Genomic DNA, 72089 nt, shown 5'->3' with positions numbered 1-72089 from the left:
TGATGTAGCATGAAGATATCGGTATAATACTTTATCTACATCAATAACATACTCATTACAATCAATAACATAGTCCAAAATCATTAATATGAGTTTCAAATATCTTTTGAAACTTCAAAAATTCATTTCAAATCATAATCATATCATAATTCAATTCCGACTTCGAATATGAGTTTATTGTCGGTTATTCTACTACATACAGGAAATTCAACTTCAAATACATGTTATTCCAGCACTTTGATATTTCAAGCTGCTGGAACCAGAAGAAAATTACCTCAGTCAGAAGCCCTCGACGCGAAGATCACAAATATATAATTTGTTTCGCGTTTAGACAGCGTTTCGAAGTCGATTCGGACGAAAGAAAATCAAAATCTCTCGAATTCTCTCTCGAAGGAAATAGTGGAATGAAGAAAGAAAGAACGAAAGTCTAATTCTTATCCTCACCGCCTACGCGCTCGGGCGGTAGAATTCTCGCGCCCGAGCGCGAGACATTCTGCCCCCAAGTTATTTTTGTACCGCGCTCGGGCGGTCACAAATTACCGCTCGGGCGCGGCATGTTCTGTCCACCTAACATTTACATCGCGCTCGGGCGGTCACAAACTATTGCTCGGGCGCGAAGTGTTTTGCCCGAATACACATTTTACATACCCTGGCGCTCGGGCGGTCACTTTCTACCGCCCGGGCGCCATATGTTCTGTACAAATGTTGACTTTTGTACTATATTGGCGTCCGGCTTCTCCACTCGAGCTCTTACAACGTCAACTCATATTCAATATTCATTTTCTCAATTTCATTGTCATAATATACATCAATTGCATAATCACATATCAAATTCATGAATTATCGATAATCACATAGGATTTACGATAATATGATACACGGTCCTTACAAACAAGCTCTCAAATAATGTTATGAAAAGTTGGATAATCTTGTTATCTCACATGGTTTTAAAATAAATGAAAGTGACAAATGCATATACGGTAATTTAGAACATGATCTTTGTACTATTTTATGTCTTTATGTGGATGACTTGTTTATATTTGGGTCCAACATTCATGTCATTGACGTTAGAGTAGGTGTCCGACTACAATGCATTTGCTCCTACGTATTTCGAAACTATACCCAACCTCGCCACCTGATGACCGTCGATAGAGTCGGTAAACGGATCAAAATGAATGCTAGTACGTATAGCCCCTACATTGTCTCGGGTCAAAAGAATAATGGTGTACAACCATAACTGCGGACTATTCCACTCGATAAGTGAGAACCACTTGGATAGCATATGTCATAGGATTATTGAGCAGATTCATTACTAGTAGACCTAGTAATGAGCATTGGCATGTTGTCCAAAGAGATATCTAAAGAGGACCATGAACTTTGGACTGAAGTTTCCCGAAGTCTTTGAAAGACTATAGCGATGGTGATTGGAACATCCTTTCAGATGACTCCAAAGCGACTAATGTATACATATTTTGTATATCTAGTCGACCCGTTTCATGGAAGTCTCAGAAACAGACCATTTTGGCTCAATCTACAATGAAATCCTGGATGATAGCTCTAGCTATGACTAGTGAAGAAGCAAGTTGGATTAAAAATTTGCTTTATGAAATTCCCTCATGGGAGAGACCGATGCCAGCCATCTTGATCCATCACAATAGAACCACGGCTATTGCAAAAGTTCAGAACCATTGCTATAATGGCAAGAGACTGCGAATACATCGTAAGCATAACATAGTTACGGAGTTTCTATCAACAGGTTCAAGATTCTGCGTTGTTTTGTCATGGAGATGACGAGGGTGGAGTATTGCTTGCAGGACTTTGGGCAGAGCCACGTAACATCTTAAAGAAAGCGACATTGTCTGCGACTCAAACCCAAAAACTATCGCATATTTTTCTTTTTTTTTTTCGTTGTGTTTCACGATATTTATTTAAAATCTATCGACCATTGCTATCTACAACATTATATAAGATATTTGTATCAGTTTTTTTATTTTCAAATAAGAACTTCATACAATAAATAATTTTGATCTCTAAAATATTCTAAAATTTTATCTTTATTGAACTAATATTTAACCATATATGCTTCCAATGTGAATTCCGAAAGTCATATGGTATAGACCATATACTCAAACAATTGCTAGAAATCCACAAGTAGATGGAATGCATGCACGAAATATAAGATGCCATATATTGATTATGTATTTACGACAATTCAATTACATGTATATATCAATTATTGAATTGATAGTATGAAAAGTTGTTTTCGATACTTTTTAAAATACAAAAATTCAAGTGATACTGTCTCACATGTCAATTTTTTTATATAAATTTCTAATTCGATCCAATTCATGGAAAATATTATTTTTATCTATATTTTTCACTTTGTTTATGAATCGAATTGACCTGAAAAATCGATATATGAAAAATATCTGTTTATCTTATAAATGCCCAATATATGTGTACTTTGAATTGATTATTAATAAAATTTATTTACCTATCAAAAAATATGCGAGAAATTTTAGTAGTAAAATAAAAATATAAATATGATTATTTTTATTCTAAGGCAAAAATTTGTGTGAGACGGTTTCACGTGTCGTATTTTGTGAGACATATATCTTATTTGGGTCAATCATAAAAAATGTTATTTTTTATGCTAAGAGTATTACTTTTTATTGTGAATATTGGTAGGGTTGACTAATCTAATAGATAAAGATTCGTAAGACCGTCTCACTAAAGAGCCACTCTTATTTTAATATAATATTTTTATTATATATGGCTTATTTAATTATCAATACCCTGCCGACCAATAGTAGTAGGCGACTGAAAAAGCCGATACATAATAATCAATGACCGAGTTTGAATTTTATTTCATTTTGTCAACTGACAAATAAGAGCCGACGGAGATGGATGGCGGAGCTCAGCCGGGGGACGCCGTGATGTCGGAGGCGGAGCCACCTCCGCCGCCGCAGCCGATCGATCATATCCCAGCGACTTTGAGCCACGGCGGAAGATTTATCCAATACAACATATTTGGAAACATCTTCGAGGTCACATCTAAGTACAAACCCCCAATCATGCCCATCGGTAAAGGCGCATACGGCATCGTCTGGTATTAAGATTTCTATCTTTTTGCCTGTGCTGTTTTTTTTTTCTCATTGCATTTGATTACTGATTTGAACTGATTGATTTGATTTTTGTTGAAAAGCTCGGCATTGAATTCGGAGACTAATGAGCATGTGGCGATAAAGAAGGTGGCTAATGCCTTCGACAATAAAATTGATGCGAAGAGGACTCTGCGTGAGATAAAGCTGCTTCGTCATATGGATCACGAAAACGTTAGTGAATAATATTTGTGCTGATTTTATATGTATTCTGGTGGGCATCAGAGGCAGCTTAGAACCAACTTTTTTTTTGGCCCTATAATTAAGAAAATTCCATTGAGAATGGGTGATTCAGTTTTATATTTTTCGGGGTGGTTAATTTGTTATCAACTAATGTAATCGAACAAGTCAGACAAACTACATTTCGTTTCTTAGGTTGGTATGAATCGTGGTCTTAAGGTTTCATGTGTGAATTTGAAGATCGGTGTGAACAGCCTTGGCCAAACCGAAGCATATTAGACCCCTATAGTCTATAGATCCTTTGAGGAAATGAGATAGAATGACGCCAAATTTCCAGGATATCTTGGAATTATCTTAAAAGAACATCTTTTTAACTTTTTATCCAATGTTGGATGTGTAATTTTGGTGCTTTGACTATGTACACCTCTATATCAGAACACAGTTCTGAAAGATGAATGTGCTTTCTCATGCTGTGCTGCTGCCTGCCAATCTGACCTGGAAAACTCTAGTCATCAAGGAACACATGTGCATTAGAAAGTGGCTTTCAGGTGGATAATGTCGTTTCCTACTCTGAAACAGCCTATTAAGAGGCTGCTTGCTTAAGCAGTTCTGCAATTTTTTTGTTTCTCTATTTTTTGGATCCTGGGCCATGTTGTTAGCACATAGCATTTCACTCTCATATATGATCATAGTATGATACCCAACATCAAGTGTGTTTAATTACTAAATTCAGATCTCCCACTACTTTATTGACTAACCAGAATAAGTGACTTTTGTGGTGCAAAAAGAAACACATTGGCATTCTTTTCGCTAGTAATTTAGTACATTTAGTCATTCTCAACGCATTCTATTTTTGCAGGTGGTTGCTATCAGAGATATAATTCCACCCCCTCAGAGAGAGGCATTTAATGATGTGCACATTGCGTATGAACTTATGGACACCGATCTCCATCAAATTATCCGTTCTAATCAAGGGTTGTCAGAGGAGCATTGCCAGGTTGTTATACATATTTTAATTTAATATGTACGTTAAATTAAGGCTTTTCATCTTGGCTTTATGGTGTGCACTCCCATGATTCCTGGGGAAAAACATGATACATCCTTTTGGCGAGAAAGAAATGGCAAGGGTCACGTGAAGAAGTTGGAAAAAAAGTAGGACGAGGAGAAAGTTTGGAAATTGGCCGATAGTTTAACAGTTAAATCCATTTTTTTCTTGTTGGTAGCCATCACCACAGGAAGTGAAAATCGCTAAAATTGAAAGTTTCACGTGTTATCAAATATCGAACAAGTTGAGCTCATTCCTTTCATGACTTTTCTTCCATAAATAGAACAAAACTCCAGCCTGTTATGGATAGTGTTATGGGCGATTTATGGGCTGCTGATCATAATTCATGATGTTTTAAATTGAGGCTCGTTAGAGAGAACCTCTTGTTCTCTTGGTTCTAAGCTTCATTGGGAAAGAACCTTAAATCTCAAGATCATGAATAATTTTTCTGACATCCTTTATTGATTCATTCCCTCAACATATTAGAGAGTACAATGATTTAAATGATTTAAAATAAGTATAATCATATCATCATATCCTAAAAGATAAGCTTATCTTAACTCACAGTCCTATGAGACTTGTCTCGTTGTCCAAACTAAACTAGTAAAAGGTAATAATTAAACAAAGGATATTAATTAGCTAGAATCCTATTTTATTTGGATTTCCCATAGACAAATCTTCTTGGGTTGGGCAGAGGAGCCCATGACATTACTCCCCCCTTTGAGATCATGGTTCTCCTCAACCATGAAGGAAGGGTATGCAGAGTCAGTCCACGCAAGGAGGCACTTGGATCTCTTCAAGAATGGTCGTTTCTGTTGGAGTATTTAAAGGATTAAGCACAGGTCGCGGTAGTTCTTAACTTCCTATCACTGTAGTCTTACATGATCTCGTTTCAACTTAAAAAACCGGAGTTGAACACCACTCTCAAGACAAAAAGAAGCCATTCCACGCTTTTCTTTTTCCAGTATTTGTTGATGCCGAAAGAAGTGTTCACATCGGTTTAGCCATCTCAGTGGATCTGACAGCCCATCGTGCCTTGGCAAATCCCATTTGGAGTGTTTGGGTTTGGGCACAAATGTGCTGCCATATGCTGGTTCACTGCCAAATAGCCCGTCGGTTCGCTGGTCATGCAGACCTTTCATACAGCTACCGTCATCCTTGCTTGCCTATGCTTTTGGTTTGGTCGCAGCAAGTGATAGACAGTGACAGACATTTGGAAATCTTCTCCAACTTATCCAGAAGAGCTTACTACCGGTTCTCAGCAACTGCCTTGTACTCCTGATACCTCGTCACAAAGGCTTCAAATTTTTGTTGAAAAACGTGGATTTCTCCTTTGACGACTTGTTTTGGTACCAATTTGTTATGGTCCTGAGTTATGGATTGCATTATGGGGCGATTTATGTGCTCATCATAATTAACGATATTTCAAATTTGAGGCTTGTTAGAGATAACCTCTAAATCTCTTGGTTTTATGGTTAATTGGGAAAGAATCTTACATATCATAACACAAGATTGTGAGATATCCTTTATTGGTTCATTCCCCCAATATATAGGAGAGTGCAATTATTTAAAATAGAGATAATCATATCTTAGCAAAAAGTAAAAAGATCATCGTATCCTAACTCACTGTCCTATGAGAATTATTTCATTTATTCATACTAAACTAGAATAAAATATAATAATTCAGTAAAAGATATCAATCAGCTTAGAATCCTATTTTATTTGCATTTCCTATAGACAAATCTTGGGTCGGGCTCCCTATAAAAAAAATGAAACAGAATAACCCTAATGTTCATGAGAACCTCTAAACACTCGGTCTTGGTTGATTTATACTACAGTTTTTGTAATTTTAGTTAGCGGAGTTCAAATTGTCAAGTATTAACGTTTTCTTGAGGTAGGTTTTATTCCCTTTTTTTACTTGTTTCTTTAACATTTAATAACTTCATCGTACCTATTCTTTTGTATTAAAAAAAATTCTGCTGTTTGTGGAATCATGTATTATTTGTTATTAGTATTTTTTTTAAATATAAAATAGTTATCTTCTTGTTTTGGTGCAGTATTTCTTGTATCAAATCCTCCGTGGGTTAAAATACATTCATTCAGCGAATGTTCTGCACAGGGATTTGAAGCCTAGCAATCTTCTCCTGAATGCAAATTGTGACCTAAAAATATGCGATTTTGGACTGGCACGTGTCACATCTGAAACAGATTTTATGACTGAATATGTTGTGACAAGGTGGTATCGGCCTCCTGAACTTTTACTGAATTCATCTGATTATACTGCAGCTATTGATGTATGGTCGGTGGGCTGCATTTTCATGGAGTTAATGGATCGTAAGCCCTTATTTCCAGGTAGAGATCACGTGCATCAGTTACGGCTACTTTTGGAGGTATATATTCTTTTGGAAATTCCATTTCAATATCAAAGTTTGTATGAATTCTCAGAATTTTTATTGTCATGAACACGTGTTTGATTATGTTGATTTAGTTTTACATCTAGAATTCACCATCAAATACATAATAACGAAATCTCACGAAATTGTATTCCTCTCTTTGTACTTGTGAATGTAGACTTTCCTGAGCCAGAATTTCTCATTCTTTTGATTGAAGAATCTCTACTATAAGAGATAATTGCATGATACTATTTTTTTTTGATGAGATTTACATGATACTTTCATTTAAGAAAATACAGGTAGCATAAGCTTTTGCACTAGATGCATTATGCAGCTTCCAAAAACCCATTTGAATGGATGGTTTTTGACTAGCAAATAATTTTGTGTGAGTTAAGTACTTGGTTATCGGGTATCAGGAATAGCCTTTGAATGGTGTGTTATACACTAAACATGATTGGTTTTGGAAATTATATGGTTCCTTCATGAAAGGAGCATGATTTTGAAATATATCTTTTTGTACTCGATGCATCATGCAGCTTCCAAAATCCAAGTTGATTTGGATGGTTTTGACCGGTAAATAATATCGCATGAGTTGAATTACTTGGTTATCTGATATCAGGAATAGTTTGTTCGTGATGTGATGTAGGTTAAATAGAATTAGTTTTGGAAATTATATGGTTCCTACTAAAGGAACATTATTTGTACACATATACCATAAAAATAAACAGAGATAATATCCTGCTTATAATATTTGGAGCATGCGTGTAACTATTTTGCTGTCAACACTCTCGACTAAGGTAATGCTTATGCAATTGACTGATTCTCTTAAAAACATTCACTGATGTATGTAATTTATACCAACTAATAGAACCATGCTTACTCGTGAATAAGGTTCTTCCTTGCTTTGCAGTTGATCGGTACCCCATCAGAATCTGAAACGGGGTGTCTGAATGAAAATGCTAAAAGATACATCCATCAACTCCCTCCTTATCGTCGTCAGTCATTTACCGAAAAGTTTCCTCGTGTCCACCCTCTCGCTATTGATCTTGTTGAGAAGATGCTGACCTTCGATCCTAGACAGAGGATTACAGGCAAGGAACTTTGTCCTATCTTGTTTGATTTATTGAATTCAAACTGTTCTCATCATCTTAGAAATTTGTGTGCTTGCCACATGTCCATATCAGTTGAAGATGCATTGGCACATCCGTATCTGAACTCTCTACATGATATGAGTGATGAGCCTATTTGCACGACACCTTTTAGCTTCGACTTTGAGCAGCACGCTCTGACCGAAGAACAGATGAAGGAGCTGATTTACATGGAGGCTCTTGCATTCAATCCCGAATATCAGCGTATGTGAATAGTTGCCATTTGGTGCTAAACAACTGTATTTGGTCGAGTTTCAATGTTTGATTTGATCTTTGATCGATCTATGTATATATCTATTGAACAAAAACTTGGATGGATTCGATTTTAGAATACATTTGGCGAGTTATGAATTTGTTGTTACTGGATTTATTTCTTTTTTTCTTAATTTTGTGTAAGCTTTCCAGGCTCCAATATGTGATCATGTAATTATTTGAAAGGTGGATTTAATTGTCTTACAACATAGTAGTGTCTGGTAAACAAGCCTCAATTGGTGTCTGAATGCTTACATTATTTGTTTTAGAATTGTATGCCCTAAATAACATAGATAGAGTAACAATGTAATTCAAGTTTTTCTACAACATAAAAAGTAACCAGTCAAATGTCATTTTCATTTCTACTATGTTTACATCTCAAGAATGCTGCCCCACAGGCCTCTTGACCTAAGTGGTATAAGACGAAGTCTCGAGTTCAAGACCAGTTATAAACATCCTCGCTCTTAATTATAAAATCGAAAAAACATAAAAATCTCAAGTATGCTACCATGGAATTGACAAAAGGAATATTCACTCGTACGAATAAAGGAACAATAAACCTTTGGAAAGGAATATGGATAATCAAAATTCTATTCGAAGCATAAGAATCAAAGCTCTACCATTATTGAAGCACACAAGACAAGCTTGACAATGACCACCACCATGCAACATTAATATTCCACACTATATAACTCCATGATGACTTGTAGGAGGACTCAACCTCATTCCTCCATGGCTCACTCCATCCTCACCGAGATCGAGCCACTAACACAAGCCTTAAGGCTAGTAGAAGCCTTCCATGCCTTTGACTCAGACAATGATGGTTCGATAGACGTTCAAGAACTGAACGGGATCATGGGATCACTTGGGTACAACCTAAGTGAACAGTATATCGACGACATGATGCAGAAGGGGGACACAAACGAAGATGGGCTATTGAGTATATCAGAGTTCCTCGATTTGAACGTGCAAAACCTGGGATTTGGCGATTTCGCGAGTGCGCTTAAAAGTGGTTTGCAAGAACTGAATTTGAAAGGGGATGATTTGGTGTCAGGGGAAGAGCTTTGTGAAGTCATAGAGAATGTTGGGATTGAGTTGTCTTTGGATGATTGTGAAGATATTGTGGCTTCACTAGGTGGAGATGGGAATGGAACTATAAGTTTTCAAGATTTGGAATTGATTGTGAATGCACTTGTTTGAGATTACTCATCTTCTCTTTATATATATATATATATATATATATAATCCAGTATGTTGTTGGTGTTATCCTCTTTTTATAAGGGTGTGAATCTCTAATAAGTACATGTAACATTGATAATATATGATTAAATTTCCTATGTTTTAGTTTCCGAGTAAAACATAAAAATGTCTCGTTTATCACAATTACAAATACTCTAAATAAATATGAAAATAATTTAACATTTTGACATTTATGACATCTTGTCAAAAAAAAAACATTTATGACATATTACCTTCTCCATAAAAAATTTAATAATTTTTTTATAATTACAGATAATGTCGTAGAGATCTTTGCATTATAATTTTTTTTAGTGGAGGAGCTAATATGTGACAAATCCTGACTGGTACTGATGCCTATTCAGGCCTTCCCTACCACAGCAAATCCAGGCAGTAGAGCATGCCTTGAGCCTCATGCAAGCCTTCCGTGTTGCGGATTGGGACCACGATGGATCCGTTAACGCTCAAGAACTAGACTCAGACATGTAGTTGCGGATTGGGACCATGATGGATCCATCAACGCTCAAGAACTAGACTCGACATGTAGAGTCGGAGACGAAGCTAGAGAATGTCAAGGCAGCGATGCGCAGCAAAGGGGACAAAGTAGTCCCCTCGGACCTTCTTGTCCACGAGACTTGGATCTCGTGCTATTCGATCGTGTTTATATATACATATACATATATATAAAGTGATCGTGTGATATATATGATGAGAGCTAACAGCTAGATTATGAAACATTCCATAAATGACTAGCTATTTGAATAGAATAGTGTATTGTTGATTTTTCTAAAATGGCAATGCATCATATCCAACACACACAATATTTACGAGTCAATCACTAGTTACAAAGTATATGCGGGAAATTATTTCATTCGTACTATATGTTTGTATTTTTGTGATTTTGGTCATTTATGTCGTCAAATTTTAGTTTTAATCCATTATCTTTGTTTTTCGTTGATGTGGCACTAACATGTATAGTGTCATATCAGTATTCCCGATGAAAAATGACTAAAATTACCAAAAATCGGAAGATGTGTGACTAAAACTGAAATTTGACATTCACATATTGGTTGCAATTTTTCTATGTTTCATTACATCTAATAGATGAGTGCCACCTCATTAGTCCTCACATAAGTGTACACGATGAGTACATATAATATATATATATATAAAATATACTGTTCACCCACCGTGGCCACCTCCGTGCTAATGTACAATTTGGATATGCTTCATCACATTCAATAGATGAGTGTCACCTCATTAATGAGCACGGAGGTAGGCACGGTGGGTGTACAAATTATCAACACTATATATATATATATATATATATATATATATATATATATATATATATATTATTGAATGAAATTTAAATAACTTTGATCAAACTCCATGTTGTTAGATCATGTATCCACTAGTCGCAAAGCATGGAGATACCTACAATAATACCAACAAGAGCTTCTTTTGTCTGATCCTCATTCATGACATAAACTCTAGCTCAGGGAGGGCCTTGAACAGTCTGACCATCAGGTCCTCGATTTCACGGAAAGTTTGACTATGAGAAAGATGGAATATGAGCATCAGGTCTCATCATATATACTCTCGTATGAAGAAATATATTCAAATTGATATACTTGAACTAGATCTTGGTAATAAACCGCTTCTTCACTATACGGATTTGGTTCGAAGTATTTTATTCCCTTTCTATTATTTTTTGGACAGTTGGTCGAAATATGACATCTTGCTCCACATGTCTTGCAATTACAATATTTAAAACTTTCATAGCTCGGGTTTGTGCTATTCTGAAAGTTTTATTTGTTAGTGTATGCCCTGTGCTTCAAGATGAGTTCGATGCTTGGGATGGCCTACTTCTTTGCCCAAATTTGTAAGATCTAACTTTTTGTCTAAACTATATTGTTCTTAGTTTTCAAGTACTACCTTTAGTTCTTCTCCTTCTGGCTTAAGGATGAGATCTAAAGCTCTTCTTTTTCTGTCTTTGTGGCTCACTTCCAATGATTTGTTAGAAGATAATTTTCTTTACAACATAAATGAACATGCTTATTAATACTCATTAATAATTTGTAATTCTTTTGTAATCCTTTCATATGACATAATTCTGCCAATTTTCTTTTGAGAAAAGAGGCCATTCGTGCCAAAGTATTTGAATTTCCAGAGACATATTCTCTAATTAGTATTTCTCTTTAGGAACTTGCATTTGACGAATAAAGTTGCATTGCTATATTCTTCGACCCCTGAATATTATATGTATTTAGTGAATAACATATTATATTCATCCACCAAATATTTATCTTGTAATTCAAGACTATATAAAGTTTGAGTATATTTCTTTTTCTTCTCTATGTTTGACTGCTAAAATAGTCCACCTCTATAGATTCTGCTTTAAATAGGATAGTCATTCTCTCAGCTACCTCACTAAGACATTATTCGGCTAAGATTGTCTCTTTGGTTTCTGTCGAAATCATGTCCCAGGCGATTTTAATTAATCCCATCAAACTCATTTATAAAAGTTTCATTAATCTTTTTTTTGTTGAGATCAAGTGTGTATGCTGCGATTCTCATAGCCGATGTCTAGTTATCTATGAGATCTTCTCTGTTTTTGAAATCCGATACATCAAATTTTAAGCATAATCCCATAAGAATGTACTGGTTCTAAAACAGATTTCTTATATGGTGTTTGGTGCAAGGAAATTTGATTTCTCATTGACCTTGTTCTCGCTAGATGTGCTTCTCCACCTACTTAGAAATCTGTTTGGATCCTCCCATATTTTTATTATGAGATCTCACACTTTCTCTCGGTGTTCACGGGAAGGCGACTAAGATGTTGAGGGAGGTTGACCTCATGTTATATTAATCTTTAGATAAAGATTCTACAAGGTCTTGAAGATCTTCAGGACCAATCATTTCTATAGTTGTCATTTGCTTAATTTCTTTTCTGAAACATTTTTAATTAGATTGATAATATTTTCTTCATCAGTTAAAGGTTTTAACATTATCTTGACCTCTTCTCTTTGATTTAATAAGGGTTCAGTACCGAAGATAGGTGATAACCTTCTTTCCGAGATCCTTTTAATAAAGCTTGGTTATAGTTCTAGAGTCTAAATTCTTGTTGGAATATCATTTAATATTCCTAGAATTTCTTCTTGTTTTTCAAGGATTTTCTTAATTTTATGTGGTACATAGTATACCTGATTACCATAAGTTTGTACCGTCTTTTGGATCTCTCTAAGATCTTCGGAGAGTTTAGAGGAATCCGATACTATTTCTAGGAACTTATTACTTTGAATCATAAGTTTATCTTAGGACTCTGATGTGTTCTTCTTTGTTCTCGCTTGTCTAACTTTGGTTAACTCTTCTTGTAAATATTCTAAAGTATTGGAATAAGTGTTGTAAATATTTAATCTAAACCATATATTCGGATTCATAATTTTTGAGAAAATCTATTTCCCAACATTTAAGTAAATAATAATAATAACATTATATGTTTAAAATCATTTTATCTAGGTTCTGATACAATTTTGATCTAGTTATAGCATCAAGGATATTTTTGATCATTTGTCAAAATTGAGGAGTTCGTACTAAAATTTTATGACATAGAGAGTAAATTCTAAAGTGAAACTTGAATGGATGATTTTTCTCTATTTTACCCATAAATCAATACTAATTCTCAAAATAAAATTTGATCTAAAAATTAGTGATATAAAAATTCAGAATCAAATATTCTACCAATACTTGAAAAAAAAGGTAATTAGGAAATTTACTAAAAACATATTGTTAAATGATTTTTTCGGTTGAATTGATTTTTGTGATATATTTGGTTCAAGAAATTCAAAATTTTGCAAGTTTTGAAAATATTTGACATTATTTGTTATATATCTTGAAGATATTAATGATTTTTTTTTTTTTGGAAACATTGGATAAATATGAAAATTTGGAACGTATAGATAATTAGTTTAGTTTAGAAATTTTTTTGAATTGGATATTATCTTTGAGTAGGGATATAAATGAATAAAACCGTTTGCGAGCTATTCGAAGCTCGTTCGATAAAAAGCTCGTTTGAGTTCGTTTGTGAATCATATCAAGCCAAGCTCAAGCTCGATTTTGAGCTCTAAAATTTAATCAAATCAAGCTCAAGCCTAAAGATATTCGGCTCGTGAGCTCGCAAACATGTTTGATAATAGGCTCGCGAGCTCGAGCTCGAGCTCGTTTCGTTTAGGTGGCTCGTAAGCTTGAGCTTGACTCATTTGTTGAGTTAAAAAATAAAAATATTAGTACTAATGTCAATGGAAGGAATTTACCACAAGACAAATAAAAATATTAGTACTACTGTTATTATGAACTTTGCAGGATACTTGACTAGTTGTTATTGGAGATGATTTTGTAATTCTTGATTTTAATGGATTCTTTGACGTCCTCCCTACTTTCTCACCAGACTTATTTGAAGTATTAAAGAGGTGAAACTATTTCATTGTTATTTATATGGTGATATCAGTGTATGATGAATATTCTAGATGTATTATTTTGGAATGTTCAATAATATATTGATTTATGCTTTTTAGCTCTTATTTGTGTCGTTTTGGTTATTTATGAATGAATTTACATTTTTATGTCTGATTTAAAATTAGTTTATAGATATATTTAATTTTTAATAAGCTCGAATCGAGCTCAAACTCGAGCTCAATTCTGTGCTTTACGAGCTCGAAAACGAGCCGAGATCAAGCCAGGCTTGTTAAACATTATAAACGAGCTATTAATGAATCAAGCTCGAGCCTGACTTGATTAACATGCTAAACGAGCTTTTAACGAGCCGAACTCAAGCTTTTCCCGAGCTTGGTAATTTCAAAACAAACCAAGCTCGAGCCTGACTAATAAAAGCTCGAATCGAGCTCGAGCCTCAAACGATCTTAAACGAGCCAAACTCAAGCCTGATACTGTTTGGTTTGGTTTGGATCGTTTACATCCCTATCTTTGAGATAAAAGTAAGAGAATCTATCCCAAAAGAATATTTCTGATGTCACATATGTGTTGAATTATATATTAAAGATTAATGATATTTTGGATTAAAAAAAAGACAAAAACTTGTGTGAGACAGTCTCACGGATCGTATTTTGTGAGACAGATATCTTATTTGGGTAATCAATGAAAAAATATTACTTTTTATGCTAAGACTATTACTTTTTATTGTGAATATCATCGGTAGGGTTAACCCATCTCACATATAAATATTCGTGAGACCGTCTAATAAGAGACCTACTCTAAAAAAATATGTTTTAGATTATGTTGCAATATCTTTTGAGATAAGTTGAAGATTTGGTTTGATTATGATCGAGATTAAGCTCCTCCTTCATAAAAAGATAATTTAATGGACGTTTCATTCATTTAGACGTTTCGCCGACTGTGGTCGATGCGGAATGAAACTCAAACTAGAAGAATCCGAAACATAGCTATTTAAAACATCAACAACTAAAAGAGAATCAGACACTACTATTATGTTTGATATTGTGGTGCATCGTTTTCTTTTACCCAAGACGCAGTGGAAGTTCTAAAATTTTATATTGATGTTCAAACGGACGTCAAATGATTAAAAATCATTCATATGGTATTTAGATTTGATTTACCTTGCGCTTAAGAATGCAAGACACCAAACCAGTCTGTGATTAGCGGAGTTGGTCGCAACAATTTTTTTCAACCTTCTAATCAGATTAACGATCAAAGACTTTGTTCATCTCCTACATTTCATCAGAAACTAAAAAAAAATTGCGTCGAGATTAAATTGCTGAAATTTCAAAACTACGGCCAAAATTCTACTAATTCCACCAAAATTCTAACCTTATCAGAATTCAATATTTTCATTAATTAAAATTATCGTATGTTATTTTCTATTCTTGAAAATACTAGATTTAATATATATATATATATATATATATATATATATATATATATATATATTAATGGTAAGAGCATCTAGTAGTATCACCCATGACCTCTTAGGTATAACTAGCAATGCCTTCAAGAACCTTAAGTTATGGTTAGCGTATAGTACGGTCATTTCAAATCATATATCTCGATCGAATTTGCAACCATTGGTATATCAAGAGTCGCAAATGAATTCGATAACGATGTGATATATCTTTGAGTAATAAAAGTAAAATGATATGTGCAAATGAGGAAACACATTTCCAAAATACACATGCCTTACTCTGGCCAGAAATTCTTTGCACTATTAACTTATCATATAACATAAGATTTCTTTACCTATAGATGAGTGGTGAATCTCTTACTACAATTCATTGATTTTTACGTATTTCGAAATTATACCTAACCTCATCATCTGTTGAACCTCAATGGAGTCGGTAAACAGATCAAAGTGTGCGTTAGTAATTTGAGCCTTTACGTTATCGTGGGTCAAAGGACTAATGATGTCCAACTATAACCTCAAACTATTCCACTCGATAAGTGATAACCACTTGAAAAGTTCGAGAGAGGGTTGTTCAGTTCATCATCAAATGATCACTCATCTGTATGAATTGTCTACATACCCTTAACAATTAAACATGACGTTTGTATCACAGATGCTAGTCTCAAGCTCGATCGAACTTTATCATTATTTTATATGGTTGAATCGATTATGAACCAATCTATAATATACAGTACGTTTCTTAATGAGTTTCATGATCTTACGTTGAGAGACAAATCTCATTATACATGTTGTATATTCAATGACTTTGTCTATACAGCTTTCATGTTCATAGAAATAAACTAAATGTCATAATTGGATAAAACTATAAAATAATATTAAAATAAAGATTGTTTTTACATAAAAGTCAATAAAGTCTAAGCCACAAGTTGGCTAGCCGGCACATAATCTAACAATCCTCCACTTGCCCTATAGCCAACTATCCATAGATCTCAAACTCAATGATTCGTGATGCTTCTCAAACAATGGTCATGGAAGGAGCTTTGTCAGTGGATCAACAATGTTATCTCCAAAAACGACTCTTTCTACTGATATATATCATTTTCCCACAATCTACCGTATTATGTGGTACTTGCTCAGTATATGTTTGGATCGTTGATGAGGCCTTGGTTCTTTTTCTTGAGTAATGACACCGGTGTTGTCGCAGTAAACCGTGACTGGATCAACTCCTTGAGGAACGACACCCAAATCTTAAAAAAAATTCCTCATTCGAACAACCTTCTTTGATGCAGCTGATGAAGCTATGTATTCGGCCTCAGTGGTTGAATACAAGTCCAGATGTTGATTTTGAATCATCTACATTTGATTGGAAGATAGAATCAGTATACCTTTCAATTTTAATTCTCCACTCCCGTAAACCATGAACAAATTCTTACTTCTTCTTAAGTACTTAAAAATATCTTTCACGATTTTCCAATACAAGGAACATAGATTCGACTGATATCTGCTTGCAACACTCAGTGCATAAGCTGCCAATGATAGATGCATATGGAATGTGAGTCATGATTCATATGTCCTCACCATTCTTAGGGAACATATAATTAGATAGAGTTACATCATGACACATTGAGAGATATCCTCTCTTGGATTCCATCATAGAGAATCTCGTCAGTATGGTACTGATATAATTTGATTGGGTGAGCCCTAAAATTCTCTTTGATCTATCTCTATAAATCTGTATTTCTAATATATATGATGTTTCACTCATATCCTTCATAGAGAATTTACTAGCTAATCACACTTTAGTTGAGTGCAATATCCCTACATCATTTTAGCAGTATGTCATCAACATAAAGTACTAGAAATGTCACTGCACTCCCACTAATATTATTGTATACACAAGGTTCTTCATGATTTTTAACAAAGGCAAAATCTTTGATAGTGTTGTCAAATCTGAGGTTTCAACTCCTCGATGCTTGTACGAGTCCATAGATGGATATCTAAAGTTTGCATACTTTATGCTTACTTCCTACTTATGTGAATTATTTAGGTTGAGACATATAAATAGCTTCCTTAATGTCACCATTATGGAATGTTGTCTTTACATTCATATGTGATATTTCATAGTCATACCATGCTGTTATGGCTAGCAGTATCTTAATGGACTTGAATATTGCGACCGGAGAAAAAGCTTTCTCATAGTCAATACCTTGTATTTGAGTGTAAATTTTTGAGACCAATATGATAGCAATATAACAATCAAATATCCCAATATTACATGAATTGTCTATGTCATTCACAATTTTCTGAAGTTCCAAAACTGGTCAAAGAAAATGAAGATTAGTCACTTAGATTTTTTCTAATATAATTGCTACACCCCACTAAATTTACTAAAAAAAATTAGGTCTCTATATTATAATTGAAATTGTATGTTTTAAAAAGAAATCTCGATAATTCAATCTCTAAAAACTAAAATTTTTTTACTTGTTTGGTGTGAAGGTTAAGTGATATGATGAGAAATAATACATTTTTTATTACGATCAAACTCACAGTCGCTATCGTTTGATCCGCACTTGGTAAACCTCTGAACTAACGCAATATCCTGCAAATCACGTTTGTCAGAAAAACCGCACTTGACAAATCTTGTATGATAGGCTTAACCAAGAAAATGTTGATATGGGTAATCAAACTCATAACCATTAGTTCAGTAGCAATCAAAATTTCTTTCTTGATCCCGACGCATGATCCATTGAACTACTAAATACAATAATAAATACGGAAACAGTTTAGACTCGTATGTTCAAAATTTTTTATCACACTGAGAACCGATATTCATCAGAACCGACAAAGTAAATAGCATAGTGTAAGTAAGAGCAGATAATGAAAATTAAATGACACATGAGATTTTTATGGAAGTTCGAAAGAAAATCCTTCTACGTCTCCTGAAAGATTTCACTAGAAAGTTTTATCTATACAAATATTTGCATAAATACAACTCAGTTGATGTAACACTTTCAAATTGAGACTACAAATAAATCATCGTATATAAATTATTGATTTCAGTTCTTTAATACAAAAAAATTCATCGTATTCACCAAATATTCGAGTAGATATATATCACTAGGAACATGAACTATCAACAAGAAATTCGATCAAAATTAAGTAAATTTTACGCAATAATACCTCGTTATTATCTAAATTATTTGGTATATATTGTTTTCTGTAGCAAAATTTTAAAAAAATAATGATGAAAAATAGCCCACAAGAAAATTTAATTGTGACAGGTCCAAAGTGCTCAAGAATCATGAATTAGATATGGTTTTTTTTATGTATCTTGTGAGACGGTCTCATAGAGCTTTACTCGTGAGACGGTCCAGTCATGCTCATATTTACAATAAAAAGCAATATTTTTTCATGGATGACTCAAATAGAATATCCGTCTCACAAAATTTACCTACGAGTTCGTCTCACAAGAGTTTATATATATTGATACTCACGGGAAATTTAGGGTCCGATCCACGCAAGCGTCACTAATCCAGACACGGGCTCCAAAATTACCCTGGGCCTGAAATCACAAATAAGACCGTTAGGAGGGGGCCAGAGGGTATCCTGGCGTAGCCCCTCCGACGCTCAAGTCAGAGACTGAGGATATATGGGGGGAGCAGCTAAGGGCGCTGCTGAAAACAATATAGTGAATAGCTTAACTGAACAATCAAACCTGGTATTTATAGGAGAATACCTGGGCCCTTGGTGGGCTTGTTTTCCACTTGGGCTAGGGATGAGCCAAGAGTAGTGGGCACATCCATGTCTTCCATCTGGGCAAGGCCCATCTATGGGGTATCACCAGTCTCCCCCTCCCGAGTCGAACTGAATCGTAGGTTCAAAGTTCGATTAGTTGTGTTGTCCTTGGTTTATCGGCGACGAGGACGTACCGTAACAGAAAAATTTATTTCGTTTGTCGTTAACGAACGATGCTTGCCGCTGCGAAAATTACGGGGATCGACTTGCCCGATCAGGTCGCGGGGATCGACCTGCCCGGTCAGGTCGTGGGGGTGTGGGGGCAACGCCCTCATAATTTTTTCAGAAATAAGCACTCGCAAGGGTGATGCCGTGCATTTTTCCTGCCGTTCTCCAGTCTCCCAAGATTTGGAAACAAATCAAATCGTAATCCTGCTCTAAAAGGAAAAGATATCAAATCAAATCACAATCTTTGTAAGATTTGTGCTCCCCCTATAAATATAGGCTCCTTCCGCACTCCAATCCTCACTTCTCCATGCAAAATTTTCTCTGCCCTCGCACCCACACCGGCTCGCGCCCCAGCACGCCGGCTCGCCACGCTGTCCTCGTCGAGCCGCAAGCCATTGCCTCGCTTGCGCGCCTCGCCAAGCCAGCCCTCACCATCTGCGCGCTAGCCCCAACGCGAGCTCGCCCTGCCCCTGCGGGTCTGCTCGCCCAAGCGCGCCACGCCACGCCACGCCCCAGCGTCCGAGTACCTGAGCATCCCTGTGCTCGCCCGCGCACCGCCACGCTCGCCCGAGCGTCCAAGCATCGACGCTCGCTCGAGCATCCCTATGCTCGCCCGCGCATCGCCACGCCCGCCCCCGCGTCTGAGCACCCGAGCACCGACGCTCGCCCGTACATGGCCACGTTCGCCCGAGTGTCCGAGCACCCACGTTCGCCCGATCGCCCACGCTCGCCCTAGCGCCCCCGCACAGCCCGATCGCCCACGCTCTAACCCAGCGCCCCCAGCTCGCCCAACGCCTGCTCGCCCGAGCGTCCAAGCATCCACGCTCGCCCGCGCATCGCCATGCCCGCCCCCGCGTCTGAGCACCCGAGCACCGACGCTCGCCTGTACACCGCCACGTTCGCCTGAGCGTCCAAGCACCCACGTTTGCCCGATCGCCCACGCTCGCCCGAGCGCCCCCGCACAGCCCGATCGCCCACGCTCGCCCAGCGCCCCCAGCTCGCCCAACGCCTGCTCGCCCAAGCCCTCAGCACGCCTCACCAGCGCGCCCCCGCCGCGCATCGCCTTCGCCGAGTGCCCAGCGCGCATGCTCGCCAGCGCACACGCTCGCCCAGCGACAGCGCCACGCTCACCCTCGCCCTCCGCCGCGTGCTCGTCCACGCCGTGCCACGCTCGCCCGAGCGTCATACGTTCGCCCATCACCCGAGCACCAGCTCGCCCGTCGCCCTTGCGCGCCAGCCCTCACGTGCCGTAACGCATCTCGCTCGGCCATCCTTGCGATTCTATTGCTTTGAGTATTTTCCCCTGCCTCATCCGGGTCAGTTCCCTCCTCTTCCTGTTTGATTATCCTTAGCACTTATGTCTTCTTCCGATTCCGATTTCGAGTCTAGTTCTTCGAGTGGTTCTGAGAGGTTTAGCGAGTCTAGCGAGTCCAGCAAGTCTAGCAGGTCTAGCAGGTCCAGCGAGTCTAGCTAGGGTAGGACTTCCCTAGCTGATCCTGATTTTACCCTTGATCCTCCTGAGGAGGAAGTCACCGCTCATAGTCGACCGGGTAAGGAAGTTCGTCACGTGTCCCAACAAATGAACATATCTGAGGCAGATAACTTATGGTATGGTCACTTGTCATCCCACATTCCTCCTGGTAGTGAGTCGAAAATTAGGACTCTGTGGCACATTCCTTCCTCCCACCAGATCATCATTCCTGGCCTAAAGGACCGACCTTATCTAGCCCCTAAGGGCTATTATACCTTTTTTCAGCATCATTTTGATGCCGGCCTTCGTTTCCCCCTGTGTGATTTCTTTCAAGAATTAAGCAAGTACTATCAGGTGCACTTAGGTTTACTCACGCCTAATGCCTTCCGTTTGATAAGCTGTTTCGCTGTGTTATTCAGAGCTTTAGGCCTCCCTTTGAATTGCACCACTTTTTCCTACTTCTTAGTTTTGTCCAGGTCAAAAGATGGACCTTTCTATGTAACCTCCCGGTCTAGCCACAAACTGTTTGATGGGGCCCCAAGTCATGTGAAGGACTGGAAAAAATACTTCTTCTTTGTACAGCCACCCAAAGAATTGACTTGCTTTACCGATTGGTGCCCTGTCTTCACTAAACCCAAACTTTCCAAGAGTTATAAGAAAGATGAGGAGTACCTGCAGATAATGAGTGTACTAGGAGATCGATGCTTTAACATTCCCAAACTTCTATCTGAGGATCTCCTATGTCATGCCGGGTTAAGTCCCGCTAAAATTAAGCTGAAGGAGAATGCTGGTAGATATTCTCATCTGTCCATACTTCTTGTTTTTCTTTTATTTATTATGTTACTTGATAACATTCTCATTTGGTTCCTTGTCTCTGCTTGCAGGTACTAGAGTCATGAACGCCCTATTTCTCCGTGAACTTTCCAAGACAAAGGCCGGCGGTTCTTCATCAGCTTCCCAGAAATCCATTACCCCGGCAGTCACGATGGGCCCTAAGGGAGATTGTTCTGCTGCTGAGAAAAAGAAAACAGGTTCCTGTTCTACTACCGCGAAGAAGCCTGCTAGCTCCCCTAGCTCCCCTACTGCTGCGAAGAAGAGAAAGGCAGGCTCCTCCTCCTCCGCCTCAGAGCGAGCCTCCTCGCCACCTCCTCGCGCCAAGTCCCCTCCTCCGTCTGGTAAGCAAAATGCATCCACTGATCTTAGCCCGTCAGCCCCTCAGCATGGCAAGCGCAAGATTTCTGAGATTTCTGTCGTATCGGTCTCTTCTCCAGAGGGGTCCGAGCCCGATGAGGGGCCTCCCCTCGCATCGGCGGTGCATCCTCTATACACTTCGAATTCGGCCATCGTGGGGCGGGGTCCTACTCCTCTGGCTCAGAAGATAATGTATCAGCTTCCTTCCGACGCCGATGCAGCGTTCATGGGTTCATTGGGGTGGTCAGACCTCCTCCGCCGGACATGCAGCAGTGTCATCGAGGTATACTTCTCCTTATAACCTTTAGATTGATGTTTAATATACATCTGATCTTCTTATCGTCTTTTCACCCTTGTCTACTTATGCAGGGCATGATGTACGTCGGGGAGTTGGCTGAGCGCGCTCACGCCGTTTGATCTGACTCTTGTCAAGAATTACGCGAGGTTCAGGCTCTCCGCGAACAGCTCCAGGCTACTATTGATGAGATGAAAGTGTCGCATGCCGAGGAGCTTTCGGAGTCCCAAGCTCAATTGTCGGAGTCCCAGATCCAGTGCGGTGAGCTCTCAAAACAGAAGCAGGAGTCTCAGCGGCTGATAGAGGATCAAGCTAAAGAGATCAAGAAGCTGAAGAAAGAATTAAAGAACTCACAGGCTGAGCTTAAAGACGCCAAGGCACGACATGTTGCAGAAGCCTCCTCCTTCAAAGAGGAATTTCTCAAATCCGAAGAATTTGTCGAGATCTGTGGCCCGAAAGCTTTTCACTGCCTGGGGGTGGGTTTCGAGGGTGCAGTCGGCCTTTTCCATGCTCAGGGCTATCCTCCGCCAGGCGCCCCTACTGACTTTATCGACTTCGAGGGCTTCATATCGAGTCTCCCCCCCGATTCCTAGATTGAGCCCCTTTATTTATGTTATTTTATGCACTGTTTTATTTTCCATAGGATTATGCGACTTTTGGGACGTTTACATTTGGTTATTTCCTTTTGCGCACTTTTGACATGTACGAACTCGTTTTATTTATGCAACCTTGAGTATTTTGCATTTGAATTTACTGCTTCTCACGAGTTTGTCTCTGATACTATTAACCTGTTAGGGCAAATAAAATCATCACCCTCTAACTCCTCTGCTAGATCATACCTTAGCAGGAAAATAAAAATCAACCACCTTCCCCTGCTAACTCCTCTGCTCGGTGACAGGAAAATAGAATTTCACCATCTCCACTCTCTAACTCCTCTGCTAGGCGATGCCTTAGCAGGAAAATAGAAATCAACACCATCACCCTCTAACTCCTCTGCTAGGTCATAACTTAGCAGGAAAATAAAAATCAACCACCTCCCCCCTCTAACTTCTCTGCTAGGTGACACCTTAGCAGGAAAATAGAAATTCACCATCTCCACCCTCTAACTCCTCTGCTAGGTGACACCTTAGCAGGAAAATAGAAATCAACACCATCACCCTCTAACTTCTCTGCTAGGTGACACCTTAGCAGGAAAATAAAAATCAACACCATCACCCTCTAACTCCTCTGCTAGGTCATACCTTAGCAGAAAAATAGAAATCAACACCATCACCCTCTACTCATCTACTAGGCGATGCCTTAGCAGGAAAATAGAAATCAACACCATCACCCTCTAACTCCTCTGCTAGGTCATACCTTAGCAGGAAAATAAAAATCAACACCATCACCCTCTACTCCTCTACTAGGCGATGCCTTAGCAGGAAAATAGAAATTAACACCATCACCTTCTACTCCTCTACTAGGCGATGCCTTAGCAGGAAAATAGAAATCAACACCATCACCCTCTAACTCCTCTGCTAGGTGACACCTTAGTAGGAAAATAGAAATGTACCACCTCCACCCTCTGCTCCTCTACTAGGCGATGCCTTAGTAGGAAAATAGAAATTTTTTCTTCCTCACTCTGCTCCTCTACTAGGCGATGCCTTAGTAGGAAAATAAAATTTTTCACGTTGCTCCTCTACTAAGCGATGCCTTAGTAGGAAAATAAAATTTTTCACGATGCTCCTCTACTAGGCGATACCTTAGTAGGAAAATAAAATCATGTTATCACTCTCACGATACCACAGCATTCATGAACTAAAAGGAAGAACTTGATTTTATTGAATTCCGATGGATTACACAAGAAAATTCAGGAAATAAAATACATCAATGACAGAATCAAGAATAATACTTCCTAAGGTGATAAGCATTCCAAGGCCTCTTCAAAGCTTTGCCTTGCGCATTCTCTAAGTAATAGGCTCCAGAGCTCAACCTCTCGACCACCTTGAAGGGACCCTCCCACTTTGGGTCCAATTTTCCCCTCTGCTCTTCTGGCACCTTCCTCAGGACCAAATCACCCACCTGAAAGTTTTTTTGCACGACTCTCCGATTATAAGACTGTGCAATGCGGTTCTTATAAGCTTCCAATTGAATGCTGGCAGCCTCCCTCTTTCCTTCCAAAAGATCAAGGTCAGTAGCGCGTCTCGCCCCATTGTCCTCGTCATAAAACATCACCCTTGCTGATTCCAACCCGATCTCAGCCGGGAGCACTGCTTCATTACCGTAGACCAAACTGAAAGAAGTTTCTTTGGTTCCCTCTCTCGGAGTGGTTCGGTATGCCCATAAGACACTTGGTAGCTCATCCACCCAATTGCCTTTGGCCTTGCCCAGTCGAACTTTTAGACCCTGTACCAGCGTCCGATTAGTCACCTCCACCTGGCCATTACTCTGCGGGTAAGCTACAGAGGTAAAGACTTGTTGGATCTTCATCTCTTTACACCAAGCTTCGATTTTGGCCCCTTGGAACTTTCTCCCATTATCGGATATCAGCCTCCTAGGTACCTCGTACCTGCATACTAAACTCTTCCACAAGAATTTCAGGACGTCGTTCTCAGTGATTCTGGCCAAAGGCTCTGCTTCCACCCACTTTGAAAAATAATCAACTGCTACCAGTAGGAATTTCTTTTGAGCTGGAGCTATAGGAAACGGTCCCACAATATCCATTCCCCACTGGTCAAAGGGACATGCGGCCGTGACAGCTTTCATCATCGTGGCCGGACGGTGATTCAAACGCGCATGACGTTGACAACTATCACAAGACATCACTAACTTTTGAGCATCATGCATCACTGAGGGCCAAGAATAACCGGCGAGCAGCACCTTCCTCGCCAAGGCATATGCCCCCAAGTGATTTCCACAACATCCCTCATGAACTTCTTGGATCACATAATCAGCCTCTTGGTAACTCAAACACCGAAGAAGCGGCCCTGCAAAAGATGTTCTAAACAACACTTTCCCAATCATTACATAACGCGAGCATTTCATATTCAACTTACGAACTTCACGAGGGTTATCAGGAAGCTTTCCCTCTTTCAGGTAATCAATTATGTCAGTCCTCCAATCCTCTTCTCCATGCTCCACTGCAGGTGAACTCGTGTGAGGTGTGAGCTCAACCTGAAATACCACATCTCTAGTCTTCCAACTTCCCATCGTTCCAGCCATTTTGGCTAGAGTGTCTGCCTTTTCATTTTCTTTCCTGGGAATCTGTTCAAATGTAATCTCTGTGAATTTCTCTCTGATTCTGTCCACTTCTCGAGCATACTCAATAAGCTTCTCATCTTTCACATCATACATCCCCTTCATCTGTTGCGCTACCAACTGTGAGTCAGAAAAAATAAGTACCCGGGTAGCTCCCACATTTATGGCTGCTCGAAATCCTACCAACACAGCCTCATACTCTGCCTCATTATTGGATGCTCGAAAGTCCAACCTTACAGCCAACTTCACTTCTTCCCCAGCTGGTGAAATCAGTACTACTCCCACCCCACTTCCGTCCTTCGACGAGGAACCATCCACATACACCTTCCAAGGGTCCTCATTCTCCTGATGTACAGTTTCAGCCAGAAAATCGGCTAACGCTTGTGCTTTAATAGCTGTTCTCGGCTCATACTGGATGTCATATTCTCCCAACTCCGTAGTCCACTTAACCAGGCGGCCGGACATATCAGAATGAGTGAGAATTCTGCCTAATGGACTGTTAGTGAGCACCACAATCGGATGAGATAAGAAGTAAGGCCTCAAGCGTCTGGCTGTCATTACCAACGCCAAAGCCAATTTTTCCAACCCCGAGTATCGGACCTCTGCCCCCTTGAGTGCATGCGAAACATAGTACACCGGCTGTTGAACTGATCCATCAAGCTTGACAAGGACCGAACTCACGGCCCCTTCAGTGGCAGATAAATATACCCAAAAAGGCTCCCCCGCTGCCGGTTTGGCTAGAACAGGAAGCTCGGCAAGGATACTCCTTCAGTTCTGTGAAAGCCTTCTCGCAATCCGACCCCCACTCAAATTTTTTCGCCTTTCGCAGGGTCCGGAAAAAAGGTAAACTTCTATGGGCGGATCTCGAGATAAAATGTGTCAGTGCAGCAATCCTCCCTGCCAACTGCTGAACATCTTTGGGCCCCTGAGGAGAGACCATATTTTGGATAGCTTGAACTTTCTCAGGGTTAGCCTCAATTCCCCTCTTCGTCACCATATAACCCAGAAACTTCCCACTCTTCACCCCAAATATACACTTCTGAGGGTTCAACTTCAGCCCATAGGACCTGAGGGTGGAAAAGGTCTCCACTAAGTCAGGTATGAGCAGAGCTGAATCCTTAGACTTTACAATGATGTCATCCACATACACTTCCACATTCTTCCCCACCTGCTTAGAAAAGACTTTATCCATCAACCGCTGATACGTGGCTCCGGCATTTTTTAGTCCGAAGGGCATGACCACGTAACAGAAAGTTCCTTCAGAGGTGATGAAACTTACTTTATCTTGATCCTCCACGGCCAAGGGGATTTAATGGTACCCCTGATAAGCGTCCAGCATGCACAAATACTGGTGTCCGGCTGTGGAGTCCACCAACTGATCTATCCGCGGCAAGGGATAACAATCTTTAGGACATGCCTTGTTGAGATCTCTGAAGTCCACACACATCCTCCATTTTCCTGAACTTTTCGGAACAAGAACGACATTCGAGAGCCAAGTAGGAAATTGTACATCTCGAATGTGCCCAGCACTGAGCAACTCTCCCACCTCCTTTTTAATAACTATATCTTTCTCGGGCTCGAAGTGTCTTTTCTTCTGCTTCACGGGACGAGAATTCGGCAAGATGTTTAACCGATGTTCTGCTACATCTGGACTCGTCCCTGTGAGCTCTTGGGCTGACCAAGCGAACCTGTTGAGATTAGCTTGCAAACAAGTAATAAGTTTTTCCCTTACCTCTGGGTCAAGGTCAGGAGCTATTCTTAGAGTTTTCTTGTCAGGCCCCAATTTCACGATCTCCGGCTTCTCATCCATCACCTCATGAACCTCCCTCCTTACCACGGGCAACCCGCTTCGCCCCCTTCTAATCATATTGACCTCCACACGTGTCCTCTTCCCCTCTTCTTTCACTATCCCCTCATAACACCGACGAGCGACTTTCTGGTCCCCACATAAGACTCCAACCTCCCTCCCCACAGGAAACTTCAACTTCTGATGATACGTGGACGCTACAGCTCTGAAATCCTTTAGGGCTGGTCGCCCCAGAATTCCATTGTAAGCGGATAGGGTGTCCACCACAGTAAATGTCGTCATCTTGGTCACCCGCCGAGGCTCATGCCCCAAAGATAAAGGAAGGACAATTTGACCCAGCGGCGGGATGGCATGTCCTGCGAACCCATATAGAGGAGTGGAGATTGGCTCAAACTCAAATCCTTCCACCTTCATCTGATCCAGAGTACTCTTGAACAGGATATTAACAGAGCTTCCATTATCAATAAAGATTCGTGTCACATCATAATTGGCAACGGTGGTCGTCACCACCAAGGCATCGTTATGAGGAGCCACAATGCCTCGGAGATCCTCTGGCCCAAAACTGATGACAGGATCATGGGGTAAGTTCGCACTCCTCGATATTTCAAAATTCTCCAACCTCCTCCCATGCGCCTTCTGCGCTCGCCCGGAATCCCCATCAGTAGCACCCCCCGAGATCATATGAATCATTCCTCTCGTCGGGTGATTATCCTCATTCGTTCTCCTCCTCGGTTCAGCGGGCTCCCGAGGGACATCCTGACCTCGACCCTTTCTCCTCGGCTCTTCGATCCTCGGATGTATCCATGGAGGGCCTCGACCCCGCCTAGAAGACGGGCGAGATCTCAGCTCACTCTCGGACGAGGACCCTTCTTGTCTACCCCGTGGCGGAGGTCGACCACTGCTCTCAACCCTCTGCGACTTCTCCCCCCTCTCCCCCGACTCCCTCACCTCCATCACCTTATCCTGACTCCTACTCAGAGGAACATGTGATGAGAATTGTCCTCTACTTTTGCTTCTGTCCTCATCTCTTTCCCCTGCACCCCTCTTCTTTCCACCTCTCTCGGCTCCCTCCACCCTACTTCCTCCGGGCCGGTTTTCCATCCTCCTGTATCGTTGAGCATCCTCCAAGTTTACATATTTCTCAGCTCGAGCCAACAAATCATCATAGCTCGACGGAGGCTTCTTGACCAATGACTTAAAAAACTCTCCTCCCCTTAGTCCTTGTGTAAAGGCACTTATCATGATGTCAGGGTAGCCGCTGGTATTTCTAGCGCTGCAGTGTTGAAGCGCTGGACAAACTCCCGCAACGTTTCAGCCTCTTGCTGTTTCATCACAAACAGACTCAAATAGTTCTTTTGATGCCTCTTGCTGCTGGCAAATCGGTGCAAGAAGGTTGCAGAGAAATCCTCGAACGATTGTATGGAGTTGGGCTGCAGGGTATTAAATCATTGCTGGGCTGACCTCACCAACGTCGCCCAGAAACACCCTGCACCTGACTCCGTCCGAATATTGGTGCAACAGAGCCGCATTCTCAAATCTCCCCAAGTGTTCCTCAGGGTCTGTATGTCCGTCATACTCTCCAACGTTTGATTGTCGGAAATTCGGAGGAAGCCCTTCCTCCAAGATGGCTAGTGAAAAAGGGCTTCCTCTCTTGGGTACCGGCGCCCTGCTTCCCACCTGCTCCCTCAACCTCCTTATCTCTTTCCACATCTCTCCCATCTCACTAATCTCCCCACTCTGGAGGGGTTGCGTCTCTTCAACCCTACTATGATGGACCTCAACATTTTTCTCCCGCTCCTGATGGGCGGCCTGTTCCTCTACAAACATAGACTCTTGATTCCTCTTCATGGTCTCATCCACTGTTCGGGTGATAAATTGGCCCAGCTGTTCCAGGGTCAAGTTTCCCACATTCTCATTGGGACGGGTTTGCTCGACCCTCGTCTCGTGGATGGGCTGCTCAGTTCTGGCCTCTTGACGAGGTTGTTCATGTCTCGTCTCAAGATGCGGTTGTTCCTATCCCGCCTCAGCGCGAGATGGTTCGGGTCCCCTCCGAGGACGCGATGATGCTGAGGTGGCTCTTCCACTCCCTCGCCTCCCTACCATCTCTACGTCTCAACTCAGATATTCCCACAGACGGCGCCAAGTGATACTCACGGGAAATTTAGGGTCCGATCCACGCAAGCGTCACTAATCCAGACACGGGCTCCAAAATTACCCTGGGCCTGAAATCACAAATAAGACCGTTAGGAGGGGGCCAGGAGGGTATCCTGGCGTAGCCCCTCCGACGCTCAAGTCAGAGACTGAGGATATATGGGGGGGAGCAGCTAAGGGCGCTGCTGAAAACAATATAGTGAATAGCTTAACTGAACAATCAAACCTGGTATTTATAGGAGAATACCTGGGCCCTTGGTAGGCTTGTTTTCCACTTGGGCTAGGGATGAGCCAAGAGTAGTGGGCACATCCATGTCTTCCATCTGGGCTAGGCCCATCTATGGGGTATCATATATATATATATATACATATATATATATATATATAACATATGATAGTGTAATCTTAATGGACATTAAAAAATTAATGCAACATAAAGTATTTCGAGTGTCGAGGGATTGTTTGTCAAACATAGTGCTTATAAGTTAGGTTTAGGCCAACATATGACCTTACATATTCTACTTGCAAGTTGTCGCATATGCATCATGCCGCTAAATAAATTTTAAAATAAAGCATTAATATTCTTTAAATATTAAATATTTGTTCAGGGTTCCAAACTCAACGATGACAACTAAATAAAGCCTTCAGACACTTTATTAGCGAGATTATCATTAAGGTTATGCAAAATTTAGCAAAACATAAAATAGTATCATGTTAAAGAAGCAATAATTATCATTGTTAAATAGAATTACTGAGATGTGGCGCGTGAGCTACTGTATAATTTAAAATATTTTAGTTGTGTCATTACCACAAACTATAAATTTTTGTTAAGCAACATGTACTACTCAACCTACAATTAACATTCTGTTCAATTTTCATTGATTGCAACTAGTGTAATTATTAGGAGGGTGACTGATTGTTGAGAAGTAATAAATACTATTGTAACGAGAAGAATGGAAATACTAGCGTTAAACTGTTGAATGATTTAAAATATTTGACTTGCACATTTACAATCAACTATATTTTTTGGTAAACAGACAAAGATTTGATTCTAAAAATATATATCTAAATATTAGCATTAATTTCATACTATTATTAAAATGAAGGGTTGTTTATGAAATGAAATATAAAGTAAATAGATGAAAAAGTCTGGGAGAAAATTGATTTGCAAGGGTTTCTCTCCTAACATGATAAATTAACAATTATGCTTAAAGATTAAAAATGTGATATATTCTAGTAAGTAAAGAATGATAATTCATCATGTATATTACAAATTAGTGATTTTTAAATTCAAATTTAATATTCTACCAATAATTTTAAAAATTGTAATTAGGAAATTTTTTGATTTATTATATATATTTATAGTATTCAGGAGAGAAAGTATATTATATTTGTGATTTATTATAATTATTTATTATTTATTAGAATAACAGATGATTTGGTGTGTTATGGTACATGCATGTTATTGTCACATGGTGTGGACAAAAGCTTATAGTGTAAACTTATATTATTTATTATATTCAATTTTTTTTGTAAAAGGATTATATTCAATTTTTCATGAGCAAAAAGATTCGATGCTCAAAACCATTGGCTCAAAATGATTTACAATTTTAGAGATCATAAAATTTATTTTCCATATGATTAGTCCTTATTTAATATGATAGCAATATAACAATCAAATATCCCAATATTTCATGAATTGTCCATGTCTTTCACAGTTTTCCAAGGTTTTAAAATTGATCGTCAATGGTTTATAATTCATTTGTCACTAAGATCTCAAGTTTGAAATGATGTCTCGATTTCAAGATTTAATCATAACAATCACCTCCTCAACTGAAAAAAAATTGGTCAAAGAAATGAAGTTTAATTGTTTAACTGTATTTTTTGTAGTATAATTGGTACACTCACCTCTAGATTTACTAAGTGTTAGGATCAGAAATAAATTTAGAGGGGAGTGAATAAATTTTTCTCAACAATGCTACAAATATTTCGGTTGGGTTAGCAACACTGCAATGAAATTGTTGTCAGTTAGGTTCTCAGTAACTCAATAATAAAAATTATGTGGAGATAAAATGACTGAAACTGTTTGAACAAAAGGACTTATCAAAACTCATTTAGGTTATCAAATGAGAGGTAAATAAAGTAAAATAAAAAGTAAACTGGCACATGTTTGTTTATATATTTTTGGAGACTTCAATACTCTTACGTTATCCCTTCTTCCTCACGAAAGGATTGCACTAAAAGATTTTGGTATTTGCAAGCAATTGAAATCACCAACTTCAATAAAACTTAACACTACTTAATTGAAACTCTTAGTAAACTTCAATCTTAATCAAAATGAGCATTAAGATTTCTTACTCTCAATTACACAGATTGCACGAAGAAATTCTAAGCACGAATTAATCCTTAACAACCAAATAATAACTTATCAGGTGTGTGCTTGCTATTATTAGTTTTTCTCACAACAAGCTTTTTCAATAAGATACAATAATTCAGTTAATTCAAAAATTTAGAGAGTTGGAAAGTATTTTAAAGTTTTTCAAACTGATCTATTTATAGACTTCATCTACAATGGTAATCTTTTTAAATCATATGTATGTTTCCAAATATAGATGTCGTTGTTATCATGTCATCGTCCTTCTAGCGTATTCTGGTAGTGCACGTGAATTCTGACATTCTATTGAAAATAAGTGGCTGTTAGTACGGAAAACTTTATCCGATATTTCATATGGACTTTGATTCTTAATCACTGGGTATATTGACATTTTTCAGAGAATGTTTGGATTTGGGCTGATTAATCGACTGAAATAAACTATCAGTTATGTTCTATCAGTTATCCTTAGATCAGTTTTCCCATCAGTATTCTTCTTACACAATCAGTTTGGCTCGATAGTCAGTTGGACTCATAGAAAATTTTTGCTCGTGGATACTCAGTTTTCTTCTTGAATTTATTTAAATTAGGATATGTAATTATCCATCGGATAAGCAGCTTTGTTAAATCACCACAACTTAGAAAGTTCTAACACCAAGTTATATATATATTTTTAAAAATATAGATTTTTCACATTATAATTTAAATGATAAGCTTTAAAAGAAATATGATAGCGAATCTCTAAAAACATAATAATTTTTTTAACAGTTTGGTGTGAATGTTAAGTCATAAAATGATTACGCATATTTCTACAAATGATCGAGTTGTAATACATTCTGTTATCCATATATTTTGATTTTATCATCTATATAATACGCATAATTCATAATCATATCTCACAAACCAAACGATGAATGTATATGATTTTTTAATCTACATGTAACATGTTCTACTAAAATTGTTAGACCGATGAGTATATTGAAGGTTTGGTGGAATGAAAAAAAATGAAAATGACCCACAAATTTCGATAAATGATAAATTCGAACAATATAAAGTGGTAAACTTTTTAGTCTGATGAAGACAACCATGAATCCTAAAATGACCCCCCAAAAAAATGTTATAAAATATTAAAAAATAAATAAATAAATATTCTAATTAAATACCAAAAAAAACCTTATAAAAATCATCTGTAAACCTCTCAATTTTACTAATCTCGAACATTTTTAAACAAAACTATCATAAATTAAAAAAAATTACTTTACCAAATACCAATTTGAGTAGGTATCTTGTGAGACGGTCTCACGAATCTTTATCTGTGAGACGGATCAACCCTACCGATATTCACAATAAAAAATAATACTCTTAGCATAAAAAAAATATTTTTTCATTGATGACTCAAATAAGAGATTCGTCTCACAAAATACAACCCGTGAGACCGTCTCACACAAATTTTTCTCTACCAATTTAGTCTTAATAAAAGTTCTTAGGACGAGGATTTGACTTCAAATTTGTAGTTGGGATTTTTGCAAAATATATAATTAACGTCATTTTTATATCGAAGCACATTTTCGATTTTTTTCGAACTTTTTCATATTACTTTTTATTGTGAATATCGGTAGGGTTGACCCGTCTAATAGATAAAGATTCGTGAGATTGTCCCACGAGGGAGGGACCTAATCCAAAATTAATTAATAAAGATATTTAATGCTTAATAAAATAATAATAACCAATGATTGCCTTCGTTTCCAAAAAAAAACTATAAAAAGAGAAAAAAATTTAACTTTAAGATAAAATATGGAAAAATCGAAAAAAATTAAAGAGACGTACAAAAATTGCTAATAAACTCACACAACAAAGTTACATAAGAAATATACGAAATAGTAAAACCGTAAAAAAACAATTTACTTGTCACATTAATATACTAAATTAATTTGTATAAGGTGTTAAGTATTATAAAATAGTAAAAATAATACATATTGCACAATTACAAATTATTCAACATTTTAACGAAGAAGCAATATACTTTTGACCCAAATTTTAAACCCGACTAGTTATCCAAAATACAATATTAAGAAAATGTTTGCAATCGTTAAAAAAAGTTATTATTAATTTCGACTAAAAAATTTTTTGTGTATTTTTTAAATTCAGATTTACGTTACCTTCTGCTTAATTTAATTAAAATTCAAAAGTTGGAAAAGATAATAATATTAAAATCACTTATTTATCAAACATTACTCGCTTTTTATTTTCAATTTTTTACTTTTGTTTTCAAATTGAGTAGGTATATTGTGAGACGGTCTCATGAATCTTTATCTATGAGACGGGTCAACCCTACCGATATTTATAATAAAAAATAATAATCTCTTAGCATAAAAAGTAATATTTTTTCATTGATGACCCAAATAAGAGATACGCCTCACAAAATACGATCCGTGAGACCGTCCTACACAAGTTTTTGCCTTTCAAATTATATCAACTTCTGATTTCTCTCCACTTCTTTATAATCTATAATTTAATCATTTTTTATATAATCATAATCTTTTGCAAAAACTGTCTATATACACCCGGGTTCGAGTCAGGATCTGGGATTCTGACACGTGGCATGTGAATTCCTGGTTAATAACTAAGTTTGGATCAATAATTTGTGCACATTGCCTGACTTGATGTGGCAATGCTCCTCTTAAAGTGACTGTTGTGATTTCCATCAAAAGAAGAAAAAGAGCAAGTTTAATTTTTCAAACTCTTATAAAATAAATGTAAAGCGATAGAAAGTGAGGAAATGAAGAAGCCATGAATCTTTTCGTGAGTGTACAGACAAAAAATTGAAATCGACGGAAGCCGGAAACTGTGGTTTGGTTTCGACTTGAAATTGTAAGAGTTCGATCTGGTTTGTGTTTGAAGATTTCATTTTGTGGATTAGACCGAAGCCTAACTTTAAATATTTTTTTCTTGTTCGGACGATAATTGAATCGAAACCAAAATCGAAACCGGTTTAGAAACGGTTTATGTACATTGCTTTCTCTTCTTTTTATGTGTTTAAAGATCAACTCTTTTTCCTGTGTCCGGCCACCCTTCCTGTAAAAAATAGAATTTTAATTAATTAATGTGTGTGTGTGTGAAAATTTATATTTGAAAATAAGACATATTTTTAACATTTTTAATGCAATTTTTATTACATATGTCATGTCCTATCAAAATTTAGGTTAAAACTTGTGTGAGACGATCTCACATACCGTATTTTGTGAGACGGATCTCTTATTTGGGTCATCCATGAAAAAATATTACTTCTTATGCTAAGAGTATTACTTTTTATTATGAATATCGATAGAGTTGACATGTCTCACAAATAAAGATTCGTGAGAGCGTCTCACAAAGAGACCTACTCCAAAATTACATAATTAACAATTTTATATAGAAATATAATTTTGCAAATATTTAAAGATCGTAATGTTTGATTTTCTTTTCTTTTTTAAAAAAATAAGTGTGATTAATGAAAATATTTTTTAATTTTTTTTTCCGAACATTGCGTAAATTTTATCATAATATTTGGGAAAAAAAACATTTCATAATTTTCTTTTTCACTAAAAAATGTAATATATAAGCTGTACAACTTAATAATTGCTTTACATACCCTTGTTCCTATTTGTGATTAAAAAAAAAAAATCTTAACAATCCTTGTTTTTAAACATTCTTGCTAACAACCAACCACCCAGAACCCAAAAGGCACAAACCACTTGGTTCCGGCGCACATAATTCACTAGAGATCGACCATGATCCTCTCTGTTTAGGAATGCCATCGAATTGGCTTCGTGCTTGTATTCTCCCCGAATGCGACTTAAGATTCAATGAAGAATCTTTTGATCTCCCTTTTCAAGAATCTTGATGGTGTGGATCTCTTCTTGTCATCTATCCTCTACAAATATTCTTCCGACGAAATCTTTGAATCTTTTCGAATATAGTTTTGGATCAACAGCTGAGATTGAGGCAGGGTCAACCTGCAATGATTTGTATGCGTGTTCGAGTTTCTTGCTGATATCGTAGTCTTGTAGAATGTCAATGATACCAAAGTACAGGACTACTGTGTAGGTTTCGCTGCTGCACCGAGTTGTCGAGTGGCTATATCCACCGGGAGTGTAGTGATCAACATCACTCCTTCGAGCCACTCGCTCTGCTCGTGCAGGCATGTTGGCACCGAGTCTGATCGATGGTTTCCTGATCATGAACAAATGCAACAACAAATTCAGAAATTATTCTACCGAATGGAACAAAACAATCATTACACGGTGTGAAAAATCTTTTGAATATGCTCCACCTGGGACAATTCTCTCAAATCTTAGCCTTTGGATCCCCAACACATGATATGAATTTCCCAGTTGGAGCTAGACAAAGCCGCGAAGAACTCCCGTATAAAATTCAAAGAAAACCAAGATATTGAAATTCGAAGTACTAGCAATATGGTGACAAGAGAATGCAACACAAGATCATAAAGGCCTATATTAACAGCAGAGTGCCATATGACTGAAACTCTTAAATCTTTTTTAGTCTTATACAAGTGAAATTATATTGGCATAAATATGCAACCAAATCTGCTTTAACAGTCAATAATTTCTACCATGTATCGCAATCTTAATAATATCAAATTCAATCCTAAGATATTCTTTCATTCATACAAAAATAGAGGGAACAAACAGAAAAAAACATGGATGGTGCAAATACCTGCCAGCTAAAATCTGGTCTCTGCCTTGTAGTTCAGCTTCAAGGAAATGATAGCTGCGCATTGACTTTTCATTTTGATATGAATCGTTCTCTCCTGTAGATTCAACGATGTTTGTATGAGTATCTTCAAGTCCCATTACAATTTTTTATCTTTTCAACACTCGTGTCAGTTTCTCGAGTTGTAGTTTTTGTCATGACAGTAACAATCTCATAAAATTACCTGTACGCAACAGAAATGGCGACAGACCGATTTGATCTCCAGTATTATCATCCCGGAAATGAATACCAACTAACAGACTGTAATCCATAATCCTCTCTGTCTCCAAGAATTCACAATCACGTTTTATTTGTCTGTCGAGATCAATTAGACAATTACTAAAATGCCAACATAATACAACACAACAACAGGGAGGTAGTTGCTCTGAAACTTACTTCATTAATTCTTGGTACCAATTGGTTTGCAGCCTAAACACAAAATTAAGATCAAGATCCTTAAGGGTCGTGGTTTCATCAATCACCCCCTCGTGCTTAACCATTGTGCGGCCATGGGATGAGCCTTTCAAATCAAATCTTTTATGGATTCGATACTCGGAGTAGAATACATTTCCCATCACAATGAATCTTGTCTGGTTTATATTAACAAGAATTCGATTAGCCATTTGACTGTGAAACAAGAAGCAAACAGGAGAATAGAACATTGTAACTCACAACATACCTTGATGCCACCAGCTGGTTTCACACAATGGATGCCGAAAAACTTAGTGACGAGAGAATTTTCATAGTGACACACATGTTTGTAATAACTAGGAAGCATCTTGATAAGCACCTAAGGAAACAAATAACCATCCTTTAATCCAGAAAATCACAGATACATCTCTCATCTTTTTTCAAAGAGCAAAGATCAAACCTTCTGCTATAAAAATTAAGACATGATAAATGTAGGCTACTAACCTTGGCTTCTGCCTTTTTCACTGTCTTGATAATAAACCTATCATCCTCTGTTAAATAAAAGAAACTTCCACTCTTTCCAGGGGATGAAAGCTCCCTAAGAGCATCGTTTCCACAAACAGATGACATATAATCGGCAGGATGGACTTGGAAAAGCTTCCTTAAATGCCTGATAACACAAGAAAACAATCACCGTCTAAGACTCCAAATCTTGAGAAAATCACATCTGAATTCTCAGAGAGCTACCACAGTTTTACAAACCACATATTTGTGCATGTATGTCAATTACCAATCAATAGAATCAAAGGATAATTACCTGAACACTGCAGGACAATAATCCTTCCATCGGAACTCCACAGATTGATGGGGCGGTGTGGTTTTTGAACCTTCGGTAGGAAACCGAGTCCAAAACTTTTCCTTGGGATCAAAATCACTGGCTTTAAGATCACTCAATACAGAGGCATGTTTCCCCACAGAATGCCTAAGCAAACAACAATCTATAAATAAATAAACTAAAAAAATATGACAGCACAAACTTTCAATGAAGTGATGATATATAAAATTCCAGTCAACAAATTAATTGCAACCAGCATTTGATTTCTTTCTTACCTGATACCCAATTGAAGATTAAGCATCAGATCATAATTCTTATGACCTTTAGCTATTTTCTGCCCGGGCTTCTTCACTTCCTCGTTTGAAACACAAATATTCTTCCTAAACTGGTTAATCCCATTTTGATCCATCACGAATCCTCCACAATTCTTCGACGCCTGCATATTATCAAGAATCTCACAAGTTATATCCCCAGCTTCCCCATCCGATCCCCAAACGCAAATCCGCGGAACACCAATTTTCACCACCCCACTTTCGAACATCTTCCCTCCGCCACCACTTACAACCGCATTCACAGTCTCATCTTCCACCACCATCAATGGCATCGCCAACTTATGACCAAAATATCCCTTCAAACCCTCTTCACATCTCTTCTTCCCATCAAGCGAAGGTGGAAAACTACCATTCAAGAATTGATCACTACACCCTTTTTTACCAGAATCCATGGGCCAACAACCAATATGGCAGCTCCTATCAGGCCAAGTGATAACCCCATTTTCCCAATTCACTTCATATATATTGCCATTATCCCAAACCCAAATACCCTTTCCATGTATATTTCCATTTTTCCACTCGCCATTATACTCATTTCCATTCCTCCACACATACCTCCCTTGTCCTTCTTGCAAATTCCTTCTCCACTGCCCTTCATAATAATCCCCATTAACATAATGCTTCACCCCGTATCCGTGTTTCCGGTCAGCGGACCACGAACCTTTATACGTATGCCCATCCGACCCAACAAAAGTGCCCGTACCCTCCATCCGACCTGACTTGAATTCTCCTTCAAACGTAGCTCCCGAAGGCCAAGAAAATTTCCCTTTACCACTCGCTTTCCCCTTTTTCCACTCCCCTTCATACATACACCCATCTTTCCACAAATATTTACCCAACCCATGAGGAATACCGCTAGAAAAAGATCCAATATACAGGTCCCCGTTGCGTAGACGCTTTTCCAAAGCTCCATCTTCCACTGAAATTGAAGTGGGTGTCACTCTGCGGCAAGCTGCCGGAGATTTGCTTCTGGGAATGATAATAACTGATCTTGGTGTCGATGTTGTCGCAGCATCAATTATTTTCACCTCGCTACCTTCTTGAAATGGAATCGTCTTCTTCTCGCTTTCTCCTAGTGATGCCGCTGGGTTCGCCAATAACAACGGTTCAGGCATTTTTCGTTAAAAACAAAATTGGGTTTTGCTTTTTTCTGCGGAAAAAATAATAATCTGATTTGAATTCTCAACCACGGCAGGGAAAAATACTACTCCGGTAGCATTTCTCCGGCCAATTCCATTCAAATTTCCACTGTGATTCCAAATAAAACACAAGAAATTGAAACCAAAGGAGGAAAATTGAGGGAGAGCGTGTGCATTAACACGTGAACTTGAGTTCTTTGGGCAGAGAAATTGAAGTGAATTCGAGCGAGAAGAGAAGGCTGGCAGGCGCTGCATGTAATGAGATAAATTCGTACTGCAAAAACATACTAAGGTAGCCTTTGAATAGAAATGCCCTTCCTATTGTATTTAATTACACAATTGCCACGAACTTTTCCTGGTCAAATTTGGGGAGATTATGTTTGCCCTAATTAAGGCAATTGGCAATAATTCTCCTTGATTTTGTGTATAATTTTAGGATAATGTTTAATAATAATAATAACAAAACCAAAAATTATGACAATAGCAATATAACCGTTAATATATCAATCATGATAAATGATACAATTTTGGGTAAAGTAGGTCAAAAATTTAATATCGTGTTTTATCTTTTTTTGTTTAAATATTTTAACGTAGATTTTACACGAAAACATTACGATATATAAAACACAAAATTCATCACAAATTCAATATTTTATCTAAAAAATCAAAATTAAATTTACATATTTATCCTTGTTTTTTATATTTAAAAAGTTTAATTATAAATTTATCAATGTTATATTAGAATTATTTATTGAAATTAAATTAATAAAATAATATATAATTTCAAATGAAACTACATTTTAAATTTAGATATATTTAAAATATTTAAAACTAACTACAACTATTATGTATTTAAGATGTCATTCCAATAGTTTAATAAGTGAATACACTTTTTGAGTTAATGTATTTCATATTCAATCGAGAGAGTTAAAAATTATAATTAGTGATAACGATTAAATCTTACATTATTTTTATTTATTTTTAAAAATATAAAGTGAGTTTTATGAAACCTAAGTGACCAAAAATGGACCCATTAACCTAGTGGATTTCCCTATGAGGGATCCATCAAAAAAATAAAAAAAACCCTATAGTTGGAATTTTGAGCAAGAGGCTTAAATTTTATTGTGTGTCATTTTCATCAAAAGTCAACATTTAATGAAAATTATATGTAAGAAAAGAGTTCCAAAAGCTGGTAAAGCATGTAAAATAAAAAGATTATCCCTAAGACATTCACATTTTGGGGACTTAATTGGTCATTAAGGCACTAACCTCTTGATAACGTTGAAGTTATTATATTTTTATTGATTTTGTCTTAGACTTGCAATTTCACGGCAAAGATATATAGGTTTATAATAACATAAAAATATGTCGACCAATTTAAACAAGTATAGAAATTAGGAGTTAAGGTTTTACGACTTTTCTCTTATATTGATCAGGAGTTAAAACTTTTCCGATCTAATCTTGAGGGATGAAGAAAAAGATGTTATTTGTATTTCTGTCTTGATCTTGGATACACGGCGAGTATGAATTGAGGCAAAGAAAATCCTTAACTGATTCAATTACTCAAACTAATATTTATAACTTAGTTTTTTCTCATTGAACTAAGGTCTTAGGATCTCCAATTCACAAGGTTGTGTTATATTTATAAATATTTTATTTTGTGGGTTTTAAGCTCATTCTTCTTAACAATTTGTACATTTAATCTCTATTTATTCCTTTAATTAATGAATCTGCTAGATTTTCCTTTGATTTCACATATTTAACAGAAATAACCCCGTTCGAGATCACTTGTTTTATTGTATTATGTCTCTGTCGAATGTGTCAAGACTTACCATTGTATATACTTCTCTGTGCTCTTCCTATTGCCGATTGACTGTCATAATAAATAATAGAAGGCACTGGTTTATTCCAACAAAGAATATCTTCTAAGAAATTTCTCAACCATTAGGCTTCTTCCCCAGCTTTATCTAAAGCAATGAACTCGAATTGCATGACGGATCGAGCTATACATGTTTGCTTAGAAAATTTCCATGAAACCGCTCTTCCACCTATTGTGAATACATATCCACTAGTAGACTTGAAGTCTTTTGTGTCAGATATCCAATTTGCATCACAATATCCTTTTAAAACTGCAAGATATTTTGTATATATCAAACCATAGTTCAATGTATATTTTAAATATACAAGCACTATTGTTAAGGTTTTCCAATGATCCTTACTTGGATTACTTGTTAACCTACTTAACTTATTTATTGTATATACAAGGTTTGGACGAGTACAGTTAGTTAAGAACATTAGACTACCTATTATCCTTGCATATTCAAGTTGTGAGATAGGTTCTCCCCTATTCTTTGCTAAATGAAAACCTAAATATATAGGTGTTCTAGCAGATGACTGTTTAAGACACTAAATCTTTCAAGTCAATATAGTGAGTTTGTGATAAAATAATTTCATCAGGTGTCTTAAAGATTTTAATCTCTAATATAATATCACATAATCCCAATTCTTTCATATAAAAATTTTTTTTCAATATTTTCTTTGTATTCATAATCAACTTATGATTACTTCCCATCATCAAAATGTCGTCAACATAAAGACAGACAATTACATAAGTAATTGAATTACCTTTAATATAGACACATTTGTCACACTTGTTTATTTTGAAACCATTTGACTTCATTGTAGTGTTAAATTTTTCACGTCATTGCTTCGGTACTTGTTTGAGTCCATATAGTGACTTGACAAGTTTACACACCTTCTTTTCTTGTCCGAATACGACAAACCTCTCAGGTTGTTTCATGTATATTTCCTCTTCCAATTCTACATTCAAGAAGGTTCTCTTTACATTCATTTGGTGAATATCGAGGTCATGCAATGCAGCGATAGTATGAGAACACGAATGAATATAATACTAGTAACCGGAGAGTATGTGTCAATGAAGTCTTATTTTTAATTGGAAGACAATGGAATAGTGAGGGGAGTGGGAAAACCACCCAAAAGTCTGAAGAAAAAGAGGAAAATAAACACACAATTTAGAACTCAAAACTTGCAACACTATGCAAATATTTCCAGTAGCTTTTCCTAGAAATTATCATTCCAATTTATAGCATCAGAAATTGTTCTTGTTCATATTTTAGCAGATTTTTTTGTAATATTTTTTATGTTTTGTAAATTCTAAGAAAGGAAGTGGAGTTTAATTATAAATTTATGTGAAATTTCAAATAAAATGCGAATTTAGTAATGAATCCATTTGTCGACCCCGTTTTGAAGACATCCGAGCCATTAATCATCTCCTAGAGTTGTCCATTTCATGGAGAGATCATTATAATTCGGAAACGGCCCCCTTCTTTGTTCATTAATTACAATTGGCCCCCTAATAATTAATGATAGGTCCACTTATTTAAATGACCATAATAATATTATGTTATTATATTATAATATTAAGTATGACTTGAAGTTAGGCATGATACTTAATCTATAAGGAACATATATAATTTATGCCGATGATCTTTGTTGAGAGAGTAATCGATTCGTGACGTTAATTTTGACTATTTCGCAGTTCAAAAAAAATTGACTTATGTCTTGTCGTTACTATTAGTTATAAGTTTTGATAAACAATAAATTAAATATCCATCTTATCCTATGTATAACTCAAAATTTTTAATTTTTTTTGTTCGAAAAAATTATAAACAAAGAGTGATGTGATATGAGTCTCCATGCAAATTACGTAGATAATTTTAAAATTATCCTTTTTGCCATATTTCTCAATTCAATTACTTTTTATGTATATTTACAAACTGTTTATATTATTATATTTTATTATTAAAATATAATATATTTTATTATGTATGTTTATTTAATCAAATCAATTATTAATATCATGCTACTGTAAATTATTAGAGTATGTTTATTGTGAGACGGTCTCGCGAATTTTTATCTGTGAGACGGTCTCGCGAATTTTTATCTGTGAGACGAGTCAACCATACCGATATTCACAATAAAAAGTAATATTCTTAGCATGAAAAATAATATTTTTTTATGGATGACACAGATAAGATATATGTCTCATAAAATACGACTCGTGAGACCGTGTCACACGAGTTTTTGTCAAATTATATTAATATACAACTTAGTGGATAGTGGTACAACACATACCATTCTTCAAAATAAAAGGTATTTTTTGGAGTTAACATTAGCTGAAAATAATGTTACAACAATATCGGGTGCATCAAAAATTATTGAAGGTTATGGAAAGGCAAAAATCATTTTACCAAATAATACAAGCCTATATATTGAAAATGCCCTATATGCGAGCAAATCCAGTATAAATTTACTTAGCTTTAAAGACATCCGCCGAAATGGATACCATATTGAAACATTAAATGAAAATAATTTCGAATACCTTTGCATAACATCTATTATATCTGGCCAGAAGCAGATAAAAGAAAAATTATGTGCACTTCCTTCTGGAATGTATTTTACAACAATAAAAACAGTCGAAGCAAACATTGTCACAAACCAGAAGTTTGTTGACCAACAGAGCTTCAAATTATGGCATGATCGACTTGGTCACCCTGGGGCAACAATGATGCACAGAATAATAATTAACTCACATGGACACCCTCTAAAGAACCAGAAGATTCTTTTACACAATGATTATCCATGTGTAGCTTGCTCACAAGGCAAACTAATTATAAGACCTTCCCCTACAAAGATTGATGTTGAAATCCCAACCTTCTTGGAGAGAACTCATGGGGATATTTGTGGACATATACACCCAGCATGTGGACCATTTCGATACTTCATGGTTGTAATGCCCGAGATTTTGATTCTGTTAATCTGAGATTATTGATTATGAATTGATATGATTATAGACGGGCTATTCTGAGACCAGATTGGCCAAAGCATATGAAGTGTGCATATTTTGTACAGAACTGTTGGCGCCCGAAGCGGTAGAAAAGGGCCGCCCGAACGCCAATGCATCACAAGAATGGATTTTGGACAGAGAGTCTGGCGCCCGAGCGGTAGTTTTTGACCGCCCGAGCGCCAGTGCATAACAAGTTAAGTGCTCGGGCAGAAGGTGCGGCGCCCGGGCGGTAGTTTGTGATCGCCCGAGCGCCAATGTGCAATCCGGAAATATTTGGGCAGAACATCTCGCGCCCGTGCGGTAATTCTGGACCGCCCGAGCGCCCCCTGAAATATGTGAAAAGAAGACACGTAGCTTAGACATGCATTAGGATATATATATATATATATATATATATATATATATCCTTCAGAATTTGGCAGAAACGAAGAAAGAGGAAGCTCGAGAAAATCCTACGAAAATCCTTACGCCTTTATATTGTGATCCGTCTGTCTGATTTTGGATCCGACTTCAATACCGTGTTCCTATCGACGCAGGCTTCTACAGGACGTAAGTTTTGTTACGTTTAGATACGATTTGAAATTATGATTTTGTCAGAATTGAATATGAATCATGTATGGTGTTTCTGATACAGTAGACATCGTATAATTGAAGTCAGATTAAAGAACAGACTATTTCTGTAATTGTTATGATTTTCGGAATCGATTTGACTGAGATTCGATATCAGATTTGTATTATCATTGAAATTATCAGTTGCACCGATATTGATTATGAGTTCTGGTATTATATCTGTGGTGTTGGAATTGACGCGGTTATCGAGACTGTATTGTTATGTCGTCGAAACCTCAGTAGATTGATATGGATCAGATTTACGATTGACTGAGATTGTATTGTTGTACTGTATGTCGATTGACATTGATCAGATAGTATGTTGATTTGAGTATTGATTAGAACATGTTCTGAATTGAGTTATATATTGATATTGTGTCTGTTCGGTATTGTTATTACCAGATTGAGAATGGACAGAGTTGAATTCAGGACTTCGTCTTCGTCGGACCGAGAAGATAAAAGTATAAATTAATGTTGAGTTGGGATTGCACAACTCGAGTGAGGTTTGGCTCGAGTTGCCCTAAATCACATACTTTACCTTATTGTATTGATTTGATTAATGTACTTGTTCTCTTGATTTATAGACAGCAGGTATTAGACGAGTAATCTTGTGACAGAAGTGCCTGATAGTGGTGGGATCGTCACGGGCACATTGCACGATGTCACAAGATAGTGTATTGGCGATAGGACCACAATCCATGACGGTTAGGTCAGGACACTAGATGTTTGGTTATATCGACTTGGATAGAACTGGAGTCTTTTCTATTTCTGTTGGTCGATATAGGAATACCGACATCGTTACATCCGGATACTTGGCTACCGATGTGGATAGAAAGGTGGCTTCTTCTATTACTGGTGATCGGTACCGTATCGATGTGGATAGAATTGTAACTCTTCTATTACTGATGATCGATATCATATCGATGTGGATAGAATCGAAGTTTCTTCTATTACTGGGGATCGATACTATACCGATGTGGATAGAATCCGAGCTTCTTCTATTACCGGTGATCGATACCCTATCGACGTGGATAGAACTGGAGTCTTTTCTATTACTGTTGGTCGATATGGGAATGCCAACATCTGGAAACCGGGATCCCTAGACTAGGATTGAGTCTGGTCTTAAATGTGGAGTCATGAGTCTAATTGACAGTTTATATTGAGTTACATTGATTATGTTCCTGAATAGGGTACATGATGAATTATGTTCCTGATAATGGTACATATTTAGAATATGATTTATTCTTGATATGGATTTATATTCTGATTTGAATACATGTTAGACATATCTGTTATATGCTTTTATATTGTTTTATGATTGCATGTATACATGATTTATACTGAGAATGTAATTCTCACCGGAGTTATCCGACTGTTGTCTTGTTTGTATGTGTGCATGGCAACAGGTGGGATAGGATCAGGGTCAAGAAGAGAACGAGGCTGGACTAGATAGCGTGGAGATCCGGGCTTCGAAGCAACTTAGGATTCAACACTGATATATAGTTGAATCTAATTGAATTCTTGTAGATAATACAAGATTTATATGTTTATGTTTAGTATGTAATCTGAATTGAATTACATTACGTTTCCGCTTTGTATTTAAAAAAAAAAATTTAGACCCTGTTTATTATATAATTGTTTGAATTATTCCTAAAGACGATTAAGGAATGAATTAGCGTCCGGGTCCCCACAATGGTATTGATTGATGCGTCTACTAGATGGTCACATGTTAGTTTGCTTTCAACTCAAAATATAGCTTTTGCTAGATTACTTGCGCAAATTATTAAATTAAGAGCTCAATTCCCAGATCACTCAATCAAGACAATTCGTCTTGATAATGCTGCTGAATTTAAATCGCAGACATTTAATGACTATTGTATGTCAATAGGGATTTCAGTTGAGCATTCGGTTGCCCATGTCCATACACAAAATGGCTTAGCAGAGTCATTTATTAAGCGTTTGCAATTAATTGCTTGACCATTATTGATGAGAACCAAACTTCCATCATCTGTGTGGGGACATGCCATATTACATGCTGCATCATTGATTCGTATAAGGCCAACTAATTATCACCAATACTCACCCTTGTAACTTGCTTATGGTCGAGAGCCTGATGTTTCTCACCTTCGAGTATTTGGTTGTACAGTACAAGTCCCTCTCCCACCTACACAGCGAACCAAAATGGGCCCACAACGTAGACTTGGGATTTATGTGGGATATGATTCACCATCTATTATAAGATTTTTGGAAGTTTTAACAGGAGATTTGTTTACTGCGAGATTTGCAGATTGCCACTTCGATGAATTGGAATTTCCAAATCTAGGAGAAATAAAGTTGTGTCCCGAAGAACAACAAAAGATTTGTTGGAATGAGAAAACACTATCTCATTATGATCCTCGAAATAATCAATGTGAGCAAGAAGTTGAAAGAATCATTCACTTGCAAAGAATTGCAAATCAATTGCCCGATGCTTTTGTTAATACAAAGAATGTGACAAAGTCTCATATACATGCAGAGAATACCCCTGTAAAAATTGATGTCCCCGTAGGACCAGCTATTATTCAACCTGCAAATGAATCTAAAATAAGCCAGAAGCGTGGTCGACCAATTGGTTCAAAGGATATTGTACCTCGAAAAAGAAAGGTACAAGAGAAAGAAAATTCAAAAGCTCCCGAAGAAGAAATCTTGGATGATATAGCAAGAGAGATCAATGAACCAAACTTGGATAATATTATTCCTGAAGAATCAAATTCTCATGAAAATAATGAGATTTCAATAAATTATATATCATCTCGAAAATTGTGGGATCAAAATAACACAATTGTTGACAATGTCTTTGCCCTAAATGTCGCCCTTGACATCATACATAATGAAGACCCAGAACCACAATCCGTTAAGGATTGTCAACAAAGAGATGATTGGCCAAAGTGGAAGAAGGCCATACAAACTGAATTAGACTCACTAGAAAAACATAAAGTGTTTGGACCTGTAGTACGAACACCTGAAAATGTAATCCCAGTAGGATACATATGGGTTTTTGTACGAAAGAGGAATGAAAATGGTGAAATTGTAAGATACAAGGCCCGACTCATAGCCCAAGGTTTCTCGCAGAGACCTGGAATTGACTATGAGGAAACATATTCACCTGTGATGGATGCTACTACTTTTCGATTCCTAATCAGTTTAGCAGTATCAGAAACTCTTGATATGCGATTATGGATGTTGTAACTGCTTATCTTTATGGTTCACTTGATAGTGATATATATATGAAAGTGCCTGAAGGATTCAAACTATCGAAAGAAAATGGTGAAGCGCCCAAGGCTATGTTATCAATAAAACTGCATAAATCCTTATATGGATTAAAGCAATCTGGTCGCATGTGGTACAATCGTCTTAGTGAATATTTGTTAAAAGAAGGATACACAAATAATGCTATTTGTCCATGCGCTTTTATAAAAAGAACAGATGAGGGTTTTGCAATTGTGGCAGTATATGTTGATGATCTAAATCTTATTGGCACTCCAAAAGAGCTTACTAAACTGTCAATTACTTGAAAAATGAGTTTGAGATTAAAGATTTAGGAAATACAAAATTTTGCCTCGGATTGCAGATTGAACATTTGCATGAGAGAATATTTGTTCATCAATCATCATATACAGAAAAAATATTAAAGCGCTTTTACATGGACAAGGCACACCCATTAGCATCACCAATGTTTGTTCGATCACTTGATGCTAACAAAGATCTTTTTCGACCACCTGAAAATGGAGAAAAAAATCGTTGGTCCAGAAGTACCATATCTAAGTGCCATTGGTGCACTGTCATATCTCGCAAATTGTACTCGCCCAGATATATCATTTTCTGTTAATCTTTTAGCGAGATATAACTCATGTCCAACCCGAAGATATTGGAATGGTGTAAAACACATATTTCGTTACCTTCGGGGTACAATTGATATGTGATTATTTTATTCGACAAAATCAAAGTCTCCTTTAGTCGGATATGCAGATGCAAGATATCTTTCTGATCCACATAAAGCTAAATCCCAGACAGGTTATGTGTTTACACGAGGAGACACTGTTATATCATGGAAGTCGGTGAAGCAATCCTTAACAGCGACGTCTTCAAATCACTCTGAGATCATTGCAATGCATGAAGCAAGTCGGGAGTGTGTGTGGTTGAGATCTATGACACAACATATTCAAGAACCATGTGGACTCCCAACAGCCAAAGATGACCCAACAGTAATATTCGAAGATAATACTGCTTGCATTGCGCAGTTAAAAGGAGGCTACATCAAAGGTAATAGAACAAAGCATATTTCACCAAAGTTTTTCTATACACATGAGCTTCAAGAAAATGGTGATATTGACGTCCATCAAATTCGCTCAAGCGACAATGTAGATGACTTATTTACAAAGTCATTACCAACTTCAACATTCAAGAAATTGATGCACAAGATAGGGATGCATCAGTTGAAGGATCTCAGATGATTGAGATCAGGGAGAGTATCTATTGTTGTACTCTTTTTCCTTCGTTCAGATTTTTCCATTGGGTTTTTACTGACAAGGTTTTAACGAGGCAGCATTTGAACTCCCACATCTCTTAGAAGTGATTTAATGAGTCGATAATCATCTAAGGGGGAGTATTATAGAAAATATATTATAGATGATTATTGATATTGTTACCTATTCAAGTTCTGTAAATCTACTCTATAAATAGAGGTCTCCAATGATGAATAAAGCACACAAAAAATCATTATCTCTTCTCTATATTCTCTACTATTCACAACAGCAGGATGAATGCTTAGTGGATAGTGGTACAACACATAACATTCTTCAAAATAAAAGGTATTTTTTTTTTTGTAAAGCTTTCAAAGGAAATATTTTATTGAATAATGAAAACATTTATTGAATAACAAAATAAACCTCCATGACAAATCCTAAACACGAACTGAACATCAAAATAAAAACGAGACCACGATAAACTAATAAACAATAGAAATTCAAAGTAGGAACAAGAGCAATGAAAGTAATTACTTATTATTTTCTAACACACCACCACCAATCAAATTATCTATATTTCCATCTGGATTAGCAAAGAAATCAGAGACGTCCAAGTGAGTTATATCAATTGGATCATCATTGTCCACAAAATTTATCTCCATTTTTCCATTTTTCTTGATTGATTTTTGGTATAGATCCACAAGATGTTTTGCCGTACGACAGGTACGAGACCAATGCCCTTCTATTCCACATCTATAACATTTTTTTCATATACTTTGGAACTCTTCTCCTTTGCTTCTTCATTATTGGAATTCCACTGCTGGTGGCTTGTTTTATGTTTCTTTTCATTTTGTTGCTGATAGTATCTTCTTTGGCCACGTCCACGCCCATGCCCACGTCCACGTCCACGTCCATTGTTATGATTTTGAGTGGAATTAACATTCGCTTCAGGAAATGCAATTTCATATTCTTCAGGAAATGTAGTTCCATTTGCTTCAGGAAATGGTGTGGATCCAGTTGGGTGCATTTGGTGATTTTTCATGAGCAGCTCATTGTTTTGTTCAGCAACTAGTAAGCATGAGATGAGTTCAGAGTACCTTTGAAATCCACGTTCACGATATTGCTGCTGCAGGAGCACGTTTGATGCATGAAAAGTGGAGAATGTTTTTTCTAACATGTCTTGATCAGTGACTTTCTCTCCACAAAGTATCAGTGTGGAACTAGTCTTGAATAATGCAGAGTTATAGTCACTTACAGACTTAAAATCTTGTAACCATAGGTGCATCCATTCATATCGGGCTCTTGGGAGAATTACAATTCGTTGATGGTCAAATCTTTCTTTTAGATTTTTCCAAAGCTCTCGTGGCTCTTTCACAGTGAGATATTCGACTTTCAACCCATCATTGAGGTGATGACGGAGAAAAATAATTGCCTTTGCACGGTCCTGCTGGGACATTTCATTTCCTTCTTTTATTGTATCTCCTAAATTCATAGAGATAAGGTGGACCTCGGCATCCAAAATCCATGATAAATAATTTTTTCCAGTCAAGTCAAGTGCTTCAAATTCAAGTTTGGTGATGTTCGCCATTGCAACTTAAAAAAAAATTATATAATTAGAATCATGACATAAATAGAGTAAAATTGCATTACTATTATTGAAAATAAATATTATAACAAATTATGCATGTTACTATTTTTACTATGTAATTTTGAAATTTTGTTATTCTATTTGTTAAACTAACATCGATGCAGGTGTACATTGAGATGTGCTCAATTAATAATTTATGTATCTATTACAAATTGCACTAATTACAAATTGTAGTATTATAAACTAAAGAAAAAAATAAAACTCTTTTATGCACAATTATTCTAAATACGTAAAACAAATATCACAGAGTCCTGCCCAACTTCGTAAACAAGCCATATATTTCTTGAAAAGGAAAAAATCCAACACTTTGGACTTAAAGAAATTATAATAAAATTTATGTCTTAAAAAAAAATTACTCACACACCTAGAATTTCTCAAACCAGTGCTGCGGTTGTGAAGAATTATTATTATTATTATTATTATTTTTTGGTCCAATTGATATCAAAAATAGTGTTGTGATTGACTCAAAAATTATCATAAAACTAGTAAATACTAGTATTCACACAATATTTTAGCGACTATTTAAATCATCAAAATCAAATAATATAAATCTTAAATAAGCAATCCAAGATATGAAAAAAAACTTAAATCAAAACAACAATATATTTATAATCAATATTCTTCAAGAATATTGTCGAAACATATGATAGTTATCTAAATTCTTCAGGAATATGATAACATTATATTTTATATCAATATTATTCATAGATATTGATAGATCTTTATGATTTTAGATCAAGATTCTTCGGTAATATTGATAAATCTTATTCATCTATATTTTATTCATAGATCTATCAATATCTTCAACATAAAGTTGTGTTGTGCTACTTCAGGAGCATCAACATAAAATTAAAAGTTGTGCTTCTTCAGGAGCATCAATATAAATCTATAATTTATGCTGTTTCGGGAGCATCAATATTAAATCTAAATATTGTGCTTCTTCAAGAACATTCATACAAGAATAAGAATAAATTATTTATAAATTTTACCTTGAAGAGCACTCGTGCTGATAACGTGTTGTGAATAGTAGAGAATATAGAGAAGAGAGAATGATTTTTTGTGTGCTTTATTCATCATTGGATACCTCTATTTATAGAGTCGATTTACAGAACTTGAATAAGTAACAATATCAATAATCATCTATAATATCTTTTCTATAATAGTTACGTATTTATATCAAGATATTACGTATCACAAGATGCAATCAATTATGGAATTTTAAGATCATATTTTATTCTTGATTTCCATTGAAAATTTAAATCTTTTTTTTTAATATAAAAAAATGTTATAGAATTAAAAATTAAATAAAAATAATTAAAAAAATTAACTTGTGGTAAAGAGGACTTCGACATGCTCCAATTATATTAATAAAATATATTTGTTTGCTAAATTATAATTTTAAAATAAATTTGTGGTAATGATTGATTTTGCGGCGTGATTAACTTAATTTTTTAATCTTAGTTGGACTAATCCTAAAGGGCTTTTTGCACCACAAAAATATAATTAAATATTCCCATTATTTATGAGAATATAATAATGTTTAAAATATTATTATTTCTTTTGAAAATATAATTTATAAAATAGTATATATATTAATTATGAGTATCAGCCATATGCGTCCAATCCAACAAACATATATTAAGCAATCAATTTTTAGAACATCAAATCGATATTATAAAAAAAATTATCTTTAATTAATCATTATGTTTTTAAAATATTTCTATTATTCAATCATCTAATCATATGATAAGTTTTAAATAATATAAATTTCGATGATTATTTTATCCATTTCATCTAAAAATTAAATATATTTTATATTTTTCTAATTTATTCATATAAAATATTTTCTCCATGATTTCGAATTATTCTTTAAAAAAATTTACTTTTTAGATGATAATTTTGTTTATTTATGTTTTAAAAAATAACATGGATATGTAATTAATTAATAAAAAAAAGGAATATGCAAAATCCGAATTTCCAGTTCTTGGAATGATTAATTGATATGCCAAATGCATAGAATTTAGGGATTTTTTAATCGAATAAAGTGTTGGAAATTTGAATCAAATTTAGACTGAATGAAAGTTATTACTTATGATTGTGGAGGAAGTGTCTTTTGACTTTCCACATTCTTGCGCTAATTGAAAATTTTTGGTTCTGCATATTCTTGAGTTAATGGGAAGATTAATTGAGTCAGTTAATCTTACATGAATCTTGATGTACATTTTGGTGTTTACAAATAGTTCGTTCATTTCTTCATTTCAAGCATATAAAATGAATTTTACAAACACTCAGTGATCTCTCTCCAGCATTCTCTTGCATTTCATATTGTTAGTTTTTCATTTGACATCCTTTAAATTTCGTTGATAAAGAGAATGTATGTTTTCAGTTCGTCGGTGTATTGACTTCGTGCTAAGTTGCTGCAAGGTTTTGCCGCTGTATCCTGGGAAACAGTTGTCCGTCCAGATTCACGAAACACCATCAGATAGGAAAAAAATGTTTTAAAGAAGTTGTACTTCGAACATGTCACGGTTTGATTACCGTTTCTTTGTTGTTCTTTTATACATGATATTCATATTTTCAATAGTATGCTTATTTTCATATACTGATTTTGACTTTATAATTAGATAAAAATGGTTCCTGAGAATGCGCTCTATATGTATCTTTAAAAGATTGTTTTCATATTTTTGTTATTAGCAATTTGGCTAACGTAAGGATAGTATTCGATAAATAAAACGTTGATACCAAATATATATAAAATTTATCAGAAATCCTTTCTTTACCACATAGATGGAAAATATCCAATATAAATATGATAAAGTCGACGCTAGCATATGATGGGCCACCAAGCGACACGGCGGCGCCACCTGTAGATTACTTCCGTTTGTCCAATAAAATCCGCCACCGGAAACCTCCCACGTGGCATGTCAAAAGTAAGACCAAGCCTTTTCCTTTGGGACCACTCACCCACTAACAACCTTTTCATACATACACAAATAATATATTTTTTTTTTTGGGAAAAAAATTAGGAAAATAATTACATCACTATTTATATACGATAAAAACTTGCGTGAGACGGTCTTATGGGTCGTATTTTGTGAGACGGATATCTTATTTGGGTCATCCATGAAAAAATATTATTTTTTATGTTAAGAATATTATTACTTTTTATTGTGAATATCAGTAGAGTTGATCCATCTCACAAATAAATATTTGTGAGACCGTCTCACAAGAAATATATATATCTATCTGTGTGTTCCTGTAAATAGGTTTATATGTGTTAAGACAACTTTTGTTTTAGAAAATAAACTTATAAAGCCGATTGCTTATAATTTGTTGATACTAAAATTCTCTCAGTTTAATCATTTTTTTTTTAAAAAAAATAAGTTCTATATTCATTGGTCAAATTTTATTTTGCAAAGTAGACATCTACCTCATTGAGTCTCTTTGCATTCAGGGTTGAATGGTTAAAGCGCTCCAACTCAAACATTGGCGAATTCGAAAGTTCAAGTCCTACCAGATGCAGATCTCTATAATAAGAGTGAGTAATTTGTGGCACATTGATAAAGGAAGAGTGCCAAATGTTGGAGTTTGGTCTGAACGAGGTCCGGATGAAGTGTGAAACTCACTTCGACTAGATTAAAATATTTTTTGAATTATTTATATATTTTTTTATGAGTAGGTCTCTTGTGAGATGGTCTCACGAATCTTTATCTGTGAGACGGGTCAATCCTACCGATATTCACAATAAAAAAATAATACTCTTAACATAAAAAGTAATACTTTTTCATTGATGACCCAGGTAACGGACCCGTATCACAAAATACGACCCGTGAGACCGTCTCACACAAGTTTTTGCCATTTTTTACAATCTTTACTATATATATTTCAAAAATACAAACCATTACCTAAGTTCCTATCTTGAACAAAATAATAAATCAAATATAGATTCATATATTCAAAAAATAGAATATAAAATTTCAAATATATTTAATTGCAAAATAGTATAATTTGTCTCCCACCATTAATCTTCTACTTGTTAAACTAGACCACCCAAGCACTAGGATTTGTCTATTTCACAAAAGCATAGAAGAAAACAGAGGCTATATGGTGTGTGGGAAGGAGTTATTTGTGACCCACAATTGCATGTGATTAATTTTCAGTTGGCACAAATGCATGAATGAGACAACAATACCATACATGTGATTGTCTCGAGTAGCTAATTTAAATTATAAAGGATATCATCAAATGTAAAATTTCGGAGATATAAATCATCACGAGTAAAATTCTACGAATAATTCTATAAAATCTTATGCAAGATTGAATGTTTGTTGCTTTACCGAAAACGATAACTGCCAGTATCTATACAACTATAATGTTTTAAACAGTACAACATGATAAATCAAACACCACATGACGATCGTTCTCCTAACAGAGAAGATTATCACACCCACACCAACTTACCAACGTGAATTGATGGGGAAATGTAGTTAATCTCTGCATATATAATTCTCCCATCGCTTATCATAATCGAGAGCTTTTTTTTTTTTTGTGGTATAAGGAATCCACAACTGCTACTCTTCGAACTCGTGATTATTTGACTCATTACTTACCTATTTTATACAATCAAACATCTGATGGAGAAGCTCTAATTTGATATGATATCATGTTGCTTTCTCCTATTAAGAGAGACATTGAGTTATTTTGCTCTTATGTTAAAGAAAGATATGGTGACATAAATTATTGTAGCGAACTCTTTTTTTTTTTTAATCGATATACCATCGAAAGGAATATAATTTATTTCTTAATTATATTTTATTTTTTTGATAATATTGTGTATATTAAATTTTAGAGTTTTGTTTTTCTAAACTATTGAGATTTCTGATAAACTATATATATGATAGATTTACTTAAAGAGTGTATTTTCTGATGAAACTTTCGTTTCCATATCTTATAGGATTCTATTCAAGTAATAAACTCTAGGGCAAACGAATCTTATAAATAATCAAATATAGATGTTGTGATCGATTTGATAAAAGAGAGATTTGAAGACGCCGCAAGAGATCAAGCACATAGATCAGTAATTTAATTAAGATCTCAGAGTCTAGGTATATCGAAGTGTTGCCGTGATGTTTTAAAGATATTCATCCACAAAACCTAATCAATGTATTGATTAGAGTGGTGTTTGTCAAACATGAGTTTGGCTTCACTATGTGAGAGATATACTTGCAAAGGGACAAGTGAAATTGGAAAAAAGGTTGGCACAGAAGACAACCAGACAGATGGAAAGAGTGTCTACTAATTTGAAGGTGATTTTCAGATCCGTAAATTGATAAGCTTACTGGGCTCAAGTCCAAGTCTCTGGCCCAATAAGGAAAGAAAGCCCATAATACCGATTAGACGTTGGAATACATAACCAACTTTCGGAGCTTCAATGGGTAGTTTTTACGTATTCGTTTCATCTCTCTCACCTTTTTTTGAATCTTGTTGGGCATCGCTTGTGATAAGTTGTTGGATCTATGGTTAAATAAAGTTGAATATTGGAAAACAATATAAGTTGATGTGAAATGAGTTATTTTGCCACAGGTTTAGATTCGTTATGAAACTCTTAAATAATTAACATAGTATTGTAAGTTTTTGGTCGAGGTACGATCAAAACCATATTATTATGATGTTTATATCGACGTGTAAGAATATCTAGTGGATGTTTGTTATTAAGTGATTTGAATGTTTTAATGATACGTTCATATATTAACTGGGTTGACATAACCTATTGAGTCTCAACTCTTTTGACGATGCTTTATATTGATTATGTTGAAATATACTAGGTCATCAGAGCAGTAAGTAAGATAGGATTAGCTACATCTCCAAATGACATCTAGAGACGAGCGGCCTTGCAAATCGCATTCCTGATGATATGTTCATGGACAAACGATGATTTGATGTTGCATTCCTAGCTCAGATAGCCATTGTTGATGATGATATTTTTTTGGACTTTGTTTGGTATCCGTTATTTCATTTTTATCATTTATGCATCGCATAACATTGTATTTTACTTGGTATGATTACATGCCATTTTTATACATAGTAATTTACTAGTTTGTCGTACACCATTACTAGTTTCTCGTAATGAGGTCCGACCCTTATTTTCTTTTTATGTTGTGGTTGTTTTTGATATCATAAAATGTGTCTGGTAAAACGTCAGCGAATGATGCCTAATAGTTGTGTTGAGTTGTGTCAAAATTCTCAGATATTTATATATATTATTCTGTTATAATAATTAAATGAATAAATAATTAATTAATTGTTTTCTTATTTTATTTTTATGTATTTACTAAAATCATGTGATTAATATAGTTAATTATTAAATAAAATAGATACTGAAAAACGAAATGGTATTTTTCTTCCAATTTATTTGTATTTTAAACTTCTAAGTTATAAAAATAAGTGTTATACATGGTAAAGTGATCATCTCTTGGATCGGCAGAGTAAAGTGGTACATCACGAGACCGACCACCTCTTGAACCTATAGAATACATCTCTAGATTTTCAACGTTGGTGCAACAGTCGAGCAATATTAGATATAAAATAAATGAGCTTATTAGAAAGAGGAGAAACTAATGAAAGAAGAAACCGATCTTCTTCATGGTAGGAAAAGAATTGAGGCAAGTCATCAAAAATCTACGCCGAATGACAGAAGAAGAAAGTATAGCTTTCATATAAAAAATCTAGACCGATGAGTCGCCAATGTATGGGACGGAGAATCAAAATCTCCTTTTGTGTGTGAGGGAGAGTGAGCAGCTGCGATGGGGCGACGGTAGGGAATTAGGGCACTTCTCATTTATCTATCTATTAATATAAAAATATAAATAATAATTATTAATACATATACCGGTGGATTTATTAAAACGTGAACTCGTTTGTAGACCTGTCGATTGGGTATAAACCCGTTTGATCCGAATTAAATCAGACTCATTCTCATCCCTATTTTCAAATATGAGTTCGGGTTCAGGGATTTTTCAAATCCTCGTGGTATTATCTTATCCTTGAATCCACTCCGATAATAATAATAACTAGTAAAAGATACACACATGTTGTTATTTTAAATTTAAAAGAGTTGTTCGATTTAGAAGGAAAGTTTTGTGTAGATTTTTTTCTATGTAACATGTGGAATGACTTGAGGAAGTTTTTATAGAATTAAATTTTTTAGGTAACTACTCTAATGATCTCATACTTAATAATGTAGTATAAATAATAACAGCAACATTTCATAACAATTAACAAATCAGAAAAAGTTGAGATGAAGATTTAACCCCGACAAGATCGGTGATGCATGATAGGGGATGAGACGTAATCCGTGGGTGGGAGGGTTGAGGATGACAAACTCGTCCCGTTCGTCATTTCTAGATGATTTGAAACTTTAATCCTTGTGGGATTGAGATGAAGATTTTCCGACCAAGAAAACAAGACGAAGATGAAAATTTAATCTCCACGGAGACGGGGGTATGACGCTCTCTCCCGTTGTCATCCATGGTTATTAACACACTTCACTGTCGCAATTGGTTTTAGCTCCCAAGGGAGCTCTTACATGGGCCGAAATTAGGCCTTTTATTATGGGCCAGAATTTGGGCTTTTTCAAAAAAACATGTTAAGCTCTGTTTTCTCCGCCGTCTCCGATGCTAAAAGTGGGAGCTCGCCGGCGATTTCAAAATCTCACTTCCCTACCGAATAATCCCTTCGCCTCGATCTTTCTTACAAGTAAAAACTCTGAAAATTTCTCTCTTTTGTTGTGTGTTCCAACAAATTTGTGTCATATGCCTGCATGCAGTACTTTATGCGTGCGAATCGCTGATCGATCGATGTTTTTTTTGATGTTTTGGTTTAGAAATGGAGCTGCAGTCGCCTACGACGTTGGTTTTGTGCGGGAAATCGACTGTGGAAAATGAATTAGCTAGGTGCTTGAAGAGTAACAACAGATTGAAGCTCCCCGATGGTTCTCCATTAAATGTCGTCTTGAATTCGGAGATAGAATGCATAGATAGGACTGAAAATGACGGAAATTTTTGCGTGAATTCGTATATGAGTTCGCTCTCAACTTCTCGTTTTGGAAGGCTGCTTGTTTACTCTCCGAAATTGGCTTCCACGCATGATGTTGTCTCACAGTAAGATCATTAACTTTTTTTTTCGCTCATCTGTTTTCTTGTTCTTTTAATTCTATGTGAATTAAGTAAGTGTGTGTGATCTTTGATCAAGTTTACGTGATCATTAACTGTGATGCATCGTTTCAAATGAATTATCTAAGTAGTATGAAGTGATCTAAAATTATGATGGGTAAATCGAGCTAATAAAATGCTCGAAAAGCATTGGCTATTTGTGTTATTAAGTGAACCAATGTAGTTTTGAGTCCAAATGTTGAACATGGACACGAAGTTATTTTGAGAAGTCTCAAATCCATTCTTCCTTGTACAGAGAAAGCATATCGCGTCATATAATATTTGTTCCTTTGAACAGTGGAATATTTTATCAACATTTTTGGCAGTAATTTCGAGGAGTTGCCTGTTGGTGGAGTATGTGTTGCTGATGTACAGTTCAAAGGCAGAGGTAGTAACATTATTTCCTCAATATGTATTGGAATTTTTTATGTATATTTTACCTATTTTTGTCTTTGTTATGGTGTGCGAAGGACGGTCAAAAAATGTTTGGGAATCACCAAAGGGGTGCCTTATGTATTCATTCACAATACAGATGGAGGATGGCCGAGTTGTCCCATTGGTGCAATATGTGGTTAGTCTGGCGATGACTGAGGCAATTAATGATGTTTGTCGGAATAGTGTAAGAGCTAGTAGCTGAGCTTTGGTTTCTTTGAATTATGAAATCAAAATTCATGCATTACTTCTTCTTGTGCTGTTAATTGGTAGTTGGCATTTCAAACCCTCATTTTAAACATTTGCTCTTGGGTATTATAATTTTTCAGGGCATGCCGCATCTCAACGTCAGAATAAAATGGCCAAATGATTTGTATTTAGATGGTGCTAAGGTGGGAGGAATTTTGTGCACATCAGTATATAAGTCAAAGAAGTTTAATATCAGTTCTGGTAAGCAGTATAATTGGTTGATATTGCACAACTGTAACCGTTAATGTTCCTTCAATTTATAAAAATATTGTGCAGTGTTTCCCATTTTAATTTGGTTACATACCTTTCACTTTCTAGACATGTTGTGATTGATTATGCTCCACGATATTTGGAGTTCATTTACCATTATTGAAAAAAATATTTCATCGAGATTTTAAAATATATTTTTGCAGGGGTTGGCTTGAATGTTAGCAATCAGAAACCGACGACATGCTTGAATTCAGTTCTGCAAAGATTGACACCATGCGCTCACCAATTGCAACTTGAAGATATCATTGCAGCTTTCTTCAACAAATTTGAGAGTTTTTATGATATTTTCATAAATCAAGGTGGTTGTCTTCTTTTTTCTCCGTTGTGACTTATTTACTTGATTTTATTTAATCTTCACACTCGGTATTTTAAAACTGAAAAGAAGCTTTACTTCCTTCTCCAATCAAATATTTTAGCTTTACGCAGTTTTTAGCATTCATTTGTAACTATTTTAGACTCCTATGTTCTTTTTAGTTAGTTATGAACAAGTACATAGATATTTACCGTCACCAAAATTTATTCTATGATTCCTTGTAAGGAAAAGATATAATTTTTCGTTTTTCGGGTATCATGCAGGCTTTCAAACTCTTGAAGAATTATACTACAAGACGTGGTTGCACAGGTGAAAATACATAGTTGTGATTCTTACCATGTGCCACCATTGATTATGGGCACGAGGGAGAAGTGCATCCTAGTTTTATCTCATGGTGAATTTGAAATGTATTCGTGCTTGATAGGAATACAAAAGCGCTAGCGCAACACTCACTTACACGTATGGTCGTTTTGACCATTTTAATTTTTTGGTTGTATAGAATTTTTTTTGAAAAGTTTATTTTGAGATGCAAATAGTTAAATAGGAAATGATACTAGCAGCCATAACATTATTCCAATCTTACTTCGAATTTGTCTCTTCCATACAGTGGACAAAGAGTCATAGTTCAGGAAAAGAACGAGAAGCCAGAATCAATATCAGAAGATGCGGTCACAATCCAGGTGATTAGATCTCTTTGCCTTTTTTTTTTCCTTTCTATCCTATTCATAATTTCCTTTGCATTTCTTTGTCCCTACAATTTTGTGTTGAAATTTTAGTCTCTCACTCAATATTTAATTTGGTGTCATCTGCATTTCTGGGGCAGAAATCATTTTACGTATTGAAGCACTGTCAGATAAGTTTGTTTGGCAAATGATACTCTCCACGTTACATCAGACGTGCTAAATGCTATTGTTTTTAAAAGCCTCAGTCGAGGCTTCTTAGAGTATGAGTTAAATAGATTTTTATTAATTAAATTAGGCATTGGGGCTTCAAGTAAGTTATTCTATTGAATTCAGTTATATTGGCCACTTCTGACGCGAATTAACTTTTCCGAAGAAAACTATATGGAGGAATAATAATCAGAAAGAGAGCACCTATTTCAGAAGGTGATGCATTTTGTGGGAGGAGCGTGAAGTACTGAGAAGAAGTTCCAGTGTTGGCTTAGAGGGACTCTGAAATATAGAGCTGTTCCTGGGGAACGGTTAAATTAATGGCCCTAGTACGCATGTTTTTTTAGAAAAGTAGGCCTCTCCCATGAGACATTAGGGCTGTTTTTTTAAAAAAATACCTGCTAATCGTGAGAGAGATTATTTAGCACAAATAGCTGAGTTTTTATAAGCAACCATATCAATGCTTCAAGCAAATATAACTTCCTTGCAATTTCGTGTGTATGTTCTGAATTGTAGAATCTCAAGAAAAGGTAAACTTTTTAGCACAAATAACACCCAATTAATGCTATACCAACCACTCATGGTGCACCAATGAGGCAATGACCAGTTTTGAATTGAGGCCACAAGTCAAGTGAATTTTTTTCACGTGGCTCTATGCCTCTGCAATCACTATATGTGTTTCAAGCACATGAATGATTGCCAAAGCGGAGGAATCAGTCCATTCTCAATATTTTTGTGCTTGAATACAATTCTTTTTTCTACTTTTTAAGATTCACACTTTCTTTTCATAATTCTCGTATGTAAAGAAAGCTATAGCAATTAAAATAATCTATTTAACTGTTGCATTTACATAATTATTTTTGACAAAAATGCACATTAGTATCTATCTGCAATAAAAGCAGCCTATTTTCCGTATACAGGGCTTAACAACTTCCGGTTACCTATTAGCTGTCACTGAAGATGGTCAAACATGCGAGCTTCATCCAGATGGAAACAGGTATAATACCTTCCCATCACCAGAGATATGTACTGTCACGCCCCGAGACCGGGGTTAGTCGACACCGGCGTTATTCAACAATCACATAATTGCTAAACAACAAGCCTCGTAGTATAGTATAAACCAAAACCAGTTTATATCATAAATACCATAAAAATGGAGTCGTCCTTACAATAGTAACTCTGAAAAAGATAAAAATCTGCGGAACCGTTCACAACTTGAATTAAAATTCACAAGAACATATTCTTATTTAAAATTCTTCATGCGTCCACTATCAGTCCAAAAACTGGTGTCTGATTCTTCTTTCTCTATTTCTTCTTCTGATTTATCTGGAGAGGGTAGAGTAAGGGGTGAGTATTTTGAGAAATACTCAGCAAGTGGGGGCCGTTCGAGCACAACATAACAAAATACATAAAAATTCGAAACACACACCTTTCATAACATGACTCATACCACGTGCACATCATTAACCAGACACTGAGATTCATTTACTTTCAATGGTTTACTGATATCAGTCCATAATTTTTACTTCTCTAAGGGGACGAGGCCGTATAGCGATTATGTCCCCCACCGCGTAATGGTACGTATGGTCGGGATTCCCACCCATATCAAGTTGAATTCTCACAGTGTCAAAACATTTACTCATGCCAAAAATCGTAACCAGAAGGGGGTAGAAGAAGAATTTGCACTCGACCGAATTTTAAAACACACGAAATGCATAACCGAAATTCACACATTTAAAACAAGCCCACTTACCTTGATCCTTGGAGAAAACGTGAAAATTCGAGAAACATAGAAGAATCATGCAACCGACACTTCGAAAACGCAACAGCACATCGCCCGAAAAATCAGCCGTCTTGTAAAATTCGTTGCACCTTATTGAACCGTTGGATCGGGCTCAAACTTTTACAGTACGTTACCAAGTACGTTAATTAAATTATGAACGGTGGAGATCGAGTTTGAAGTCGTTTTAACCTGCTTATGGACGAAAAACGTAGGTATGCTGTTTTTCGCCTAAAATCTGAGCAGTTATCTTACAAAGGCTATAAACAAAAAATTAACCGTCGGATTTGGCTGAAATTTGGATATGTTATTCGAAACATATTGAAGCATATTCTGAACGGTGGAGATCGGATTCCGACTACCCGAGCGAGAGAAACGAATTTCTGAACATGAACAGAATTTTGATGACTCGTGCAGAATTTTGGGGAGGAATTTCGAAAATTGGAGAGCAAAAACTCGAAAATTTGATGTGTAAATGAGGTGTAAATTCTGAATGAAAGCTTCTCCTATTTATAGGGAGGTGACTGCTATTCTGATCGTGTATTATCCTTGCGTTTGAATTTTTGAATCAAACTTTAAATCTAGGATAATTATCATATTAAATCTTATATCTTTATCTGGTATCAATATCATATCAAATCTTATATCTCTATCTGTTACAATCTTTTCAACTTTGAATTTATATCTCAAAATTTACCTGATTATATCCAAAAATTTTTTATTTAATTTCTTGTATCATGATCTTTTTATTATCCCAAGTTCAAAAATATGCACAATATTATCTTAGATCTCAAGCTCCAAAATATTGTACACGATATAATTATCCACTAACTTTAGATAATCTTGCAAATCTTACATCTTATAATGATATAGATACCCGAAGATTGCATAATACTAACACACTTAAATTATAGAAATATTATCATGATTACAAAATCTTGGGTTTTACATGTACTCTATTTCTCGTTTCACATAATTTTGCGTCTTCAAATAATCGGTGCATATCTTATATCATTTGTGTAATGCATTATTCAACGAAGAGAAGTGCAAAGTCATGTAACTTCATGAATAGTATTTGAAAGTTATAAAAATAATTTATTGGAGTGAAGGATAATGCTTCTACTCACAATTGGAGAGCATTGGTTTAGTTTATTAATATGTAGTTCTTCCTACAGTTATGAAAGCTTGAGGCAGACTAAGGCACGTTTTCGATAGCCTAGTCGCAAATCTCAAGCCGAGGCATGCACCTTGCCAAACAAAGGCAGTACTATAGTATAATGTTCTAGAATCTAATGCACGAAGAAAATTACGTCATACCATTTAATACGTACTCTGTTCACTATTTATGAATGCTAAAACCGATATTCATTGGGGCTCAAGCAAACTATAAATGACTAGTAAAAAATTCATTTGGTTCATAATTCCTCATTTAAGACACTTGAAGCTAGTCTTCCTCTAAGCCTTCAAATAGTACAAGAGGCTTTTGCATAATAGTCAAGACATGTGTTCTACTAAAGTATCATTCGTTCGGCTTCCGCCTTTCGACAAAAGATCATGTCTCGCTAAACCTTGAGCCTGTAGACACGTTATGTGAGTTTTAGTAATTAGTGTTTGTCCTATTCAATCGAATACAGAGTTGCCAATAGCTTTTATGATGTAGTTCATTGAAGGTCTCATATTGGTTACTCCGCCTCCATGACATTTCATGTTTGACATGGATCATTGTGCTTTTACTTGATACACAACTGTCACAATATTATTCTTCCAATAAATCTATGATAAAACCAACTTATATGAAGCCATCGAACATCACACTAGCTAATTTCGTATTATAAATGTGCCATCAAAACTAAATTCCAACTTAAAACATGCACATATATAAAAAGTGAATTCTTATACTCCACCCAACTCTTGCGTTGCTATCCAAATCATAACCTATATTTCTACATATTGCATAGTAAAGCATTGTCCACAAAGACGATGCTTGCTCCACACCTAGTTATTCAGTTCAAATTTTCCACAAAACTTGATACTTCTCTTCTTGTTAGATTGCTATATTATTTTGAAATTCTTCGAAGTCGCCCAACCCTTATCATATTCTTCCGAATCCTTTAATGTTGTCGATCAATTATCCAAGCGTCATTCCATATTATATATTTCAAGCAGCATGATCTTCAAAATGCTACATGTAGTACTTACATTTATCTCCCATGTGGTTTTTCATTCAATGTTTGTTTATATTCACTTGCACGGACTTGATATACTCCATCTGGCTACAGTTTCGATTTCTTTAAAGGACTTGTCAGAAGAAAACTGACCTGAAGAGGCTGCCTTTTGGTGAGAATCTTGTTTTCTAAAGTCTGCTTTCTTACATCACATCCTTACCATCCATTGATATCCTCAAGACTTTTTCCTCAGTCTCTTCTTGTCTTCATAATTTACATTTTTAAGCATAATTAAGAAAATAGGATAATGGTTTTATCATGTACTTAGATAACAGCTGCTTACAGCATACCAGATTGTAATGATTACACAATTCATGTTATAATGATTGTGTATAATTTGTCTAGTTTTTCTTATGTTTTCTTGTCTGCTATGTTATGCTAAGTAGGGTGAATTTCAGTCAATAAATCTCTAGCTAAATGAGAACTTTTGAATCCCTGAGCACTGTCTGATCCATATGTAAATATCCACATGAATCAAGTGGTAAAACACGACGGAGAGAGTTACATTCGGTGTAGCATAGTCAGATATCACGTACATATGCTTGATAAATCGACTGACTTGAACGATGGAGTTGTATGTTTCAAAATTTCCGACAAACATTTCCCCGTAAAATGGTTTTATCCCGTCTCGTTTCATAAATAAAACAACATTACACACACACACACATATATATATATATAAACTGTATATATAAACTATGGTAGTTGAAAACAATGATTTCAAGAATTTAAATTATGCAAGTATGGGTTGATTTATTTTGAAATAATGTGTTTTAAAAAATATTTTTCAGTAAATCCTATTGATTTTCTTGAATACAGGTGCAGTCAGGAGAACCAAACAATTTAGTGGAAGTTAAAATCAATTTAGATGTCCTCTTCGTTGTCAACTCGATATAAATACTAATATTTCGGCTCTATGTTATTCTTTACAAGAGAATATTTTCATATAAACTTGTGAAGCTAAAAAAAAAAATATTTCCTATACAGACTAAAAATTTGGAGTAGAATATTAATTTTTTTTGTCGATCAATTTCGTACGGTGAGAAATTCGAAAATCTATGTTTAGTATTTTAAATTAAATTTATCTTTTATTAAGTATTCATCTTAATAAAGAAAATAATATGTTACGCGCTGGTCTTATTATTAGAAACTTGATAAAAAAACATCTACAACCGGAAAATAGTGAAATGACACCGACTTTTACTCCAACTAGGTAGGAATCATTACTCGCATTGAAAATCAACTTTTATTACCACTTGAATACATACTTTCTCATAAAAATTACGTTTCAATTGTTCTAGTATAAGTATATATATTTATATATATATATATTTTGTGACAACACATTCGTCTTTTGTGTGTGTATATAATTGAATCTGCTTTTCAATTGTAATCATTGAGAAAGTTGCCCCACATATCTTTGACAAATCGCATGCAATGCGGCCAAGATTGCATGGGACAGGGCAAATTTAGCTTCCATATACATGTGGAATCAAACGTTTTTTTTAATAATAATAATAATAAATCCAAAATTTTACATAAAATTTTGAACTTATAGTTTCTAATTTTTTCCAAAACAAATATGTTGATAATACCATCCTCTTTTATGAGAACTATATTCATAATGTATGAAGAAAAAACCCTTACGCCGACGGGTCGTGAAAGACTATGTTTTAATTCGAATATGATGTTTAGGGAAAATTACATTTTCAGTCATGTATTTTTGTCTCTGCGATTTGATCCTCTATATTATCAAATTTTAGTCTTATTTTTAAATCTTCCAATTTTTATTAATTTTTCTTGGAGAGGGACGTTGCACTGCGATAGTCCCACATCAATGCCACATTGATTTAATGTTAGAATCATGTCGAAAAAAAGATCAAATATATAAGAGGAAAACACAATTTATCTTTGTCATATATCTATGATGTCTCTGACGGTCAAGAAACCATGAGCCAACGATATATTAATTTACTATGTGGGGTGTTGTTAAAATAATACCACCAAACAAATATATTTCCTGTCATAATTATTGTTTAGTATTATATTTATTTATGTTATCATTATTATATTAATTTTCTTTTTATAATTATTAATGTGAACAAAATAGGAGGGCACATATATATGTAATATATATATATATATGTATATATATATATAAAATTCGAGTAGTGGTCGTGTAATAATAGTAATGAAAAATATCTAAATCTTCATGTGACAACACATGGAGGATTTCATGAGATGAGAAATTATCCATTCATCAAAATTCCTGACATTTGTCCCGAATTCAATTCTAAAGCCGACAATTTTTGTAGGGGTTTTCAGAAATTGGATCAAATTGTTTACGAGTGACTTAAATATAATATATGTATATCAAAATTGATATGTGAGATTATCTCACATGATTTTTTATATAGCGTTATACATGTTGGAATTAGTGTGCCTCTAATATGTATAGGATGACAAAAACTTGTGTGAGACGGTCTCACATGTCGTATTTTATGAGACAGATATCTTATTTGGGTCATCCATGAAAAATATTATTTTTTATGCTAAGAGTATTACTTTTTATTGTGAATATCGGTAGGGTTGACCCGTCTCACAAATAAAGATTCGTGAGACCGTCTCACAACAGACCTACTCGTATAGGAAACCTCCCAATAATGGAAAAACTTTTGGTTAATTTTGTTAGGTAAAAACTTGTATGAGACGGTCTCACGGGTCGTATTTTGTGAGACGGATATCTTATTTGGGTCATCCATGAAAAAACATTACTTTTTATGCTAATAATATTATTTTTTATTGTGAATATCGGTAGGGTTCACAGATAAAGATTCTGTGTGGTCTGGATGTCAATTATGGTGGTGCACTTTTTGCTTGTGTTTATTGTATTCCTGGTATTTTTAATTTTTTTTATCTCCTCATATGGCGGAAATGCATGTCTGCTACGAAGGGAGTACAGCTGCTTCTCGTCTCGTTTCACGACCTTGGATCGTGGAGTCGGATGCTCCTTTGGTCCTAGACGTTCGCACACCATCTTCATTTCATCAAGGCTCTTATATTAATCAAGCAACTCGTGTACTTGGCTATCGAGGCATTAAGTTTGGGCTTTAATATGGATTATGATACAAATGCTTTGTTTAATATGGATTATGTTACAAATCCTCATTTCATCAAGGCTTTTCTATTAATCAAACGAGTCGGGATTTCAGCTGCTCATTTTGTTGTAAAACATATTTTGCAGAATGCTGGATTATTTCAAACCTTTTCAGGAGTTCAACTCGTCCTGTCTAGAAATCAAATCGTCGAACTTTATTGTACTCTGGATACAAGACATCCTCTGACAAGTAACCGGCCGGTCCAGACTATTGAACGCAGTGAACGAGTTCAAACCGTACTTCAGAAAGATCAGTATTGAGAATTCCCAAAAGGAAGGTGTATTTTGAGCCATACAATATCCTACCAACTTTCGAAATGACAGAAAGCCACTCTATTCAGATATGATATGATAGTTTTATCAAAAGCATGGACTTAAAGTCCAGAGAGCATTTAATGATAAGTATGGAGTATGTCCATATTGTCGAGAAATAGTACAGATGATTGTTGAAAAACAAATTCGACCGTTGAAGCACTCTACTGTAAATATGCATTACATCTCAAAAGAAGAAGATTAATGAAGCTATTTCAAATCGCTGAAATTTTCAAGAAAACAAGAGTGAATATTTCCAAGATTTTTAAGCACATTTGAGAGTTCTTGTTTCCGATTGATCAACCAAGACACATGCGCAAGACGTTGTAAAACCAAAGTCTTTTAGTGAAAACTTTCATAAGTAGAAGAAGGAGTGACGTAGGAGTTTTATATACGAGCATCCATAAAATTTTTTGTGTCATTTACTTACGCAATTTCACCTTCTTGTACATTCAAACTTTCATACGCTTCTTGTTAAATTGACAGTCATTGTGTTTATAACTAGCCTAACAGGACTGTTTTCGTACTTATTTTATAACAAGTGGTCCAATAAGTTTAGCTGTTCAAGACTAAGGTGGGGCAGGACAGGGACGAGTTTGTCATTCCCATATCGTCCCCAAATTCCATCTCCACCCACATACTCGTCCCGATCCCCGTTTTTTTGGGTTCGGGGACGTGGGGATCAACTTTTCATCCCTGCCCCCATCGTCGTTTTAAATATATTAATGGGACAAGACGAGTGTATGTTCGAGGATTTTCTCAAACCAAAACTTATTATTATATATTATTATTAGTGATAATATTGATATTAGTAATAATAATATTATTAATATTTTAAAATATAATATCATTATTATATTATTAATACTAATAATATTATTATTTTATTATTGATATTACTTTCGGAGCGGGTTTGGGGATGGAGATATTAATCCCCAACCCGTCCCTAACTACTTCGAGGATTTTTTAAAATCCTCAAACCTGAACTCAAATCCGAAAAAATTGGGAATACCCATACCCATTGGTACGCCAAAAATCAGGTATCCGATCCGAACAACTCGATCGGTGCTCACCTTGATGGTGGACTATTATTATTATTATTATTATTGAAATTAAAGGAGTATCATTTATTTATTGAATAGACAAGTAATGACTCTTTGGAAAGGTGCTAGTTATAGAGTAGGTATCTTGTCAGACGATCTCATGAATCTTTATTCGTGAGACATGTCAACCATGCTCATATTTACAATAAAAAATAATATTTTTTGTATCACAAAATCGACTTATGATATTGTCCCACAAAAGTTTTTGTGTTATACACACACATATATATATAATTTGTATTTTTTAAGGTATCTTCACTTATCTTTATATGGGGGTGGAAATTATATATATATAATTCCATGTTCCAGCTGGTCTCTCTTGTTCCGCCTCACTTCCTTTTCAACAATTGCCTTCAATTTTGACGTCAATTTATTTTGGCGGATATTCCAAAGAATCGTTCTCTTCGAAATAGACTTTCGCAAGAAAAAAAAGGAAATAAAAATAATCTATTTCACTGTGTGTAATATTTCTCGCAATATAAATACATAAAATGATCAAATAATTTGTACTATTAAAATCGTTATTTTTAATTTATGTGTGGAACCTATTATTTATTTAATGATATTTTAGGTATTTGACATATACTGATTCAACCCGGATATTATTTATATGTATCGATACCCGTCGTGGTATTATTTTCACATACAAAAAAGAGAGAGACAAATATTGATAAGAAAATAATTCTTAAAAGAGACATACTATTGTATAATTCTCTTCGGAATATTGGTTTCAATGTATTGGAAATTTGCAGCGGTTAGAAGCGTAAGCATCTCTTACATCGAGAATGAACCACTATAAATATTGTATGTTCGGGAGTTTGTCTTTAGCCAACTTTTATCATTTTTTGACCTTTAATGAATTTATGTAACATCAGATATTACAGAGAATAAAGCATGTGATTTTATTCTGAGAAATAAGAACTACTGCAACAAATATATAATTTTTTTTTAAAAAAAACAATTAATTCAATGATTTTGATGCATACCTAATCTCAATACAATATCATAAAATTAACTTAGAATATTCGTAGCTTAATGCCTAATCAAACAATGAAGTGTAAATAATTTCACTAATAATTTTTTTTTACATTTTACAGAGATATAAATTACAAGTAATTTTTAATATATACCATCGAATTTTCCTGTAATTTTTAAATATTTTTTTTATATATAAACGTCCGGCGAAAATCGAAATTATATGTAGCATGAGAAAATCTTCTTTAATTTCCAAATTTTTCTAAAGAGTAGGTCTCTTGTGAGACGGTCTCACGAATCTTTATATGTAAGACCGGTCAATCCTACCGATATTCACAATAAAAAGTAATACTCTTAGCATAAAAAGTAATATTTTTTTATGGATGACCCAAATAAGAGACCCGTCTCACAAAACACGACTCGTGAGACCGTATCACACAAGTTTTTGTCTTTTCTAAAAGGGTGTACGATAAAAAAATCAAGAGTAGGTTTCTTGTGAAACGGTCTCACGAATATTCATCTGTGAAACGGGTCAACCCTACCGATATTTACAATAAAAAGTAATACTCTTAGTATAAAAAGTAATACTTTTTCATGGATGACCGAAATAAAAGATCCGTCTCACACAAGTTTTTGCCAAAAAATCGAATATTATAATTGAAAATTTAATAATTTATTATGAGAATTCAAATATAAGTGCAAAATTTCGAATTTAAGATTTTATGAACAAAACTTTAAATATTTAGAAGGTTCGAAATTTATATTAAAAAAATTCTCTAAATGACTTGGTCAGTTCCGCCTGGTCTACGACTAGAGTTTTTGGTACAAAACTGCAGCCTAAAATAGTCAATAAAATAAATAAAAAAAATTAAAAGATATTTATTTATTAATTAATACATTTATTGCTGGCAAATAAATATTCTTGGTTTAGGGAAATTTCGTAGCAGTTGCAGCATTTAATTCCAAATTTCCTTGCGCGTCTTGCCGGATAAACTGATGATTTTGTCAATTTTGTGTGTGTAAAATATGATGAAAGTAACGCTTGGTTTCGATATGACTAGCGCGATTGATAAGATTGTATGAAATTATTGTAGCATAGGTATGTTCACTTACTACTGTAAGAAAACGCGGTTGTTATCTTTTACCTGTCTCTTAAAAAAATAGGGGTCTATAGAAACTACTTCTGTTATTGCAGTGTGTGAAATGTTAGAATGTTTGAGGTTAATGAATTGAAGT

At 35.7% G+C, this 72089-nt stretch overlaps 6 protein-coding genes across 6 annotated transcripts; 3 read left to right on the top strand and 3 right to left on the bottom strand.

The window, feature by feature from the left end:
• The first annotated feature begins 2838 nt into the window (after positions 1–2838).
• On the top strand, positions 2839–8293 carry LOC142520615 (mitogen-activated protein kinase homolog MMK1). Its single transcript, XM_075623667.1, has 6 exons — positions 2839–3109; positions 3206–3335; positions 4201–4338; positions 6444–6776; positions 7690–7870; positions 7964–8293. The coding sequence occupies exons 1-6, from the start codon at positions 2904–2906 to the stop codon at positions 8137–8139; spliced, it is 1164 nt and encodes a 387-aa protein (XP_075479782.1). The 5' UTR covers positions 2839–2903; the 3' UTR covers positions 8140–8293.
• Positions 8294–8878: 585 nt separating this feature from the next.
• Positions 8879–9379, top strand: LOC142521296 (putative calcium-binding protein CML29). The gene has a single exon (XM_075624520.1). The coding sequence runs from the start codon at positions 8879–8881 to the stop codon at positions 9377–9379; it is 501 nt and encodes a 166-aa protein (XP_075480635.1).
• Positions 9380–24911: 15532 nt separating this feature from the next.
• LOC142521295 (uncharacterized) lies at positions 24912–26068 on the bottom strand. Its single transcript, XM_075624518.1, has 2 exons — positions 25069–26068; positions 24912–24982 (listed from the first exon to the last, which is right to left on the bottom strand). Exons 1-2 carry the CDS (start codon positions 26066–26068, stop codon positions 24912–24914), a joined length of 1071 nt encoding a protein of 356 aa, XP_075480633.1.
• Positions 26069–35415: 9347 nt separating this feature from the next.
• Positions 35416–39564, bottom strand: LOC142520609 (phosphatidylinositol 4-phosphate 5-kinase 1-like). Its single transcript, XM_075623661.1, has 8 exons — positions 38113–39564; positions 37820–37984; positions 37507–37672; positions 37271–37381; positions 36988–37181; positions 36776–36906; positions 36556–36649; positions 35416–36051 (listed from the first exon to the last, which is right to left on the bottom strand). Exons 1-8 carry the CDS (start codon positions 39282–39284, stop codon positions 35742–35744), a joined length of 2343 nt encoding a protein of 780 aa, XP_075479776.1. The 5' UTR covers positions 39285–39564; the 3' UTR covers positions 35416–35741.
• A 10467-nt stretch (positions 39565–50031) lies between these two features.
• Positions 50032–50877, bottom strand: LOC142521294 (uncharacterized). The gene has a single exon (XM_075624517.1). The coding sequence runs from the start codon at positions 50875–50877 to the stop codon at positions 50032–50034; it is 846 nt and encodes a 281-aa protein (XP_075480632.1).
• Positions 50878–58517: 7640 nt separating this feature from the next.
• Positions 58518–65660, top strand: LOC142521067 (biotin--protein ligase 2-like). Its single transcript, XM_075624254.1, has 10 exons — positions 58518–58692; positions 58820–59096; positions 59474–59535; positions 59618–59766; positions 59909–60029; positions 60242–60397; positions 60675–60720; positions 61019–61091; positions 62222–62298; positions 65361–65660. The coding sequence occupies exons 1-10, from the start codon at positions 58611–58613 to the stop codon at positions 65401–65403; spliced, it is 1086 nt and encodes a 361-aa protein (XP_075480369.1). The 5' UTR covers positions 58518–58610; the 3' UTR covers positions 65404–65660.
• The last annotated feature ends 6429 nt before the right edge of the window (positions 65661–72089 follow it).

The sequence above is a fragment of the Primulina tabacum genome, chromosome 12, assembly GCF_025594145.1.
Source record: "Primulina tabacum isolate GXHZ01 chromosome 12, ASM2559414v2, whole genome shotgun sequence".
NCBI classification, from domain to species: domain Eukaryota; kingdom Viridiplantae; phylum Streptophyta; class Magnoliopsida; order Lamiales; family Gesneriaceae; genus Primulina; species Primulina tabacum.
The sequence above is the reverse complement of the archived record's forward strand: the minus strand, read 5'-3'. Positions and strand labels throughout refer to the sequence as shown.

Coding starts and splice junctions, on each gene's coding strand:
- LOC142521294 (XM_075624517.1), bottom strand. CDS start 50,877: ATGGCGAACATCACCAAACTTGAATTTGAAGCACTTGACTTGACTGGA.
- LOC142520609 (XM_075623661.1), bottom strand. CDS start 39,284: ATGCCTGAACCGTTGTTATTGGCGAACCCAGCGGCATCACTAGGAGAA. Junction 37,182..37,270: donor AACCAGCTGGTGGCATCAAG/GTATGTTGTGAG, acceptor AATATAAACCAG/ACAAGATTCATTGTGATGGG. Junction 36,052..36,555: donor GACCAGATTTTAGCTGGCAG/GTATTTGCACCA, acceptor GTTCATGATCAG/GAAACCATCGATCAGACTCG.
- LOC142520615 (XM_075623667.1), top strand. CDS start 2,904: ATGGATGGCGGAGCTCAGCCGGGGGACGCCGTGATGTCGGAGGCGGAG. Junction 3,110..3,205: donor GGCGCATACGGCATCGTCTG/GTATTAAGATTT, acceptor TTTGTTGAAAAG/CTCGGCATTGAATTCGGAGA. Junction 7,871..7,963: donor TCCTAGACAGAGGATTACAG/GCAAGGAACTTT, acceptor TGTCCATATCAG/TTGAAGATGCATTGGCACAT.
- LOC142521295 (XM_075624518.1), bottom strand. CDS start 26,068: ATGACAGCCAGACGCTTGAGGCCTTACTTCTTATCTCATCCGATTGTG. Junction 24,983..25,068: donor TCAAAAGTTAGTGATGTCTT/GTGATAGTTGTC, acceptor CCCTTTGACCAG/TGGGGAATGGATATTGTGGG.
- LOC142521067 (XM_075624254.1), top strand. CDS start 58,611: ATGCTAAAAGTGGGAGCTCGCCGGCGATTTCAAAATCTCACTTCCCTA. Junction 59,536..59,617: donor TGTACAGTTCAAAGGCAGAG/GTAGTAACATTA, acceptor TGGTGTGCGAAG/GACGGTCAAAAAATGTTTGG. Junction 62,299..65,360: donor CTTCATCCAGATGGAAACAG/GTATAATACCTT, acceptor ATCTGGCTACAG/TTTCGATTTCTTTAAAGGAC.
- LOC142521296 (XM_075624520.1), top strand. CDS start 8,879: ATGACTTGTAGGAGGACTCAACCTCATTCCTCCATGGCTCACTCCATC.